We start from the raw sequence: 57,344 nt of genomic DNA, 5'->3' as shown, positions 1-57,344 counted from the left end.
ATTGGCAGTGAAGGGATTAAGCAGCTGTATGCAGCAATGGTTCATGCAGCAGATGACTGCCTTACGTGCTTGACAGTCACACCCCTGCTTGACACGATCTGCACTAGGGCAGAGGAGGGGAACGGGTGGAAAGAGTCGATGTGAAAAGATTAAACATACAAGTACTCGGGTTATTAAGCTCATGTGTTGATTCTGCAACTTTTCAGTCTTAACCTACATACAGGGGCAGTGCCAGGATTTTTATGGGCGAAGCTCCTTAAGGCGTGGGTCTGTCAATCTCTTGTATGTATGTAGTAGTACGTAGCCACCACCGGGTACACATACCCCCTCTAGAGCAGGTATGAGCCACAGGGGATGCGAGATGGGAGATTGTGGTACTTGGAGTGTTCACTAGATGGATGCATAAACAGACAGATGGACGGGTAGATGCAAGGACGTATGGATGCACAACATACAGACAGATGAATGGATGGACTTGAGGATGGACAGATGCATGGAGGGACGCACGAACGGACGGAAGCACGGACGAGATGACGGACGCTTCGCCTCACTCATCATCATTCACTCTGTGGATTTGCTGTGATTTTTTTTTTTTCAGGTCGGGCACAGACGACAATTGTGTTTTTTTCAGGGGGGGGGGGGGGGGGCAGGGAGGCACAGAACTTATGCGTTGTGTTTCGACTATGCTTGCTCTTAGGGGGCAAAAGGGGGGCATTCGAGAAAGTCTGAGGAAGGTAGGATGCACTCAGAGCGAAAAAAAAAAAGAAAGAGCATACTGTGAACATTGAGAATGTATACGCTTGGGGAAATGATGCTTGCCAACGTGTAAATAACGAAGATGTGGCAGCTGTGCATAAACGCACAATGTCTGTGGTCCTATTTTTCGAATATCTTCACCGATGTTTGGCTGCCGAATGCCTGTCCTTTCAACATGTTTTTGAAATTTCATTTTATCATTAAAAGATGGTCCCAACTAGACACATGTCCTGCTATCTCGGTGTTTTTTTTTTTTTCAGGAGCATTGTGTAAAGAAATACATCTCCCTTCTTGTGCACAATGTAAAAAAAGAAAAAGAAGAAGGCACTATAATCAGATTATCATGATTATAAGATTGCTTATTTTCTTTCATACTGTCTTTTTCAATTTCTTGCACTTTGTTTTTGTGATGTTTTCTCTTTATATTTTTTTTGGTAAGCTGTAGTGCCACGCATACCATTCATAAGGTACAATACCTTTTCTTGGCAAATCCCCTGGAGTGGATACATGCAATGGAATACAAAAAAATAATAATAAATGAAGTGAGAGCACTTGTGTTTTCTCAATTAGGGTGTTCACTTCATTTATTATCTATTACTAATAGAAACCTTTATATTTTCTACATCTGACTGAGCATCAAAATTTTATTGTAAACTTGGTGATGTTTTTTATTCTATAACCTCCATTATTATAAAATGCTTAAAGATTTTATGAGACCACACCATTCTTGGCCACTTCGCAACAGTGGGTATGAGCCACAAGAGAAGGTGAACAAGAGAGCATTCTGTCCAGGGGCGTAGCCAAGGGGTAGCCATGAATACATCCTCGCCGAGCATCTACTGATTGCTCATTCTCCCGAGCTGCTGTACACGGACAAGAAGCGATTGTTGAGTGAGCTTTGTTCAGGTGCATGCGAGGTGAACGAAGAACTTGACAGTTGAGGCAATTAGACGTCGGCCGCGCCCTCCCATTATTGCAACCTTTGCCCTGAAAGCTTCGAGGATGCATCCGGCCTTGCGGAGCACATCCGAAATCATCCTAGTGCGATTTCTCTAGAGAACGAACGAAAGGATAACCTGAATCCTCACGAGAGGAAACCTGTCAAGATGGGGACTGACCAGGCCAGGGAGCCTGTAACTCTTATTCACCTCACATGCCACTTCTGCTCCGAAGGTTTTGCCTAAGTCACCACTTTGCAACAACACATCTCACAGTCCACAGCGCTGTTACAAAAGGTTTAAACACAGAACGTCCCCGTTCTAGCAGGCAGAGGAACTTTAAGGAAACGCATTTCTACGATCAATGTTTCAAGAGTTACCTTACTAAGGGAAACTTGACACGACACTAGGCCATTTGCATGTCACCTCTGCCCAAGGACGTCCACCCTGAAGGGCATCCTGAAAAGACACATTCAGTGGCACTCCAGCGTTAAGTGGTTTTCATGCCCATATTGCTTCAAAGGATTCCTTATCAAGGCCGCGATGTACATTCACATGCCCAAGCACACAGGCGAGCGGCCACACGTCTGCAAAGTGTGCTCAGCTGCGTTCTAGGCACAAGACAACGTGCGGCAGCATGTGGCCATTCACACGGGCTTGAGGGCCTTTGCATGCCCACTGTGTCCCAGGTCTTTTGTCAGGCACCAGCATCTGAAACGCCACTCACTGAGGCACACGTGGCAGAGACTCTTCGTGTGCATGTTGTGCCGGAGGACATTCACCCGCCAAAATCTGCTTCGCGAGCATGTTGAAGCTGCCCATCAAGTGATTGAATAAAACTCCCACCACATAATTATTGTGCTGTAATAGAAGCCAATTGACTGAAAGCAACTTGTCTGTGATAAACTGAAGAAGTTGCTTAGTTGTTGGTAAAATAATGCCTTAAAAAAGCTCTTTGAAGCCGTCGTAATGTTATTATTGGTCACCTATATGGGCAAAGTGCATCTATATTATGATGGCAATCTTTGGCATTGTGATACCCCGCCCCAGTTCCTCTATTCTTTAGTCACTGCTGAAGATACATGATGCTTCAGTGTGCAAGTACTCCACAGGGTGAAAAGGGCAGCCTGAGGATATTCATACAACTCATTTCAGAAGTGTAGAGGCTGTGCCCCAGACCCTTCAGCTTATCTTACTAACCATAGTACGAGCTAGCCAAAGAGCAGCAGCTCCTGGCCCCTATCTTCCCACAATTGTGCTATTCCGTAGCCCTCGTTGCCAAGTCATGCTTATTTTTAACGCGATAGCATTAAAGAGTTGAATTTGCATAAATTCCAGCATCGAAGTCTGCATCGTTAGTTGTCAGTGAGAAATTATTATCGTGCTTCACTAACACAAGTGAAGCTTCACTAACACAAGTGATTTTCAACTTGATCGATAAAGCTGTAGTAATCCACAAGTGACAGGATATCGCTATTCAACTCTTGAAGGTGAAGCTTAAGGGTCCCCCTAATTTTTTCCTTCTTTCTATTAGTGTTGGGAAAATGTGCATCAATGCCAGCCCAGTTTCCTATTGCCTTCTGCTGCGCATCTCAGAAGTGTTATTTTTTTAACAAAACAATGCTAAGTAAGATGGCTAGAGGTTAAAGCCATGGAATCTGTTCAGTGGGGTAGCATTGTTTATCGAGCAAGGGCCGTTTCAAACTCCCATGTTTGCTACCACTAAATAGAAATGAACATAGCTTTGTCTTGACTAGGTCTTTTATAAACGGTGTGGTTGTACAGGACCTGTGTGGTACTGCGTCTCAGCTTACATTATAAGTTTTATAAAATTGAAATCAGTGGGGAACTCTTGCACTCCTGAAACGCTGAGACTTCATGTTCGTACATGATGGACATACCAAGTGCAACATTAACAACAAAGAACAGCTCAACTGACTAGTTCATCAAATGTGTCTAGATGCGTAAAAGGGACCCCATGCTGCTTGCTTTAATTGAGAGAGAGAGAGACAAAACTTTATTTTTTAGATGTGAAGCATCTTATGAGCGAGCTTGATCTGGTGGCGTCCGAGCTCCACTGCGCATGCGCCTATTCTCTACCACTCCCTCTCTCTCTCCTCACAACACCGACACAGACAGCTATGCTAGCCCACGCTTGTTTCCCCCACTTCCTCTAGGCATCCTTCCCCATGGCGTTTACACCCCCGATATGTATGTGTGTTTGCAAGTGAGTTTTTTTATTGAAAAAACTGACTGCTTGCACTGCACAGCCGTTCGCTGGCCACCCTGTATATATTGGTATTGGATCTTGACCTCCAAGATAGTACAGGTGGGAGATTTCTACTGTGCGTTGTTGAACAATAAAAATTCACAGTGTGTGCATTAATTAAAAGTGGACTGAAGGTCTCCGTGTCCAATCGGAGTCTCCCGTCTCTCATTGCCCATTAGCGGCAATTGGAACGTTCCAGTAAGATACACCTGTTCATCACTGCCTGCTATGCGCCTCCCCAGGTTCCTCTCCTGGGCAGGCGCCACGACGAGTGCCAGCATCAATGGCGCTAAGTGTAAGTGTTAGCACACGCGGATTCACATCTACACATGGTTCTCTTTAGTCGAGATGGTGTAATTTTGTCCTTTCTTGGGTCAAGGAAGGAGGGGGCCTGGAGGCTTGAGTTATAGGGCACCCTTTCCTCAGGTGGAAACCAAACCTTGGGTCTAGGAGGTGTCTTTGGCCAGCCGGACTGTCCAGAGTTGGTCATCATGGCACGTGCTGACCAGTATTGCCTCCCACTGCTCTGACGCAGTTATGTGTGACTCTGATTATGTTCTTTGCCTTCTACTTTGTGTTAGCGCGTGACAGCTGATTCACAGAGTAGCGCGTAAAGCATTGGCGCTGTGTCTGATGGTGTGTGTCACTGTAGGACATGCCCAAACACTGTGGTTCATGTGATTTGGCACATGAGTTTCCTATAAGTACACTAGAAGGAACTCTGCTGCTAGTGTTTATGGGAGATGCAAGGCATGGTGCTTCAGTGAGCATGGGAATTATGGGTAGTACATGGATTTGTCTAATCTTCATACTTTCAGCGCAGTTTGGCTTGGTGTGGCTTTGTCATGAGATGACGGTCAGCAAAAGTTTAGCAGTTACGCTTCACCACCTCAACCTTTTAGGCTCACCAATTGAAATCGGGTCTCAAAGTTCATATTAGCTTGTTCTTTTATTTGAAATAAAACCAAAACTGTTCAATAAGCAAAGCCACAGGTGTGTTCAAAGCTTGCAAACACGAAGACTGGAAAATCTATATACCCATCATTCCCATGGTCGTTTAACAATCGCAGCACTAGAGTACCATCCAGTTTTTCACGAAACTGTCATTTGGCCTAAACTCTTCTTCGCATTTACCTGTCGTTTTTTTTTCTTTCAGCATTGCTCTGCACTCCCTTCAAGTAGTATGCACTACATGTAAACATTTTTATTAAGAATTATCACACCAAACAAAAAGCTGCACGCATTATAAGCAAGTTACAAGCACTCGGCAAAATATCTGGCTGCTTCTTTGGAGTAAAGCGGCTTTAGTATCTGGTTTTTTGTTAGAGTCCGAATTCATCAATACTCCCTGAATTTTATTTGTTAAATTGCCTGCACATGTGGTATGCTGACTTGTTATGACTAAGCTGAGAAGCCAGGAATAAATATGCAAACCAACGTGGTTGTACAATTTGAGCTTGATCTATTGCCAAAAATTTGTCTTCCATTGTCAAAGGTCCAGCTGAGAAAAATTTTAGCAAGTATGACTGAATCCCGCTGAAGAACGTATAATCGAGTACGAGTCCTAGTGAGCCCACGTCCTAGTAAGGCCTAAGTGCAAGATTTATTCCTAGATTCAGTACGAGTAATCTCCGCTTTCTTTTCATCGACCTATAACCAGCTGCTACATGATTTGGATATGGAACAACGCAAGAAATCACCGCTCAGCATTTGAAGAATCATGGTCTGTTAATCATGTATCTTATTATACTTGGAAGAAGTCTTCATGTAATGTTGGCGAATATGTCGCACTTTTAAAACTTTCCAGCAAAGAAAACATAACTGAATTTGTTATCTAAATGGATAACTACTGCTTCATGAACTACGTCCAATTCAAAATCCTTTTAAGCCGCTTCTTTGCTTGTTTGCCATCACATTGGCCCAAGATGGCATACATACAATTGCTGTTTATTGAAATTGGGGTACACAATGCACAGCTGCAAATGCCTGCGACACACAGTGGTGGTGACCCCGGTGTATAATGAATAAATGTGTAAGTCGCTGTGTATCACGGAACAACATAATGACATGAACGACAAACGAAAGTGGAGTAAGATTGCGCGAACGTCAAATGCTATTGTTTTTTTTTTCCAGTTCGAGCCAACTTCGTGGACAAGCCTACATATGAATGCAGGTAAAAACGTGAAGCATAATGCAACAAGTATCACATCACGCTTAGTTTTAGATGGCGCGGCTATAACATGGTGCAATAACATCGCTCGAAATACGGGCATAGACGGCGCGCAAAGCTAGGAAAGCAAACAGAAAAAATGCTACGACAGAAGGACAGCGTAAGCACAATCTGTCCGCTCACTCGAGTGCGTAGACACAGACGCTGCCGAGTGGACTATGGAACACGTAAATGTGTCAAACATATGCTGAAACACTGAACACGGCAGCCTTTAGATGCAGGCTGGGCAAAGAGAAAGCAGCGTTGTCAAATGTTGTACTACTTTCACACCGAATAACCAACCGAAGGCGTTTGTCGACACAGCGTTACATCGTGGTTATTCGCATTGACTGACTGAGGTGCCGGGACAATCGTGGCTCATTCAATGAACGAAATGGACTCGAGCACCAGCCCCGGTTCACAGACCAAGCACGCGGCGTAGCCACTCTACATCACAGAAGAGTGAAGTTGAAGACGCATACCGACCGATAGGATATACGAGCGTATTCGCCTGTTCACCGCTTGAAATACGTCGGTCTATCGATTCGCCAACTCGTCGCAGACAACTTTTCCTGCACAGTTATTTATTCCCACCACCCCACCGAATGTCGAGGTCAGCTGATGACCGACCACCTTGGAGCAACTGACTGGTAACACGCTTGAAGCACCTTTCGAAAAGTCATTCGGTTTTTAAGTATGGCGTGTGATGAAAGCTCAGAAAAGCGGAGCACGAAACAATGCCACACCACAGAACTCCTATTATGCACCCTCAGCATTTATCCGAGTAATTTTGTTACCGATAACGCCAGGCAAATACGGAAAGAACTTCGTAGGAGAACAACGCTAATCAACAACCAATAGCCGTTCATCTCTCTATCGCCCTACGTTGGTCGTTTTCATGAAACAACGCTAGACAAGCTTACGGCCCTACTAAAGCAAATTTACGTCAAAAATAAAATTATTACTCAGTTTTCTACTTAAAGATATTCGTGAAATGTTAAGCAAATTTAGAAAACTGGAAGGAACTTGAACTTTCTAATGTTTGCCTGAAGTAAACTTAAAAAATATTCGTCACAGTCCTTGGGTTAAAAGGTAGGTTATTTTCGCCTAGGCAACTTGTCCTTTCGCTTGGGAAGTTAGCTTTGCGCAGAGGCGGTGTCGTACCCAATGAAGTGTAAACTGAGGGGCGACTATTGCTAGTTGAAAACTTTTCCCAATACCCCGCCGGGACGACGTGAAATACCGTCGGCCATGGCAATTTTTGACAGGCCCTACGGGGCTTCTTTAATAATTCAAAAATGAGAAATGAACATGTGTGCGCAGCCCGATCTTAAGCCACGGAAGTGGCAGGCCCGGAGATCCGAGTTTGCTAGCGTCCGAGATATGTGCTATAATCTCTGAGGTGATGCAGCAACGTACGCGCACGCGTAATTTCTGTTCAGCTGTTTTCTCCTTGCTTTATAAAATTATAGCAGATCGCCTGCACACTCAGACAATCGTGGCTGCGTAGACTTGTGGAATATCGTTCTGCCATAGGGTTTCGTACAATAACCTAGACAGAAAACTGTCGCTGCGATCGTTGTACCACCACAAGGAGGTTTTACAGAACCTCTGGAGTGGCAGTCCCGGGCTCCCGGCCGCTGCCAACGAGAGCAAGTGAAGCCCCGCCGGGGGCCATATTGCTAGAGGAAAAACAGGGCGGAACCGCCATAGACCGCAATGGAATGCGCGCGTTTGTTTGCGTTTCCACGATAAAAAAAGAGATGGAAACCACTTTTAGGTTACACCAGCGAATAAATGCCTCTTCTTGTTTATGAAACAAATTATTTCATGCACCCATTGTCAGCTGCACGCTTTCGGATCAATCTGTTGTCGAGGGATGCTTCGCATATCGAGCTTACTGGCGCCCTATTGCGGTACAAGAGGGTTGTTGTATATATTGGGTGTTTTAAAAAATGTGCCTGCAGATACTCATGGATGGATGGAAAAACTTTATTTCGTCAGAAAGCAACTGAGGATGATTCCGTGTTAGATGGCCATCAACCCAAGGTTGGCGGCGACCTGTGTGGCCCACTCCACGACCCTTAACTGGACGACTGGGTCTGAGCTGGTCAACACGGCCTCCCAGTGCTCAAGAGAGGGATCACGCATAATATCCACCGGCGGCGGCACTATGCTACATTCCCAAAGTATGTGATCATATGTTGTCACAGCCTGACACCATTTGCATTGCGGCTTAATCTCCTCCGGGTACATTTTGTTCAACACGTAAGGGTTGGGAAAAGATCGCGTCTGCAGTTTTCTCCAGACGCATTCCTGCGCCTTAGTCAACCGCTTGTGCGGGGGCGGATAAAACCTCCGCTCTAGTTTATAATGATTCGTTATGTCATGAAAAGACACCAGCCCATCTCTCGCGGACCTCCCCGGAACTGGCGGCTCACCTACCCGGCTGACGAAACCTCGAGCATTCAGGTGAGCCGCCTCGTTCCCAGGGTTCCCAGAGTGTGCTGGTACCCAGACAATTTCTATTTCTCTCGTTTCTCGTCCCGTGGCCCTATGCAGAAATCGTGCAGCGGTCGCCGATATTCTGCCCCTCGCCAGATTTCGGATGGCTGTCTTTGAATCACTGAAAATCAAATCTGACTGCGAATTAGTTATAGCTAGCGCTATTGCCGCTTCCTCTGCAGTTTCCGAGGAGCGGGTTTTGACCGATCCAGAAGTGATCAAGCGCCCCCGCCTGTCCACCACCACAATCACAAAAGCGTCTTTGTCCTTATATTCCGCAACATCTGTATAGACTGCCGCTTTGTACTCGCCGTACTCAACGTGTAAAGCTCTGGCTCTTGCCTGCCTGCGCTGCGTATGGTGAATCGGATGCATATTTTTGGGCAAAGGTTTTATGTACAGGGCCTTATGTAACTCTCGCCGCACCTGAATTTTAGTGTCCCCAGTGGGAGCCTCTGCTCCAATGCCAATCCTTTCCAATATAATCCTGCCCGCTTTGGTTGTCGAAAGCCTAGCGTGCTGCATCACCAGATGCGCCTCCCATAATTCATCCAGGGTGTTGTGCACCCCTAGTTTTAACAGCCTTTCTGTAGGCGCGTTGTTAGGCAACCCAAGCGCTGCCTTGTAAGCTTGCCGGATCATAGCCTCGACCTTACTTTTTTCTGCGGCATCCAACTTCATATAAGGTTTCGCGTAAGTAATCCTGCTGAGCACAAACGCCTGTACCAGCTTACAGAGTTCTTTTTCTTTAACCCCGCTTTTACGGTTAGCGATTCTTCTGATTAGCCTGACAGTAGCATTGACCGTGGTCTTAAGTTTTTCAAGAGCCACCCTATTTTTCCTGTTAGTTTGCAGATATAGGCCAAGAATTCTAATCGTTTGAGCTTCAGCTACCGGCCTACCCCCTACCTTTACCTCTAACGGCGGTGGCGGAATATAGTGTCTTGCATGTAGCCCTCTGGGTTTGTCCCGAACCACAAAGAGCTCGGACTTTGGCTGAGAGCATGAAAGTCCCGCCTCCCCAGCCAACTCTTCGACAATATTAACTGCCTGTTGCAGTGTTTCTTCCAGATGCAGCGTCACTACCCCTGGTTACCCATAGAGTAATATCATCTGCATAAAATGTGTGTTTGAGTCCCGGTATCTCCTCCAGCCTCGGCGGTATTTTAATTAAGGCGATGTTAAACAGGAACGGTGACAAAACTGAACCCTGCGGCGTCCCTTTGCCTCCCAACGCGAATGAGTCCGATTTGATATCTCCTATTGAAATTTCTGCGGTTCGGCCCTCCAAGAATGATCTGATGTAGCGAAATGTCCTGACCCCTGGGCCAATTTCCGATAGGTTATTCAATATTGCCTCATGCGAAACATTGTCGAAAGCTTTATTCAGGTCAAGCCCCAATACAGCTTTGGTGCCCGTGCCATGCCCGGGATTGACTACATCATGTTTTAACTGTATCATGACATCCTGTGTGGACAAATTGGCCCTGAAACCTATCATAGTTGGGGGAAAGATGGCCTTGTCCTCTGCATAATTCTGAAGCCTGTTGAGAACCACGTGCTCCATCAATTTGCCCACGCATGATGTCAGCGATATGGGGCGCAGGTTTTCCAAGCAGAGTTTCTTGCCTGGCTTCGGAATAAATATAATCCTAGCATGCTTCCATTGTGCTGGGATCTCCCCGGCCACCCAATACTCATTTATCAAGTCAGTGATCGCCCCGACCGATTTGAAATCTAGGTTTCTCAGCATTTTATTAGTAACTCCATCCGGACCTGCGGCAGACGTAGTACGCAGCTGCCCCATGGCAAACTCCACCTCCGCAATTGTGAACTCTTCATCTAGGTCTGAGTTTTCCACCCCCGAGTAGTGTGGTAAGCAACCGTCTACTCCATCAGTTATGTACCGATTCCGGAGTTCCTGTATAAACTCTCCAATTGTGCCTTCATATTGATGCATTAACCGAGTCATTCGCCCCCGTTGCGCCGATTTTGTTGCTGCCGGATACAAAAGATGCCTTAACAGCTGCCATGTCTTTTTGCATCCAAACTGTCCATTCATGCGATTAATCTGGCCCCACTGCTTGGCTTGCAACTCAATTGTATAATTTTCGATTTTACGTTCTAACTTGGCAGTCCTTCTGCGAAGGACGTCATTATGTTTTTGCTTCTTCCACCTTCTCAAGAGACTCGCGTGCGCTTCCCACATGTGTAATAGTCTCGAGTCAGCGGTAAACTCCTCCTGCTCGACTGGCACTTCTACCGTGGTATTACTTACATCCTCCTTGAGCGCCTGTACCCATGCATCCAGGTCATTAATTTTCCCGTTTACAGTGTCTGCTCTGTTTTTCCTAAATCTGTCCCAATCTGTAATTCTATGCCCCCTCACTTTGTCTTTATGCTTCGCAGCGCTAAACGTCGTGGAAATAATATAGTGATCACTTCCTAGCGCTTGTCCCGTGTTAATCTACTTTGCATTACTGATGCCTCTAAAAAACGTAAGGTCTGGGGAGGTATCCATGCTTATGCTGTTGCCTATCCTCGTATGATCTTGTGGATTGTTTAACAGCGTCCATCGCAGATCCCGGGCAACTTGCCAAAGCCGATTGCCCTTTGGGCTGGCTCGAATATAACCCCACTCCGGGTGAGGCGCATTGAAATCTCCTACCATTATAAGCGGAGCGCGAGCTGCTAACCGTTGAGTTTGAATCAGGAGTTGTGGCAAGCCCAATCCTTTATCTTTTGGAGGACTATACACATTAAGTAAAAACAGACTCTTCTCATACTTTCGTTTAGGCAAAATCTCAAGCAAGACATAGTCTTCCCTGCTGCTATCTACGGAATGCTGAATGGCAGTGATGTTGCGATGGACTAGCACGGCTGTGAAGACGCGTGATACGCCCCTTGAATCAGTTCCTGGCGCTGTAAATGCCTTAAATCCAGGTAATTTTACTGAACCACTAGCCTCCTGTAAGGCTATTATGTCTGGTTTACTGTCCAGATTTTGTACGTGCAACTGCAGGTTACCCCGCTTTTGACGAAAGCCCCTGCAGTTCCACTGCCAAACCTCAATTTGCTGGCGAGGCGCCATGATGAGGCACCAGGTTGACTAATGGCACTTGGCCACCCATGCAGATACTCAAGATCAAAGGGAACGCGACATTCGCTCGCCTCTTTCATATATGTGCTTGTGTGTGTGTCGGCAGATTACCAGAGAATATATATAGTGAAGTTGAAATATTTAACGCTAAATTTAGAAAAGAGACGTAATTAAGTGAACTGGGAGTCACCATTACTTTTTCTAGAGTTATCGAATTCTAACCATTTCACAGGCGGAACCAAAAGCGAAGCACTGATGTCACTTGCAACCTACGAACTCCAGGAGACACACCCCAAATGAATTGTTTATAAGAACCATTGCAGTGGCGTTAGTTATGCATAAGATTTATCAACTTCCGTTGGCGACATGTGTTGTCATAGTAAGCGCAGCCTTCAGAGGCTAGAAACGAGGTAGCTCGACGTTTGATATAACGCCACTCACTCATTTTGGCAACTTCGTCTATCGGCGTTTTGGTTTTGGTTTCGTCGGCAAGACAAAACGAATTTCAAAGGTGTCTCATCTTGTTTTAGACGCAAATGCTTACTTTTGTGACTACATTCTATTGAAGCTACGTCAAGGAGATAGCTGCAAAAATATGCATGCACGCCGTCAGTCTTGCCTTGTAAGACAGCACCAGAAAACTTGGAATTCAAAGGGCATTCAGACAGACGTCTTATACTCGTTCCAATGTTTGATACGTACAGCCATAGACTGCAAGTGCTTCGTTCATAAACCTAAAACTCATAAACAACGTCGTGCCAGCGAGCATTTAAAGCTTCAAGTTACCTTTCATACGGCAATACGCATGTATTACACGCATGCGAACCTTTCATATTGTTTCTAGTTTAATATAGCATACGCGAAAAAACAGGCGATTATCAGCGAATGAAGCGAGAATACTTACACGTGAAAAGTGATCCCAGGCGCCTTCTTGATGCAATTTGTGCAGACATAAGCGACGCACGAAGTCGTCATGGACTTGTAAACTCTTTAACTGCTCTACAAAAGCATGTCACAGTCTCCAAAGGCCACTGCGAGGGGGGAGCTACGAAGCGCACTTTGTCGTCTGCTTCCGAGTTTTTCCTTTTCCAATATGGCGGCGACCGGCGTCACTTATCGGGGTGCACCTCCACTCCAGAAGACATAGTATAGAACCTCCTTGTACCACCATGGTGGTACGTATGCCATGAACCCTATGACTACAGTGTCTCCTATGACATTCATTGAACGCGGAAAGTCTCGCGAGCTCGCGATTTGCTCTCGGAAAAACATGACTAACGGACGGTGTGCCGCTTGTTTTTTGCGTTCGTTGATAGATGGCAGCACAGTCCAAGCAATTTGCTTGTGAATGGTTTGCAGAGTGAAGTAATCTTGCGGCAGTGATGTTCGTGCTGGTAATTTTTCCTTTTTCAGGAAATCTTCAGCCATCATTTTGGGTGAAAGGGAAAAGGGGAATGAATCTTTGCGACATGGCAGAAAAGTTCGGAAATTGCTGAATTTACCAAGGAGGACAGATTTATCGCGGCCAAATTGCACCATCGGCTTCTGAAATCGGTTCTGGCGCATGATGTATGCAAGCATAGCCCTTGAGATTACTTTGATATTTATGTAAGGCGTGTTGTATTTCACTGTTGGTGTGGACTACAGGGCCACTATTTTTCATGTAATGTCGCCCATTTTTAGACGTGCACGTTCGAGCTTCAATAAAGGCCTTGATCACGGTGTAAAATTGCGTGTATCTTACAACGTAGCCGCGATATATAATCCGGTGTAGCGTGCGACATTTGGCGTGCTTGGCGACGCTGGCGCACAAAGAGGGCGTGTTCCTATTTCACGCGCTGGCGTTGCACTGCGCGCGGTAGCGGTGGTCATCAAAATGGCGGCGCGTGGGGCGAGTTTGGAAAGCGTTGCCGTGGCTTACACGATATCAATCCACGACCACATTATTCTGCGTCTGCTCGAATGGATTATAGATCACACGAGCGTGTAGACCAAGGAGGACTTAAAAAAAAATTGCTGGAGTGGAAATGACTGCCCAGGAGTGAAGCCGTTCTACTGGCAAGATGGCGGCTGTGGCGGCCATCTTACTAGGGGCATAATAAATTGTCACCGTTCAGCGAATAAAAACGAAGCGTTTCTCTCGCATGCCCAACAAGCCTAATGTGGGAACTTTTTCTGGTCACATAGTGCTCCAAGTGCGTCTTACAGTTACTAGTTTTCCTTTGTGAGCCTCTGATTGGAAGCAAAGTTCTTTGAAAATTCAGTCATATATACTCGTTTCTGTGTGTTATTTCGTCGGGAACAACAATCTTTTAACATAGAACTAACGTAGCGTTTATATAACGTATCAAAGCCACTTGATCTTTAAGTGAGCACCATCAAAAAAGAGCATGTTCCCGCCATCTTGGCAGTGGTAAAAAATGGCTCCACTTCTGCTGGCAAGGCATTGCTGGAGCTTCCACTCCAGCAATTTTTCTTTAATCCTCTTTGGTGTAGACCAACAACAACGTCGACTGCTGCGACACTGAGAGAAAAGGAACGCCTGCGAAGCCGTCGAAATGTGCTCTCGTACGTACACACATACTTTTTTTTATTCATATATACCATAAAAACCCATTCGTATATGACATAGGGGGGTTATTAGCTGTACAATAAATTTGCAAATCAATTATTGTTATTATATAACGAAAACGGTAAACGAAGTATTTGACCACACAATCCGCTTTGGTTTCCGATGCAATCTATGTAGCTGTTTTCGGGCTCCGAAAGCGTTTAAAGGAATGTGTGGGAGCAACGCCTCCTAGAAAAATTATGCCTAGAACGTGAGCCACGAACGCCCCGCTCTACCCTCGGATTTTGCTCTCCCCCTCCGGTATTGAGGCGAACGCCTGTGGCGGTCTCCCCATGCGAACACAGCAATGTTCTCACAGTTGCCTCTGAGTAGCTGTGATGTCACGTGAGAGAGCGGTACGGAGGCGAGCGGTCCCACGCGGCAGACGGTCGCAACACGCGGTAGGAGGCATGGCCTCAAAGATTTTTGTGCTGACAGCAAGCTCTCAATTGAAGAGAGAGCCGCGTTCCAGGCATAGTTTTTCTAAGAGGTGTTGGTGTGAGTAAAGACGTTTTCGATGCGAAGTCAACCAGTGAACACCGCGAGAAAATGCGTGGGCGTCAATCAAAACGCAACCGGCCTGGGCACGCACGACCTGTTGCGCTGAACACGCCGTAGCACCTGTTGCGAGTGTCCTGGCACCCGTTTGTCTAAACAGCCCAGCAGAAGAGAGCTGCTCGAGACTGTTAGCCACGTACATGCCCGTGTGCTTGTTCATTTCGCCGTTGGGCTCCGCTAAACGTCGCTAATTGATTGGGCGGTCGAGACAAGCGTGGTTAGGTTTGAAAAAAAATTGGGTAGGTGTACTCACAGCACATGAGCTAAAAAGGTATATGCTTTTGCTGTGCAGGAGGACTCGCTTGCTGGATTCCGTGCCGACCGGTTGTGCCTTCGCGATCTCCGGCGTCAGCGTAGCTCTGGCCGACTGGGCTCGCCCTATGTCACCTCCTGACGCCGACGACCTTCGACGACAGTGTAGCTCTGACCGACTGGACTTGCTCTATACGCCATATAGTGTACGCCGACAAGAGCTCTCGCAAGTGGTGCCCCGTCCTCGGACACCTGTGACCATGTTTCCATCTTTCCTATCTCTCCTATCCCCTTCACTTGTCGTCGCTCTCTCTGGCTTACCACCTCACGCCTCTTCCTCTTTTCTGCACCTTTACTCCTACCCTTTTAATCCCTCCTCACCCCCATCCCTTGTGAGCTACTGTTTATGTGTCGCTCACTGAAGAAGACAGTTATGGGGCTCACTTTTTTCTTCCTTTCTCTCTTAAGAACCACTTAGAGAGCTGCGCAGGAGCGTGGGTACTAGTCTTGATTTCAATAGTCGCAGACACATCACACACATGCATTTATATATGTGTGACGGGGCACGCGCAAATTACTACTAATGAGCAAGAAAATATTTTTGGAATTTCGATTGGTTCATTGATTGATTGATATGAGGGGTTTAACGTCCCAAAACCACCATATGATTATGAGAGACGCCATAGCGGAGGGCTCTGGAAATTCCGACCACCTAGGGTTCTTTAACGTGCACCCAAATCTAAGCACGCGGGCCGACAACATTTCCGCCTCCATCGGAAATGCAGCCGCCATAGCCGGGATTCGATCCAGTGACCTGCGGGTCAGCATACGAGTACCTTAGCCAATAGACCACCGCAGCAGGGTGGTTCCTTGACGTGCACCCAAATCTGAGCACACGGGCCTACAACATTTCCGCCTCGGCATCGAAAATACAGCCGCCGCAGCCGTCGGAAATTCTGTCAGCGTATGTAGCGAAAAACACTCGAAATAGGGAATGTGCACGTCTCGAAATGGGCCTTCTTCGAATTAGTACGGAACATACCGCTGCATGCTCCGCGCCCAGATAAACGTGGTGAGTGACGCGATGTTCGTGTGGTCGAAGTCTTTCGGCGGAGGGAATTTTTCTGATTGATTTAGTGATGTTTAAAGAAACAATCGTGACAACGAGAATTTTTTCACTGGACGTATAATGTTGTCAACGCACCGAGAGTGACAATGACGATGAACGATCAGCTACTAACTCGCAAGAAGCGAGTTAATCTTCACGTCCGCTCGTGCGATAAAGTTTTTTCACCCTCTTAAGTCACCTCGATTGTCTTTAATGTATACATATAATATCCTTCAGGGAGGTAAAAATTAATAAAATCGCAGTTTCTCTTGTGCATTGTATGTAGCCCATTTACAGTGGATATTATGGAGCACCGCACGCCACCAACTCGCATGAGCTCGACCTGCGAAGCAAAATGGTTAGAACGATAATACGTGCAGTTATGCCAGTGTATACAATCCACGCCTCTCATTCTCCTGCACTTTACCGGTACCTTTCGAACTATGTTGTCGTTTAGACGAATTTTCGCTATTTCGACGTTGTGAAAAGCATACGCGCGTATTCTTTTCTATATTCATTGTTTTCATTGCGCTGGTGGAACCTGCAACATCCGAGTGCAGTGAATTGCGCACGGTTAGCGTCTGAGCATGGCAGTGACACAAGCGCTGCTTAATGGGAAGTTGAACGCTTGTGTTCCGTTGAAGAAGCAACGCCATCTTGCTGACAGCGCAAGTAGTGTCGACGGCGTTATGTGATTGCAAACCATCGCCGCGTTTAACAATCCGGTCCCGCTCAGCCACGACGGTGTGCTACTCGCCAGTGGCCCACTACTGCGGCAAATTCGCGAGGCAGTCTCGGTACTAATTAACTCGGAGTGGCGCTCAGTTCATATGTCAATTGGAGTTCGTGCAGTTTTCTGCAGCACGCGCAGGATTATGCGAGGCATCGTTGATGCATGGTCGATGAGCTGACGCCACTACCCTTCGCGCTGTGGCAAAAAGTGAGGCAGCGGACGTTTAGTGATTCCTATCATTTGGAAAAATACTTTGGCCCGATATCGTAGTGGAGCTAGGGCTCAGGAAATTTCGACCACCTGGTGTTCTTTAACGGGCACCCAAATCTGAGCACACGGGCCTAGAGCATTTTTGCCTCCATCGAAAATGCAGCCGCCGCAGCGGGGATTCAATCCCGTGGCCTGCGGGTCAGTAGCTAAGTACCTTTGCTACTACACCACCGCGGCGGGGCTGTTTTTTTTCTCCAAAGCTGTAGAATTTTATTGCCACGCAGAGCCGGTTTGTCCTGATGTTCACTCACTGGAAAACCGTGTTGTAGATTCAATAGCGGCCCTGCTGCTCCCTCTAGTTTCACCACCCCGTCTACGTCTCGTGGAGCGTGTTACAAAGCAGTAATGAAGTCCTTGGGCCGGATGCCCCCAAGCGTGCCTTCCCGTCATCTCGGACATTCTGTGTGGGGGCGGGTTGTCACCTGCACCGGCTCTATTTGTCTCGGCTGTGCGCTTTGCCTGCGGGGCAGTGGCTACGGGCGGGCCCCTCTGGAATCTCGGACATTCTGTGTTGGGGCGGGTTGTCACCTGCACCGGCTCTGTTTGTCTCGGCTGTGCGCTTTGCCTGCGGGGCAGTGGCTACGGGCGGGCCCCTCTGGAATGTGCGGAAGGCCGGTTGTGTGCTACAGGAGGGACTGCCGTGAATTTCTCCTGCGTGGTCGCTTCCGAGTCCCCGCGCGTGTGCCACGTGCATCTGCCACGTGTGTGAAGGGACACTTGTGTTGTGCTCTCCATGAGTGGTTGGTTCCCCGAAGAGACATTCCGCCTATATATTCGGAACTGCACGGCGAGGCAAGGAGAGCAGCCCGCCAGAAGAAAACAGGAGAGTGTCGCGAGAAGAGTCGTCGTTCGGACGTTACTGTCCAACATGTTGCAAATAAACGTCTTGTTAAGTTTTCCTTTACGCCTGTCCCTCTGCCTCAGCTCTCGAGGGTTCTGAACGTCCCCGTGGCCTGCGGAATGACGACCACCACCCAGCTCCATGCTACCTACTGGGTCCGCTGCGGCCACCGACGCGGCTCGTAACAAGCGCTATAACGGCATCCTTTCTGCCTGGCTATCTCCGTGACTTCATGTGGCGTCCGGGATGGAGAGTGCTCCCAACACGAGACAGACTGGACATGTAGGTGGGGCATGGTGCAACCTTCCACTTGCCTTTGTCCGCTACAAGAATCAAATCAGCATGTGCTACATCAATTTAAAAATTTCAAGGGTACTTAGAAGAGCCGTAAACGCTGGTTCCCGTGGAGTACGAGTTGATAGTTTTGTCGATTACGGTCGTTGCTCACGCAGTCGCTTCGCTTGCCTTCTGATTTCTGCGGGGGGCTTTTTGTCTGCAGACAGGTGTGAGGCCGTTGCAGTGGGACGCGGTCGCCGTGCTTTGTTTTCCAACTTTGGAAGGAATATACGCGGAACTACAACGCTTATTGTCGTCGCAATTGTTCTTCCTCGTAGAAGAGGGGAAAGCGAAGCGTTAACCGCTGAGCCAACACGGAGCACTTTGTAGAAGAGGAACTCTTGTGGCAGTGATTGGGCCGTTTTCAGTCGGCGTTCAACGGACGTGTCCGGCTTGTTTTTCATCTGGCCCGGTTCTTTCTTGTATAGCCAGGTCACCTGATAGGGGTCGCCACATGCATATGGTGTGTGTGTATTTACTTCTTCCTTCTTGTGAATGTCCCGCATCCGTAGGTGTTCTTGTATATGAAAATCTCACGTCATCACAATGTAATTGTGTAAATAGCCTCCATCATAACATACGATGTACGTATATACTTTCATAGCCATAAAGTTATGCATATTGTGTGCATACATCGTCATGTAAATTGCGTAAACTGTGATTCGTTTGTGTGCTAGTCCATAGTATCACGTGTTTCGTACATCGCGTAGACTGTACATTGTGCTTACCCGTTGCGTGTGTTCGTTGCTGTCCTTGTTTTACTGACACCATGTCCAATGGTTTCATACGTACTACGTCGAAATAAACTTTTTCTTAACATAAATAATAATTCTGTGCTGCGATCGAGCCGGCTCACTGATCTCCCATATTTGAGTATGAAGTACTCAAAATCGTTAAACTCTTTTTCTAAACACACATTGATGTCCACTGCCTGGGAGACTAAATTTCGCTAAATGCCAGAGCTTCCTGGTTAATTGAACAGTGGGAGGCATGTGAAAACACCACCTTTGCAGGTAACTTATGCTTTCAAGTAACGAAGTGAGAATAGTCATCGTTATCGGCCAACATATTAGCTGTAAGCTTCGATAATAAGGTCTTTAGTGCCCGCAGTAAGCGTACGTGTTTCCGCTGAAAAGTTGGAGGCGATTCTTGGCACTTCCACTTTAAGGGATTCTCCTAACATGTCGGTGAGCCGAAATGTGTGGCTGTCAGCTTTAATAGATGTCCGAAGGATCACAAGGCGATGAGGATTGGTGCAATGTTCCTGTCTGGTGTGATCAACAGTCTTCCCTCGCTATCGCTGCGGTAGGTATGGGGAAAGGGTATCACATTCACACATTTGCCGGTGTCTTCAACCTGTTATGAGTTTAAACGCCACAGGCTACTGCCGTGGCATGTGAGGGAGGAGCTTTTAGACAGTGCTCACTGTCTTACATGCGTAATCACTCGAATCCTACTATCTGGATAGGCTGTACTGTACTTGCCGCAAATTGAGCTTGTGTTCTGTCTTGTATTCATGTTGTATTCCCCCCCACTGTAATGCCTTATAGCACTGTGGGTATCAAATAAACAAACAATAAACCGCGATTCAACTTTTCATCCGGATATCTCGACGCATGGACATGCTACAAGAATCCCTCCTATCGGAGCTGTGTGGAAACGGGACTGTTTCTAACTTTCAACACCAACGTGCCCGCTTACTGTATTTACTAAAGAGTTCGTTGTTCAATTTCAGTTAATTGAGTGGCTGAATCTGACACCGACAATTGTTGTCACATGCCGCGTTTCCCTGAATACGTAATTCATCTCAGAGAGGTTTCTTTTTTTACAGCATAGCATCGTATCAGTTGTATCATGGTACCCGTGGTTGAATGGACCCCAAGACCACAAACCGAATAATGTGATATTGGTTTTGTAAGTACCTACAGAAGGAACAATGTTCACGTGACTGTCTTCTACATCGGCGCTACCATGCAGTGTTGACGCCACTTTGACCACCGTCAGCATGTTGCATGTCATATTGCGCGCGACTCTACTTTTCATTGCTTAACCTTCGAGCGATTCTCTATAAAACCTAATTTTGAACGCCCGGTGCAATTAATGATAATTGGATACAATTATGTAAATTAAACATGTAACGTCACTGGTGCATTGTACTCGTACATGTACTTGCATGTTGCCGCAATTATGAAACTCTTTACATTAAATGAGTTGACTGTTGTTCTATAGTGGCGTAGGTTCATGTGTTCGAGGCTTCTTTCGCACTTGGACCTTTCTGTAAAAAATAAATAAATATCGTAATTGTTCTTGCTGGAGCCCTGCATGGCTCCAGCAAGAGGATGTATACATTCTAACAAGCTCAGCTCCTTTATTCTAAGAAAGGCCACACTTTGACCTACGTTATGGCCAAAGTGTGGCCTCTCGTGGTGACGCACGAGATGCCGGAAAGGGATAGCATCCGCTTTCTTGACCTAAAGATTTCTTTTTCGGAGAACCACACGTGCTGGTGTTACGAGCCTCGCTCGCAGAAGCCTGTTCTTCCGTTCTCGTCTGCGCATAGCAAATTAGTAAAGAGAGGCATTGTTCAATCATGTTTTCACAATGCCTTAGAGAGGTCGTGTCACCACGGCTTAGAAGCTAGTCTCTTGGCACAGTCGGAGCGCCTAGAAAGAGAAGGGTACCCTCGCACTTTGCTCATTTCCGTGGCGGAGGCAATGCACAGAAAAAGGAAACGATTGGGCACTGTTTGCAACAGTGATGGCACCACAGCGGAGGAGAGGGAAAAGGTAGCGGTTATTCCGTACATGCATTCTGTGTCACACCGCCTAAAGAAAATAGGACAGCGCCTCAATGTGAAAGTGGTCTTCAGTGCCCCTGATAAGTTGTCCCAGTTGACAAACAGGACCTGCCCCGTAAAGAGTATGAGAAAACGGTGTATGGTGAGGCACAGAACGCAGTTTGTGGACTGCGCGTTAGGCGTCGTTTACAGGACCCCTTTTTCTTGCGGTGCATGTTATGTGGGCCAGACGGGCAGATGCCTTAACGATCGCTTACGGGAACATGCCAATAATGTTCGTGGCGGAAAAGATGGCTTCTTAGCGCAACACGTGAGCACGTGTGGGTGCACTCCGCTGTTTGAAAAAACAACAGTTCTTTGCAAGATTAAAGAGGAAAACGTGCGTATAATTTATGAGGCTGCTCAAATGGAGCTTGAAAGCGGCGCATGCGTAAGCAAGCCTTCAGTTGCTCTTTCAGATAAGGAGATATGTTTCTTGAGGTGCGAGGGTAGGCGCAGCAGGCATGGCGTTAGTTGATAATTTGTATCTTAAAATACGTCATTTTTTCACTCTTTGTGCTCCATTGCATATTAACGGTCTTCTCGTCAATAAAATTTCAGTTGGAAGTCAGTGCTTGTCTCGTCCCTTTCTTGTCTTTTGTGCATTTTTCGCGCTGCTAAAACCCAAGTATGCCATACCAACTAGCCCAGTCAACCGCTCTATTTGACCTACGACCGGGCTCGGTCGCCCGCGGTTGCGCGCCCAGTATCTTTAGAGGGGATCAACAGGCGGCTTGAAACTTTGCACGCGTTGTGTTTTAATTGACGAAGCTTGCGTCGGAGGCATATTGGGTGCAAGTGCAAGACATTCATTTGGTTCATTAATTGAATGATTCACTGACAGAGTGGCACTGCACGTGCTTCCTTTGATCGGCATGCGGCCTGCCGTGCAGCTCGTAGCTGCATCTCTGTGCTGGTAGCTCGGACACGGACTCTGCATCGACAAATCAACCAGTGCCTACGAGGGCTTCGGGGTTGCCACCCACCCGTCCGTGGCAAGTGTTTATGGGATTTTTCGTATTTATTCGAGAATACACGGAACCCTGCTTGTCACGCACTGATGTGACGTACGGAATCGCAAGAGAAATCGTTCCGCTTATATAGTCTAGCATTTATTGTCATGAACAGTTTTGCACTTTCCACCTACGCTCAAAAGGTAATTCCGGTTCAGTAAATTTTCTTGTAGCGCACATAAACAACAGGAAGAAATGAGGGCACATGCAGACCGACACGACGCTCTGTCTGTCTGCATGTGCCCTCATTTCTTCCTTTTTGTTTCCGAGCGCTACAAGGAAACTTACTGAAGATGAACTACGTGCCCAACAAGCCAGCATCGTAACTCTCAGTAATTTTGGTGTTGCGTCTCGCATTGCGTTTGTGTGCGTGTTTATACGCGGTGTTTCAAGAAGTGTGTCCCATATTATTGCGCAAATGAGGCAATATGTGTGCTACTTGCGGCGTTACCTTTAGTGTGGCAGATCTGTGTGGACAATAACTACGACAGTAATTGTAGAAATTGAAACAATTAGCATTTTACCAGTGGAAATGACCGATCGTGTTCAACGGGCGATTTCTACTCTTTCCTGCTAATAGTCCATATTCACTTTGAAATTTCTTAACGGTGGCAACTGGTGATGACCATGGGACGATGAAGGCGGCCTGATTTCACGGGCGAAACTGAAACTGACGCACAAAAAGCGCATCCACTGTCCACTTCTAAAACGCCCTTAATGACGGCACTGTTTAACTCGACGTTATTAAATGTCCATATAGATATTTCGTTTCGTGACCATACTTCCCTGCCGCACGACCACTTTTCGACGCATGGTTATCCTCCTCTCCCAATGTATAGAACTATTGTCTTCAGGTTTGGAGGATAATTAAGATCGAAGACCCGTTTTATGTTCATCATTTGTAACGAAAAAATCACAGCATATCCACGCAGTGAATGATGATGAGTGGGGCGAAGCGTCCATCCGCCCGTCCGTGCTTGCGTCCGTTCGTTTTTTCTAGTTTCCGTGCGTCCGCATGACCATCCGTGCGTCTACCTATGCGTCCATCCATCTGTCTGTCCGTATGTTCGTGCGTTCATCCGTCCGCGCGTCTGTCCGTCCGTCTGTCCGCCTGCTAGTCTGTCTGTCCGTCCATCCGTGCGTCCTTCTAGTGAACACTCCAAGTACTGCCATCTCGCATCCCCTGTGGCACATACCCGCTCTAGAGCGGGTATGTGCCACCGGTGGCTGCTTACTTCTACTACATACATCGGAGGATGTACATACCCACGCCTTAAGAAGCTTCGCCCCTAAATAAAAAGAAAATATGTCGTGCCAAATATGTCACTTTCGCGTGATTGTGAGTTCATATATGTATGTAACATATCCTGAAAATCAAAACTTCCTTCTTAGAAGTTAGTGCTTGTGTCCATCCTGTGTTTCTTCGGCCTTATTTGCTACCGCGATATGCTAAAGGCCAGTTCAAGGAACGAAACGTTTCACACGACCCTGAAAATGTCGCGGTGAACGGCAAGGTACAACAAGGCACCGTATACGTGCAGCGACGGCCGGGTGACAAAAAAACGTCAGCCTGTTGCACTCACTGCGTCAATTCCGGAGCGTCATAGGTGCATATCGTCTTGCATAGCGTGCCTTCAATGCGAACAATGGCACATTCGCCTCATCTTTTAAACATTCTGGATAACGGAGCTCTTAAAGTGAGATAAGGGCTTGCGTCGTAACCATGTCCCGATAAGCAGAGGCTTGTAGCGAGCGGTCTTCGCGATTGAATTCTCGACTCCCGTAAAAAAAAAAAAAAGTCGAAGTGAGGTGCCTCGTAAGAAGTGGTTGTCCCCGTTGGGTGAAATTGATAACACAATGTAAATGAAGAGAACAATCGCAAACTGAACGAGTTCAGTGCGTAAAGGCTTTCTGCGTTTCATTCTCGGAGCGTAATGCTACGAAAACTTCTCACAGTATATATAAGGCGCGTTTGCAATAAGAAATTGTTTGACGATATTATCATCTGTACCCGCAGCGGGTATCACGTGGTGGAAGCAAGCAGATGACCGGGCCGATCGGCGGTACGTTGGGGAAGCCTTTGCTCTGCATTGAGCGTAGTCAGGATGATGATGATGATGATCGCGCGTAATGTGATTTGTAACTGCAGGGCTTTGCTCGGATGAAATGGTAATTAGTCGTGGACGAAATATATCGTTCTGGTGACATATTTCAACCTCACCGTGGCCGTGGTGCAGCACCCCTATAGCATCTTTTTGCATTTCTTTTCGGAGATTTCATATCTACGAAGTGAAATTAATGGCTATCCGAAGAAGTATAAAGAAAACGTACTTTTGCCATCGTGAACTTACTTACAGCGCAACACCAGAAAAAAATACAGGACAGGGAAGGAGTAGAACAGAAAGAAAAGACGGCGTAAGTTCACGATGGATCCTAACCAACTGGCCCAACTTACCGTCTTAGTACTTTTGCCATCTTAAGCGCACAACACTGTTGCCTACCTGAGTCGTATTTATATATTACATGCAACTTGTCGAGCCGAGCCAATCAAAATGCCCTGCCATTGTCGTCACTGTCACGTCACGAAGCGTCACTTCGGATCACAATGTAGCCATTGTGTGTCGTGCTCATCGGAAATGAAATATGTTTCTTTATTAAAATGAAATCATGGGAGCTATGTTTTCGGCGTTTACACACTTGCGCATCCATAATCGTGCTCCCCACAGTGGCAGCAGAAGCGATTAAAACTACGCGCTTGAATTAGTGGACCAGCCGTTGTCAGAGAATGATTCATAAGTGGTTTCAAGAGCACCGTCATAGAGCCCGAAAACAACCATTCACCTCATAAACTATTATCAATGTCCTGCGGCGTTGGAGTTACAGAATAAAAAGGTACGACGAATAGCACGCAATACGAAACAAGCTTCCGATCATTGCGACCCCCCCCCCCCCCCGTGTTGGGCATGTAGGTGAAATGACTATACTTTGATAATAATTTCGAATGATGTGAAACAGTTTGGACTGGAAGTGCAGTGAATGTGTATAGATAAGCGTACTATTCAAGCTGCATGCGGATAGATATGCGTACTAATCAAGCTGCATGCGCAAAATAAAATATGTTTAGTGCTATGAACATCAGATAGCCGTTACTCTGCATAGAAAGTCAATCATTGTGCCTAATCTAGTGTTATGCTGATCAATAATCGCTTGCCTTTGCTCAATTGATATAATAATTACCAAGAACCACAACATGATTGTAGAAAGGAAAACTCCACAAATATCAACATCTGGAGTTCTTTATTGTACACCTGAAATAAGGCGCATGGGCCTTTCTCAAACCACCTTCACTAAAATATGGCCACCACGGTCAGGATTAGATCCTGTGACCTTGGAGTTATTGATCCCGGAGGAGAGGGCGTCCAATGTGTGAACTTCGCGCCTGTTAATTGAGTGTTTCGAGCGTGGAATGTCCGGTTGGTATTCGTCACGCCATCTGATAGGGATATCTAGCTTTTCACGCCCCGAAACCATGATATGAGAGACGCCGTACGGTGAGGGCTCCGTAAAATTTTTGACCATCTCGTGATCTCTATAGCGAGAGCTGACATGCATCGCCACAGTACACAGTACACGGGCCGCATGGGCCTCTGGCGCTTCGCATCCATCGAAATAGGACCACCGGGTTTGGGATCGATGGTATACGAACATCGGGACATAACCCATGCTCTGCCATGGCAGACCGGCATGTCATCTGCCAGAGCTAGATGACATGCCGGTCTGCCATGGCAGAGCCATGGCAAGTTAACACCCTCCCGGTCTGCCATGGTCAGTTAAAACCCTCCCGAACATTTCATTTTTTTGCTTGTTTCTATGTACACACATACGATCGCAGGCAAACATACAAAAAATTTTCCACGAAAAAAAATTGCTGGCTACGCTCCTGTCACCTGTAATTGTCAGAACAGACAAGGGATATTTTTTCTTTTCTTTTCAGTGTGGCTATGTGTTGCATATGGGGCATGTTTTGCGCAGATGAGTTTAGAAGTTTTGAACAAAACATTTCTTTTTTCCGTCAGCTATCCACCATTGGAATAGACTAGACAACAATATTGTGTGCTGTAACACAATTCAATCATTTATGAACATAACACAGTGTGTCCATTTTGAATTATGAGCTGTTTGTCATTGTATCTTCTTTCTTGTTCTTGCGGCATGTATTTTCTTTCGATACTTAGTATGTATTTTCTTGTCTCCACTCCTGCATGGGCCGTGAAAAGCCTGCAGTATGTTCAAATAAAAATAAAAAAGAATAGAAAAGGAATAGCCCGTTATAACTTTGTAGTTTTGTGATATCCAACAACTAAACAAATGGCCCGTTATAACTTTTTAGTTTTGTGATATCCAGCAACTAAACAAAGTGCCACTACGGGGCCCGCTAGTTGTTATAGTGTCCAACTATACTGCCCCAAAGGCTTCGGAATCGAATTCCGGCCACGGTGGCTGCGTTTCAAAGGAGGAGACACAGCAGACAGAGGCCTGTGTCACTCAGATTTAGGGGCACGCTAATGAACTGCGGCTGGTAGAAATTTCCAAAGCCATACGCTATGTGGCGTCCCCCATATTCATATAATGGCTTTGGGACGTGAACTGGCGAGCTAATGCGTACAACGCTGCTGCAGTCCGAGCACGTTCACGTTCAGCACTTCGTCGTCGTCATCCTCAGGCATCTACTTAGCCCGTGATAATAATAATATGATGATGATGATCTCTGTGGTCTTCCCCTTTATACCGGGGGTGGGGGGGGGGCACCTTTTAGTGTCCTGACGGGAACGAGAAAAAAAGGGAAAGAAAAATCACACCAGGTCCATGAACATCACCATTGTTCACTGTCTCCTTGACCACCACTGCAGAAGCCTTGCTTTGGTTATTGCTGTCGCTGCCAGGGGGTGCACGTTGGTATCGCGGCTGTCGCCTCCCGGTGCGATGAGCGAAACGAACAGCGCCGTACGGCGGACGCAAGCGCACGCAAATGGTTTCGTTGGCGCGTTAATTTCATGGCCACCATCATGCACGAATAAGGAAACACTTGTTTAACAGGCCAAGAAGGCGGCATTCATGCGTTACGTAAAACTTAGAGTTTCCTATGTAGCAAACACTGTCACGTAAAATTGTCTGCGGGGGAGGAACGAAAGAAGGGAACTTCGGGCTCTTTTCATTATTAGACAACATTATTGAAAACCAACAAGCAATGAAACCGAGGAAGATATATTGGCGCTACTCACTCTTTTAGCTGTAGTGCATTGCTTATTATGTGAATGGGGAGAAAGTAAAGGGAAAAAAAGACAACTCACCGCGAGCATGGACCCAACCTGCGAAGGTGGCAGGTTTGGTCCCTAATGTGGGCAAGTTGCCTTTACATTGGCTTCCCTTTCTTCATGAGCATATCACAATTACCACAATAGAATTAAAACAACGTATACGTCCCCTGGGCCTTCCTTGGATCCAATATAATACTAATTGTAGGGGTTTAACGTCCGGAAACCACGATATGATTATGAGAAACGCCGTACCAGAGGGCTCCGCAAATTTAGACCACCCGAGGTTCTTTAACGCGCACCCAACCCTATAAGCACACGGTGCTCAATCATTCTCGCCAACATCGGAAATGCAGCCGCTGCAGCCGGTATTCTATCCCGCGACCTGCGGATCAGCAGCCGAGTGCCTTAGCCACTACTCCACCTTGGCGGTTCCCTTAGTTTCAATAACATGGATGGATGGATGGATGGATGGATGGATGGATGGATGGATGGATGGATGGATGGATGGATGGATGGATGGATGGATGGACGGACGGACGGACGGACGGACGGACGGATGATCGGATGGACCTTATTGGCGGACGGAAGCGGCACCATCTTCGATGTGGGCGAAAATGAATGAGGCCCGTGTACTATATAAGATTTAGGTGTACGTTAAAGATTTCCCAGGTGGTCAAAATTTCCGGAGCCCTCCACGTCTCTCTTTCGGGACGTTAAACTCCGGATGTCCATGTCAAAAGTAGCGCACTTTTGACATCGAGAAGGGGGACAAGATAGTATACCGATTGGGTGTCGTGCCTCTCTTGTCCGCTTTGTCCATGTCAAAAGTGCTTCGGCATAATGATCTTCTCTGGCTTCATTGTCAAAATGTTGTAGGCCCGTGTGCTCAGATTTGGGTGCACGTTAAAGAACCCCAGGTGGTCGAAATTTCCGGAGCCCTCTACTACGGCGTCTTTCATAATCAAATGGTGCTTTTGGGACGTTGAATCCCAGATATCAATCAATGGCTTCATTGTCTTGGTTTTAATTTACTGAAATGGTGATGCGCATTTGCCCGCGGCACGCAACTAGATCGCATGATCTGAAGTGGCATTATAGGAGGCGTACCCGTAATAGGTGAGACGTAGGAATTCGCAGACCTGTTGAGTACTGTACTTGTCACTGCATTTTTTTTATTATTTCGTGCATTACGCCATGCACCTTCAACTGAGGTCGACAACCTGCACACTCTCATTACAGTATACCTGGCAGGTTGCCGCAATGTTACACCCGAAATTGGTATAATGAAACGTGATTTTTGTTAATTTTTTTACACGGAATCTTTGTGTGTATCGTGGCCCGAACGATTGTGACGCAATGATAGTACAGACATGTATAGCATCTATACGATAAGACGTCAATGTGGCATCACGCCTGTTCACAATAGATTGGTCCGCCTATTTCGCGTTATCCTTAAATTGTTTGTTTCAGCAGGTAGGCCGATTTATTAGAATACCTTTATATATAATTGTGGCGCGGCATATTTCGACGATGTTTTATCACCGACGCAAGAGCGCTGTTTTAGTGGAAACGCGAAGAGTCGATATCGTCGCAACTTATCGCTGCGACGCAGCTGCAACCTGTGAATTCAGGGTCGCCGCTGATTGCGACACGGTGACCACTTGTTGACCCCTTATTGCGTGAATCTGAAGCACCTTATATCCTTACTCGTCGGCGGGCATCGACAGACAGTTTCGCTTGCGTCGCCAAGAGAGGAAAGCGGTCGCTGAGGTTGCGCAGCCGGGAACGGTCTTCGGAATACCGGGCTCAAGTTGTTTCGGGTAAGTCCACACCGGGTGTGGTACACGCATTCGCATTTCGTTTCCCAGTCTAAAAAAGAAAACATGGTCAAATTCACAGACTTGATGATTGATTTGTGGGGTTTAACTTCCCAAAACCACCGCATGATCATGAAAGACACCGTAGTGGAGCGTTGCGGAAATTTCGACCACCTGGGGTTCTTTAACGTGCACCCAAATCCGAGTACACGGGCCTACAACATTTCGGCCACCTTTATCGGAAATGCAGCCGCCACAGCCGGGATTTGATCCCGCGACTTGTGGGTCAGCAGCCGAGTACATCAGCCACTAGACCACCGTGGCGGGGCCAAATTCATAAACTCGTGGCGCCAATTTAACTATATAATATTGTTCACTTGCATTTTTAATCGTAACTTTACGTCTTAAACCAAAAAAAAAACATGTGAAAACCACTAAGCAACATTGTTTCCTCTGCACTTTTGTGTGTATGTTGCTAACTCTGCTTGAAGTTTTTGTCCGTAGTTTTCTTAAATAAATAAATAAATAAATAAATAAATAAATAAATAAATAAATAAATAACAAAAAAGCCAATTGGATTTAATCCCGGCCGCGGCTGTCACATTTTCGGGGAAGGCGAAAATGCTTTCGCGGGCTTAGATTTATTTGCACGTTGAAGAACCCCGGGTGAACGAAATTTCGGGAGACCTACAGTGCGGCGTCTCTTCATCATATCGCGGTGGTTTGGAACGTTAAACCTCAGCAAAAATTATTACATTATAACACAAAATAACAGTTTGGGTGCTACTTTTCTGAGTTATGAACCAGAAAGATTCTTCGGTTATGAGCTGCAGTATCAGCCAGTACTCTGCTATGGACAGATTTTTACTTAATTTCATCGCGAGTTGCGTAACGTTCTGTTGTGCTGTTTCGTTGCGCTACTCTCGATTATATTGACGTGTTAATACCAACTCACCGGACATTTAACCCATCAAAAGCTTCCCAGTGTTGGCGTACTATAGCTTCAAAGTCCGTAGCCAAGAGAAGAGAAATCGTAGAGAAGGAAAGGCGAACAGGTGAACTAGTTCAGGATTATCGGTTTGCTACCCTACATATGGGAGCGAGATGGGGGACAAACATTCCTTTATATATGGTGGTGTCACACTTGCTGATGGTCTTGGCTATCTGGAAGAAAAAGTACCTATTTTATTTATTTATTTTTTATTTACAATACTGCTAGCCCTTGCGGGCTGTAGCAGGGGTGGGAGGTGAACAGGTTAACAATACACAAACAATGTTAGGCAAAAAACAAGTCCAGCCGTCGTTGAAAATCCTGTGAGGATCTACATCCTGTAAGTACCTCGGGAGGAAGCGCATTCCAGTCAACAATAGATCGCACCAGAAACGAAAACTTAAATACATCCACCCGCTGTACATAGCTTGGACAGAAAATGAGTGATTGAGGACAGAAAATGAGTGAATGAGGACAGAAATGAGTCATTATTTATTCGCTCTAAAACACCCATGCCCCTACCAATAAAGTGGCAGAGATGGGACTGGGGATGCCCTAAACTACGGGCTTGTGGGCTGTGGGCCCGTAACTTACGAAATTAAGTTCCGTAGTGCTACATCCCAACGCGACGATGTGATTATGAGAGACGCCGTCTTGGAGCGCTCTGAAAATGGCGAACACCTGCAGGATATGAGCAACCAGGGCGGCAACCTGAGCCACCGGGGCTCTGTAGAATTTCGCTTCCATGAAAATGCAGCCGCAGCGGCTGGAATTCGGTCCCCGCCACAGTATAAGGTCAGCCGTGAGGCGCCGTAACCACTTGACCGCTAAGGCAGGTCAAGCCAGCGTTATCAATGATTTCAAAGACCCGGTGAGGATGACAGATGCATCCTGCTCTGAACTATAGAGTTAGAGATAAGTAATACGTACTCGAGCTACGATGTTTGCATACGTCGTACGTGATAATATTCGCAAAAAGAAATAAAAACGACCGGAGTGAACCTATTAAAGGCTGTTTGATAAAGATGTATACATAGGAGATCTTATATGGAAGAAACGCGAAACTACACGCTCAGTGCCTCATTGCTTCTAATGTACCAGTCTGGTGGAACAGTTCCACCATCATTTTAATGCAGGGACCAGGTATGTGGGGCCCTTATGGTTTGCATATTGACTCTCGGAGAGGGGCGTGGGTCTAATGAGGGCGGGGGGGAGGAAGAAACTCGTGAGGGTGGGGGCGCCACTCCGCCCCCCCCCCTCCCAGTGGCGTCAGCCCTGCATCTTGATGTCTGCTGCGAATGAATGAATTTAGTTAATTGGTCAGGATTGAAATTTTGCAAGATCTAGGAAAAGCCGAGTAGGTGGACTCTTTTCTTTTTTTCGTATGTGTGGTAGGGAAGAAACGTTAATGTATGTTCGTGTGTTTATTTCTACGTGTGCGCGTTTATACACATCCAAAGTAGCAAAAGAAAAAAAAAACGTTTGAGAGGTTCTCTTAAGGTCCACCCGAAAGCTGACCCCCATATTTTCTATGACATTGCATTGCCGAGTAACTCAGGCGACGAATTGCAACTCATGATTACGGAGTTAGACTAGGAGAGCAGAAAGGTGGGTCTTAAAATTAATCTGCAGAAAACGAAAGTAATGTACAACAACCTCGGGAAAGAGTATAGCGCTTCGAGATAGGTAATAGTGCACTTCAAGTTGTAAAAGACTATGTATACTTATGGGCAGGTAATAACCGCATAGCCGAACCACGAGATTGAAGTAACTAGAAGAATAAGAATGGGGTGGAGCACATTCGGCAAGCACTCTCAAATTATGGCAGGTAGATTGTCACTATCCCTCAAGAGGAAGGTATATAACAGCTGTATCTTGCCGGTACTTTGCTACGGAGCAGAAACGTGAAGACATAAAAGGGGGTTCAGCTCAAATTGAGGACGACGCAGCGAGTAATGGAAAGAAATATGGTAGGTGTAACCTTAAGAGACAAGAAGAGAGCAGAGTGGATTAGGGGACAAACGGGGGTTAAGGATATCATAGTTGAAATAAAGAAGAGTAAAAGGACATGGGCCGGGCATGTAGCGCGTAGACAGGATAACCGCAGGTCATTAAGGGTTACTAACTGGATTCCCAAAGAAGGCAAGTGAGTTAGGGGGTGACAGAAGGTTAGGTGGGCAGATGAGATCAAGAAGTTTGCGGGTATAAATTGGCAGGAGCAAGCACAGGACCAGGTTAACTGGCGGAACATGGGAGAGGCCTTTGTCCTGCAGTGGACGTAGTCAGACTGATGATGATTGTGATGATATTTTCTATGCTAAGCACTATAGCTATGTTTGCGGGTTAGTGCCTACCGGCAGTGAGCTTTTTCTTCCCTTTTCTTATTTTCTGTTCTATGCCCACTTTCATTTCCAGCCATATTTATCACAGTTACTAGATTTGGACCTACAAAAAAGAAAAAGAAAACGCCTATGAGTCACTAAGAGGGTGGGCAAAAGACGTGTTCTTGTCGAAGTGGTTACGGCACGCAACTAGAGAAAACCGTGTGAACGGAAAAGCACGGTTGCAGAATGGGAATACTACACGGCACAGCACGCACGAGGACGGAACAATCGAGCTGTGCTCCGCGTGTTCCCAGAGGCGTTCCAGTAACAATCGCACCTGCATTTCCTTTGCTCGCACCGTGTTACATCCTATACACCCCGTAATGTTATGGCAACAGGCTTCCAAAAGTAACGCCGAGCGGCGCCACTGCTGTCATCGTTCGCCATGCTCTTATACGCCCCGCAATGTTATGGCAACAGGCTTCCAAAAGTAACGCTGAGCGGCGCCACTGCTCTCATCGTTCGCCATGCTCTTTATACACCCCGCAATGTTATGGCAACGGGCTTCCAAAAGTAACGCCGAGCGGCGCCACTGCTATAGGGTGGCTAGACCACTGCTCTCATCGTTCGCCATGCTCTTTATACACCCCGCAATGTTATGGCAACGGGCTTCCAAAAGTAACGCCGAGCGGCGCCACTGCTATAGGGTGGCTAGACCACTGCTCTCATCGTTCGCCATGCTCTTTATACACCCCGCAATGTTATGGCAACGGGCTTCCAAAAGTAACGCCGAGCGGCGCCACTGCTATAGGGTGGCAAGACCACTGCTCTCATCGTTCGCCATGCTCTTTATACACCCCGCAATGTTATGGCAACGGGCTTCCAAAAGTAACGCCGAGCGGCGCCACTGCTATAGGGTGGCTAGACCACTGCTCTCATCGTTCGCCATGCTCTTTATACACCCCGCAATGTTATGGCAACGGGCTTCCAAAAGTAACGCCGAACGGCGCCACTGCTATAGGGTGGCTAGACCACTGCTCTCATCGTTCGCCATGCTCTTTATACACCCCGCAATGTTATGGCAACGGGCTTCCAAAAGTAACGCCGAACGGCGCCACTGCTATAGGGTGGCTAGACCACTGCTCTCATCGTTCGCCATGCTCTTATACACCCCGCAACGTTATGGCAACAGGCTTCCAAAAGTAACGCCGAGCGGCGCCACCGCTCTCATCGTTCGCCAGTGCTCTTAACACTCTTTCGCCACAACACTGCCACCCCATCTACTGCGCACGCGCCGAGATTTTGGGTTAAGCCCGCAGGGCGTCACAACAGTAAATATACTTGTCTATTTGTAGTGCTCCGGTTCGAACGATGACAACATGCGTGCACGTGTCCCTGCCGCTGCTGAGTCCGGTGACAAACCGCCTTCGGCGGCAGTTGTCTATCCCCGGTAACGCGCAGCTCGGCCGCGCGGGCGTCACGCCCAAACTTTAGCTTGGGTTCCCCGTATCCTAGGCGACTGAGTTAAACCATCCATTATGTATGTTGCGTGCCTTTGTATGTGAAAGTGGATAGAGAAGCCCCAACTTACCGTGTCTGCAAATATTTCCGTCAGTTTAACTTGCGCATTTCATGTTTGTTTGTTTTTTGTCATTTTATTATTCTCTTTCCTGCCCTCTCTTGGGGAATCTTTAATGACACAGAATTGTATCCTGCGTTCGCTTTTTCGTTATTTGCACTGTCCTGCAACAATGTTCATGAATAAGCCAGCCCAAGTAAGCGCACTCGTGCATTACAAATCGCAGAATGAGGCTGCTTGTTCTTTTCGTTCTCTCACAGAATGAGGCTGCTTGCACTGCTCGTCGTGGTGGCAGCGTTATGGTCCTCCGGTCATGGCCTTCGAATCGACAAGAAGACGGGTGCCTATGAGGACATTGTGGTCGCCATTGACAAGTCTGTGGAGCCCAACGAGCGAATCATCGACAACATCAAGGTACATTGCCTCCACAGCATGTTCTCCTTCTTTAGCATGCGTCGTAGCATGGGCGCCGTAAAACAGCACCGAGGTATTGGGTTTGAATCCCCACAGAGGCGGCCGTGCGCTGGAGGGCCTAAACGTGGTCATACATTGCACGCATGGTTGGGCAAGTTTTCATGTCCTGAAAAAAAAAAAATGGAGTGCTATAGGTGTGCTTAGAGGCGCTTCCATTAGATTGGGGAGTAAGTCTCGCCGCAGTAGCATCCCGACTCCTAGCGACTGACCTGGTCCAATAAAACGGGCTTCGCAATGAATTCAAACATAAAATTGGCTTCTGAAGGAGGAAATTTTCGTACTCTACGTCAGCTCTTTCCATGTCCGTGTGTTGCTTTTTACTTCTTCTTTCTTCAAATGTCATGAACCAACTGCCCCAAGGAAACGTTTTGCTAACTCATGAAATTGACATGACGGCGGGCTTCCATCGGTTCCTGGCTTTACGGAATAAAGATACAGTGCTATTGCGACGCAGCATCAGAGATATTCGGCTGCCGTTGCCGTCGAAACCTTCAAGGTCAAGGCCCTGCACATCAAACGTTGACGGGTCAGGTCTGGCTTATTGAGAATGCGCAGTAGACTTAGCACTTCCCTTACATGACTAGAAATTACCCCCCCCCCCCGCCTACTTTCTAACTCCAGTGCCATGCGTGACAGTCATGCGACTTGCGAAGAAAAGTTACAGTCGTTTGTTTTTCGAAGACTTTCCCTTTAAGTGTTGTGTAACAGACCAATAGGAGCTATTGCTATTCTAAACTATTCTAAATGAGAGCCATTGCTATTCTATGAATAAGAGCTATAGCTATTCCTATTCTAAACGGTTACGGTATGATCGCACTTAACTTGCTTCTCGAAGGCCCTGTTCCGCTCTGCGTCGGCGTTTCTCCACCGGGCGACACGAGGCCTCGTCCACTTTGGCAGCGTGACCATCGCCATACCTGACACGTGGCCCGTTCGAGCACAAGCACGGAAAACCACGGCCAACATGTTCCCGGTGGCCGACGTGAGGGTTGCCACACCGAACCCGCAGTACGGTGACACTCCGTACACGCTGCAGCCTCGGGGGTGCGGTGAGCGGGGCGAGTACGTCCACCTGACGCCACGCTTTCTTAGCGACATGAACAGCTCCATGACCGAGGTCTACGGCAGTCCAGGTGAGGACTTCCATCAGCCACTATGTCGCCTGTATAGTCTCCCATACTGTGTGAGTGATGTTAAGTGAAAAGGAAGAGGAAAGTGAGCCCCGTAACTGTCTCTCCGGGGGAGGACACCTCAACAGTAGCTCACGAGGGGTGGGGGTAAAGGAGGGATTAAAAGGATAGGATTAAAAGGTAAAGAGATAGAGGTAGGAAGGAGAGAGCCAGGCATAGGGAGAGTGAACGACTAAAAACGACGGAAGTAAAGAGGAGATAAAAAAAAGATGGACACGGTCGCAGAAGTCCGAGGACGGGGCACCACTCGGCGAGAGCTCTTGTCGGCGCCAGGAGATGGCGTAGGGCGAGCACAGTCGGCCAGAGCTGCACTGTCGTCGGAGATCGTGGAGGCACAACCGGTCGGCACGAAACCCAGCGAGCGAGTCCGTCTCCCATATTAATATACCATCTGTATTTGGCAGTGTCGAGGAACAACTTGCCTTTTTAGCGGAACTTGTTGCTTGGCGATGTTTAGGAGTGCACAAACGGCTGGCTGACGTAGTACATTTCGCTTTTCTAACACAATTTGAGTGAAACCGGGAATTATCAGAGTCAACGCCAATCGCTTGACCTCTGACCGGCAGCTTGCCCGGGGTGTACCATGCTGAATACGTGTCTGGTGTAGGTCTCGGCAAACCTTCTACGACTCGCTCACAGTTAGGGTTACTCAGTCTCAAAGTGACGTGCTAGTGCGAGCGTCAGTGAGTCCCGAGTAAAATTTTGATGAAATTTATTTTAAATGAACCCGGCTGGGCTGACGCAAGCGATTCGCGTTCAAGCCAGCTCGTTTGAGTATTCGTGATGAACTTGAGTTCATTAAGCTCATGTGAGTATAAATTCCATCAACGTCTTTTCGAGTGGTCCTGTAGAATCTAATAAGGGAGAGAATATATATTTCTGGGTATGCTTGTGGAAGTTTCGGCGCATGTGCCAGCCTGGGCCCTCAGGGTTTGCTTGTCCGTTTCGAAGACCTGAAAAAAAAACGCACAAAGACATGCTTTTGATTGCAGCCTACATGATGGTGCACGAATGGGCCCACTTCCGGTACGGAGTGTTCGACGAGTACGGCGACCCGGAGAGCTACCGGTACCCGAGCCTCTACTGCGAGTTTGGCATGGTAAGGTTGCGTGCCTCGAGAAACTCGGCAGCGCGCGTCTGCCTTCACAAAGCACGGACTTGCCTCGACACAGGGGTGCTCTGCTTGGCGCAGGTACGCGCCAGCACCTGCTCGCAACATCACAAGTTCAAGGTGTACACGGATTCCGGAGAGCCGTGCCGCATCTACAAGGGATGCCGCGTCTCGTCCCTGTGCAAGTCCCGGTTCTTGAGGAACGACAAGGACCCGGTCACATCGTCCATCATGTTTATGCCGTACATCAACGGGGTAAGTATATAATCGTACACGGAAGTCCTTGATTGTGGATCCCTCTTCTGCAGCCTATTGCGTGTATTCACTTCACTGTACTCAAAGAGAGGAGAACAAACTTCAAATTTCAAATGACCTTAGATTGTGCGTCCCAATATCTGGGATTTTACGTGCCAAAAAGTACGATGTGATTACTGAAGCACGCCATGGTGGAGGGCTTTGCAAAGTTCGGCCATCCGGTGTTCCTTAATGTGCCCTGAAATCGCGCAGTATACGGGCCGCGGCCTCCATCGAAATGAGGCTGCCGCGGCTGGGATATCGAATATGCATGTCTTCATAATCGCAAGGCAGCACTAAAACAAATAGGAGATGGATGGATAGCACGGGTGTTACCGAATTCTCTCCTCTTGTTAGGACGACTGTAGTCATCGCCTAAAATGCCTTTAGCATCGCCGTCTGTATAGGACACTTTTTCTTCCCGCATTCTCGAAAATTCTCCAGCGTAGAGATATAAATTCAGCAGTGTCAGGAGACAGTGTGACTTAGACGTTAATAGTATCCGTTCATTGAAGCTATGACGATGAAACTTACAATAGAGTTTTTCAAATGATAACGTGCTCATCTCTCTCTCAAATAATTCACTACTTGAATATGCTGTCTCTTGAATAATTTACAGCTTAGAAGTAAACTTATTATCACACTCTACATCTCGCAGGTTACAGAATTTTGTGACAAGGACGGTGACAAGAAGCACAACGCTCACGCCCCCAACAAGCACAACCACCTTTGTGAGCGCAAATCTGTTTGGGAAGTGATCAGCGCCAACGATGATTTCAATGGGTGAGCAGATTATTTGGTCACTCGCAGGTGACTTTTCGTAGCTCAAGTTTCGTGGCAAGATCATGTATTAGCATAGCCTCCTATATTTTTTCATGCCCACCGAGTGGCCCGGGAGCGGAGCAAGGCGCCCCGCCCGTACCTTCTATTTCATGCGCTCGCCACCACACGGCGCTGTAACCCCATACCCACTCCCAGAGCAGGCGACGCGACTACGCTGTTGCGCGCGTGCTTTTGGAGAGAAACTTGCGTTCGTATTAGAGATGGAGCTGTAAAATAAATGCGCAGGTTGCATTGGTGTTTCTTCATGATGCACAGGGGTGATAGAAAAAAAAAACGCGAACAGCGCGGCGCGATCTTTGCATCCCGCTGTGACCCTGGTGGGAATAAAAATTAAATATGCTAGAATAGTTTTATTCTAGTGGCTTTCAATTATCATGCAGGATACGTCTCCATTTTCGTTTGTCCATTGCTGAAACCGAGGATAATGACGACACCTGCACAGCTCTGTCCACCTGCACGGTGGACAGAGTGACGGTGGACAGTGCTCGCTTGCGTCGTTTTCCAGAGGTAGCGGCAGTTCGCTTGCGGTGCAATCCATCGGTGATAAATCTTGAGAGTCGACGTCGACGGACGGCAAGTCATTGCGAGGAAGTGAAGGGGTCTCCAGTTGGCTCTCAACTGCTCTTCGTTTCCGCGGTGGTGTGTTCACTGGCGCAGCTGCCTTGCGTTTTCTCACAAACGCGTCGCTTCCCTCTCTCTTTTTCGGAGGCTGCAGTTACGGAGGATACTCTTCGAAAATGCTGGGAACAGTGTCTTTCTTGAGTTTGCGAATTTTGCAGCCCTCCTTGAAGTCGGAGGAACCGAAGTGTCGGCTGCATACAGTCGATTAGCACGACGACGTATTCGGTGCCCAGTCGTCCCGAGAAATGACCTTTAGCCATTTCGCTCGAAGTTCCGGATCGCTTGGTATCTCGTGGATCGATATGCCCGGCGTCCGTTGTTTGCTCGAAGACTTGCAGCGTGGTACGCAGCAGTACGGCATCTTGTCGGGTACAGAACACCCTTACTGATTCCACACTGCAGATAGAAAACCGAATTCGTATGTGAAAAGTAATGCAGCATGAATTTGCACCGTAAATCACAGTTTTTTGCGTAGCGAACAATATAGATTGTGACGGCGCTAGCAACTCACACATGGACCCGTAGAATAGTAAACAAACGGTCGCTTCATTCAGTGGCACTGAACATTATGGATCAGAACGCTGTTAGAACAATAAACGTTCATGTAAATAATTCAGTGTAAAATGATCAAGGAATTAAAAGCGACAGTATAAAGCTATGTATTAAACGTACTTCCGCTTGCAGCGTTCCGAATTTGTGCTACGATGGCGTAGGGCTGCCTCTTACACTTACACCAGAGACCACGTTAACATTAGCGGTCAGATTTGCAGTGACATTGCGTTCTTGTCACGTTAAATTGCATATACCATTTGTTGTTTTTGAATCTTTACAGGCCGCGTTTTATTCCGCGAGCACTGTACACATTGTCTGATAGTTCTGTCATGCTTCCCTGATAGTCCAAACAAAAAAAAACATAATTAAAACCGTTGCTTCCGCAAGACACACAAGCTTACCTGCGACAAACACGACGGACAAGGAACAACTTTTGCTTGTAGAGCTACTTTTGTAGGTACTTCGAGGGCTTCGAGGTGCCTCAACACGTTGCAGCGTAGCGAACTTTGCTGCTATGCTGACTATGCTTGGTACATTCAAGAGCATGTACGGGCATGGATGGATGGATGCTATGAGCGTCCCCTTTATAACGGGGTGGTGACAAGTATGCCACCAGGCTCGACAAAAAAAAAAAAAAACTTTTTTTCTTTTTATGTTGGCCTAATGCCTCTACTTCGATAAATTCTATCTTAATAGAAAAAAAGGTAAATTTTCAGCTTAAGTTCTCTGCCATTTACGGCACACTGTCCATATTTTATTTTTCCAATATTTATTTTTGTCCTTTCTATCTAATTTTCTGCCACCAATACTCTAACCGTCTCTTACTTATTTCAATCGCGGGTGTGTTCAGCTTTCCATTGTTGTCCCTAAAACCCAAGGCTTCCTGTAGGCTCGTGCCCAAACGTACACCTGGGTGGATATCTCCACATTCAATCAGAACATGCTCCGCCGTTTCCTTATCTTTCCCGCAGCATGTGCATTGTTCTTCTTCTTTACTGAATCTTGCTTTATAACTACGCGTTCTAAGGCAACCCGATCTCGCTTCAAACAGTAAAGCGCTTCCCCTTGAATTATCGTAAAATGCCTCCCTCCTTATTTCATTTTTGCCCTTTCGGTAGTTACTCAAAGCCGGTTTTTTCTCCATAGCTGCCATCCAGTAAATCCTCTCCGCCTCCCTGACTTTTCCCTTAACGCTCTTTGTTGACATACGGCTTACAATACCAGCCGTATACTTACTAGTGAGTCTTCTAGTTCTTTTTCTCCACTGTGTGTCCACGCTCTTCCTATACAAATAACGGAACACCTTCTCTGCCCATCTACTCTCCTTCATATTTCTTAGCCTTTCTTCGAACCTTATTTTGCTCTGCGCTTCCCTCGCCTCAAAACCTGCCCACCCCATATCGCCCTTTACAGCCTCGTTTGTCGTCTTCCCGTGAGCACCCAACGCGAGGCGTCCCACAGTCCTTTGATTTACATCCATTCCCGCTTGCACCTCTGCCCTCATGCACACCACTGAGTTCCCAAAAGTAAGCCCTGGAACCATTACACCCTTCCACAGACCTCGAAGCACCTCATACCTATTGTATCCCCACAACGCTCTGTGCTTCATTATTGCCGCATTCCTCTTTCCTTTTGCTTGCCGAGGCAAGTATGGGGTGCGAGCGCCCCTTGCGGAGAAGGCAGGCGTAAATCGAGGAGGAAGAGAAAGGGCAGCGGACGGCCTCCGCCGCTCCACTGCGCGGGCATAAAAAAATATAGGAGGCTATGGTATTAGTTACCGTGTGGACAGCTCGACGTGGTACTTGGCAGTGGCACCTCTTGCCTTGTTTTTGTACGAACAATAATAATGATTACCATTCGTGCGCCTCCCTCGAAGGTTATTTATAGCCGCTATGTTTCAGACAACCAACATTGGTCACATGTTCTCTGATAGTATCCAGCAAGCATTGCTGAAACTATGGACGCGGCTTCCAATGAGCCCCTTTCAGGCGCGCTGGCGGGCTGCGTTGCTCAGCCCAGGATTCGGTCACTAAATCTGGGTGGTCCGTCTGACCAAGGAAGGTGCTGCAAGCCACTTGGTCATCTCATTGGCGGTAACCCAACTTGGAAATTTATTGGAACTCACTCATTCACTCGCTAAGTCACTCCCTCATCGAACGATAAAAAAGTCGTGGTAAGAGTAAGACCTTTTTTTTTGCTGGGATGTTGAAGAGAAAAATAGATACACCTCTTCGTAACGAGGAATCATCAGGATGCTTAGGTTTCAGTGTTTAATTGAAGATAAAATAAAACAGGAGGGGGGGGGGGGAGGGGAGAACTCACCGGTATTGGCTAAATGCGGGAATACAAACGGAATTTTCCAGATACTGCGCCCTCTCACGTCGAGAGAGCCGAAGTATATAAACTCAAAGTGCGGATAGGCTGACTAGGGTAAAGTTGTTCAGACTGGCCTTTGACAAACACAGACAGTCTCATCGAAACGCTGGCCGGCTTGTCTAATGCACTCGTGCTCGTTCAACCCATTCGCGCTATGCCCTCGCGTTGGGTTTCTATTCTGCTCACTGAGCCAGCAAAATAGTTGTCTCCACACTCAACACGAGATTGATCATTCTTTTTCTTTTTCCTTCTTCTTTTTTTTGCAGTATCGCTCCTGCCGACCTCTCAAGGAACGTCGATGTCAATTTCACCGAAGTCCAAAAACGAGAAGGAATTCTCGGCAGGCTGATATTTGCCCTTGACATTTCGGGCAGCATGGCGGTAAGTTGCATCTGTCCTACAACGTGCTCACTCTTAGGTCAAGAACGTGGTGCGTCGCGAGTTGTCATGAGCTGTACTAGGAAGACTAGACTTGAACCTTAGTTCCTTTTTTGTCTCTTTGCACATATTCAAGCGTAAACTTCGAATACAAATTCCCGTTCGCGATTTATCGTTCGCTATTTAGCGCGGTTTTCGAGGCTGCCGGATCATCGGTACTTAATTTACACCAGCACTCGGCCTCCCGGACCTGTTTTTGGGCCCTGACTGCAGCATCGGCCCGGCGAATGCGAGCTCTTTCACGCTTCCTCTCTCGGCGCTCTTCTAGGATCGTAGTAGGAGTGGATGCGCGCGTTCTCGGCTGATTCGACGCCTCGGATTCGACGGGATGAGTGACGTCCCTTACAACGCAGTCAATGGCACACGTGCTTGGGTGCGATGCTGAGAACGATGTGACTGATCGCACAGCCAATGGAGACCACTCGCGACACCAACGCCGAACGGTTTATCGTTTTTTTAGCCATGTGCAAATTTCGCTGTATATTCTTACTGGCAGAATCCTGGCGCAATTTTCGATCTCAAAAGCCTTTGTTCTGGTGAGCATGGTAGTCCCGAAGTAACTCCTCCACCCCCTCCCGTGAAGCTTCTCCTACCAAAAAAAAAAAGGGCAGAACGTGGCACAGAAAAAATGAAGGCGGATTCGGAACTAGAGAGAAAATAAGAAAGAAAGAGAGGACGGTCTTTCTAGAGATAATTCTTCCAGTACTTACAAAGGCAGTTACTCAGTAAGGAGCAGAATATTCAGGCCGAGAAAGTGCTAGGAACAATTCAGGGAAACAAAATCCTATCTGCTGGCACGTAGCAGAAGTCTTCAATACTAAAGTGTTGAAGGACTCTGCTCGTAGTAAGTCAGGCTTGGCTCTTGTTCGTGACAAAATTTGCGAAGCCATGCACACAAGGCTCATATGTGGCTAATTGTCCTTTGTTTTGCTCTAGGACTACAACCGCATCGGGCACCTGAGAGAAGCGGCGAGCCACTTCATCCGGGATGTGGTACCGGTCGGCCTGGAAACGGGACTGGTCGTCTTCCACTCCTCAGCGTACGAGCAATCATCGCTGACGCCTCTAAATGACTCGTCAGCGCGCCAGGAGCTGGTTGCGAAGGTGGAGAAACTACAAGCTGACGGAGGCACGTGCATCGGCTGCGCCTTGAGACTTGCTCTACAGGTAAGCACGTGTGTCTCTTCTGATGGACGTACACAAGGGTAATATGGGGGAGGGGCAGGGACGTGCAGAACCGCTGATACATCGTTGAAAAAAAAACGATATTGGACCGGTCGAAGTAAGCTTTACTCGCGTATAGACCCGTCGATGGTGTATATATAGCAATGGTCTAAAGCTCACCCGATGCCCCGCCGTGGTGGTGTAGTGGCTAAGGGACTGGGCTGGTGAGCCGCAGGTCGCGGGATTAAATCCCGGCTGCGGCGGCTGCATTTCCGATGGAGGCGGAAATGGTGTAGGCCCGTGTGCCCAGATTTGGGTGCACGTTAAAGAACCCCAGGTGGTCGAAATTTCCGGAACCCTGCACTACGGCGTCTCTCATAATCATATGGTGGTTTTGGGACGTTAAACCCCACATATTAACCAATCAATCAGGTTCACCCGATGGAGCGGGCTGCAGTCATAGTTCCGCAGTTAAGGGACGAGGCATTGTAGAAGGTTGTAGTGGGAGACAGAAGTTTCAACAAGCCGTGAGCTAACGTTTCTATATTTCAAATAAGTTACTTCCCATATACCACGAACGGGTCTCTTCCTTAGGTGATCGGACGTCAGTATTCGAGTAAGACATTGATAGTGATCTCTACAACAACCAACATCTGGCAACAATTCTGAAACTTTAATTTTTTTCTGTTTTGCTTCATGGTTATAAGGACGGTTACCACATGAGAAGCGTAACGAAAGGAATGTTTTCGTGCAGCCACATGCTAGTAACTTACGAAGAGCTCCAGCAAGAAAAAGATATACGGGACAAAGAAAGACATATGTCTACCAGGCCGCTAGCGAAAGGTTCGTAGGCCACGTATAAACTCATGGTGTACATAAAACTTCGAAGTAGGCAGCATCGCTTCTTTTGTGTGCGTATCTGCCAAAGTACCTTGCTATAAGTCTGTTCGATACTTAAGATTACGCGGAGAAAGGTGAGCGCTATGACGTCATGATATATATTATATGACGTCACGAGGAATCGATAAATAACCTCGAGGACTGTATTCACTCATCTTGAACTTCGATACTGTGCAAACTCTTGACACGGGCCAAAGAAAAGCAAACGTACAACGTGGTGATGCCTCTTTCTTTTTCTTTTTTACCTACCTTAAAGTAGTACAAGATGACTCCTAACCAAATGCTCCATCTGGTCGTCTTGCTGCTGTATTCACCCTCGGGGCGTTTTCTCTGACCAGGCGCTTTCCTGCTAAACGAATGGTCTCTCCTCTACCGTAGAAGTGTAATTGACTACAGTCGACTACAAGATAAAAATAAATACAAGCTGCACGTACAGCCGTCACCAGGCCTTTCACGTCATTCAGGCCGTGGGCGACATCTACAGTCTATCGTCCGTCAAAGTTCGCTTTCTGGACGTTCGATTTTCAAACAACCACGTGCATGAAGTCGAAGATGACGTAAACTTATGTGCCACTTGTCTACCACGGCTTTCTGATGACAGCCCGGTTGCCCAATCCTCCGTGTAATAATCGTGCATTAATACAATATGCCACAGCCAGAGGCAAGCGCAATTGTTCGTCGTTGTAAGGGAAGGGGGGGGGGGGCACGCAAAGTGTTTCCACAGCACCTCCTCCTCCCTGTTTGTGGAATCCAAATGAAACAAGCGGTCGAGGGGAAGCAAAACTGAAAATTAGCGATTACATTTTTTTTCACAACGGTCTGAATGGATCCGACAAAGCGAAGTTACGAGACAGACATCGCACCTATGAAATGATTAGGGGAGGGAGATTCCCCCAATTTCTATGACATTGTTACAGTATAGTGCATTTGAAATCAACATGCATTTAAATCACCTTTTCCGGTTCTGCGGTGCTGACGCACTCCCGGAAGTGCATGCATATAAATATTGGATAATGTGAACGGAAGAACGACCATATTTTTAGAGCATCAAACACGTTATGTGAAGGCGACGGGTTCGGTCTCTGCCGGTGACACGTTGCAATTTATTCCCGATTATGCCGTAATTAGTACGATATGGTTACCGCAAATAACGTGCCCCGTACAATCTTCGGCTTCATTGTCTGTTGACTTCCATTAACATTGTGTCTAACAAATAAAATCAAGTTCCCTGCCTTCGTTCCCCTATAAGCGTCACGTCTTTGGTCTTCTCTCTCTTCTACACCACCCAGATGTTCCAGGCGAATGAGCAGTCTGCTGCCGGTTCTGTCATCATCCTCATGACCGATGGCGAAGAGAACAACAGTCCATACATCAGAGACGTTTTGAACGACTTGATCGACGCTCAGGTGGTGGTCAACACCATTGCCTTCGGCATGAACGCCGCGGAGAGGCTGGAAGAGCTGGCGCGACAAACCGGAGGCAAGGCCTTCGCCCTCCGCGACGGCGAGTCTAGCGCAACCATCGCTCTCGAGTCGGCCTTCCTGGACGCAACCACAGCCATGATGGACGATGACAAGAAACCGGTTGTGGTGAGTTGATTGGTGTCGTTCTTGTCTGTTTATTGCATAGGTCAGCGAACTCACTCTGGCTCAGATCGAGTCGTGAGTCTGAGTCTGAGGGAGTCCGGGTCAGTAATATTTTCGTGACTCTGAGTCCGAGTGAGTCCGAAGCTCGAAACATATTTCATGAGTGAGTCTGACTGAGTTCAACAAGTTTTGCCGACCTATGGTTTATTGGAATCAGTAATGTTTTTTTCCCGTATGAAGGAGGGCCTATAAAAACAAAAAAAGTCAGCAGTGTGGAAAGTTGGGCAAGATGGTGAAGGTTCATTACAGCGTAACTGTGCCCTGGAACGATACACGAAGAGAGAAGCAAGACAAACAAGCGCAGACTAACCGCTGCGTTTACTAAATGATCAAATGAGCTTCTTTGGCATGTCATATGGGTTTATATTGTTAATTAAAACGGCTGATTTCATCATTCAATAAATCAATTTGTTAGTCGGCGCTTGTTTGTCTAGCTTCCTTTCTCAGTGTATCGTCCCAACACACCATTTGATTATAATGAACAAAACAGAAATCTGGAAGGCATCAAAAGTGGGTACATATTGTGGAATTCAGTGAGTGATATCGGGGTATAAAGACAGTGCAATGGAGTGGAAGTGTTGGGCTCACAATTGCGAGGAATCTTGACGGATTCAGAGGTATGCGTATTTTCCTTCGTTCGTGTTTAACAATTCACACTATCTGCAGAAGTGAAAGAGCAAAGGACAGGCGCTCAACATTTCTATTGTCTCCCCAGAAGTCCACTGTCAGAAGTCCAGATATTCTGTCAGATGTCCACATGGACCTCTGCCATTGGCGTAGGCAGTAGGGTGCTTTGAACTGTTTATATATATAGAGTACGTAAAATGTGTATATACACGCACATGGACAAACACGCGCACGAAACTACATGGAGCATGATTCAACCCCTCCCCTTCCTTCATTTCCAAAAAAAAAATACTAGCTACTCCACTGGCCTGTACTATAACTTTCTCAATAAGCTATTCTAATACGTTTTCTTTCTCCATTGTCGCTTCTTCAATCGGATTGTCTTTGCTGACAGCGTACGTGCCAAAAGCGATTCATGTGAAGTGTTTTCCCTTCTATAGGCAAGCAGAATTCAGGTGGCGGCCTTACGCTTGTGTCGGCCTCGCCACCTGTGAACACGCCTTCTACAATTCATGAAAAAAAAAACGGTAAACTTGCGTTGTTGAACATGTGAAAGATGAAAAAGCCTAGAGCAATGAATTCGTCTGAAGTTGCCGCCACGCAACAGCTAATTCCAGGAGGGCGTATGTGTCTGACGGTAGGAAGTACTTCTGACTTGGTTTGTAATGTTGAAGTTGCGAAGGTGTGTTGTAGTCAAGAGTTCGACCGACTCCTTCTGGTCAGATTTCATGATGAGGATGTAGATGCAGTCACTTAACAAGTCAAGGTGAAAGAACAGCGACGTTTCGGGACTGGTTCCTTGTTCACACTAATGTCAACGAGAAACCCGTGTGGGTCCCGAAATATCTGTTATTCTTTCATCTTGACTTGGTCCAGTGACACACCTAATGTGAATAAGAAACCCGTAATCGTCCCGAAACATATCGGTGTTTTTTCACAGTGGCTTGGTCTGTGACTGCATCTATACACCGTCGTTACGCTGTGTTGATCATGACTTTCATCTCCACCTCTTAGATCTTCGAGCAAGCGGCCAAGATTTCGGACAGGCGAGAGTTCCCGATCCTGGTAGACGCCGATCTGGGAAACTCGACCATCGTTGCAGTGCAGTCCAAAAAGGCATCCCTTCTTGAGGCGGAGCTGCGCTACCCCGACGGCAAGATCTGCCACGACTGCATAGAGTCCGATCCAGCAGCCAAGAGCGGAAGTTACATCAACTTCAGAATACCTGGCATCGCTACGGTAGGTCAAGAAGGATTTTTCATTTTGGGGGGTTTTACGACTCAGAACCACGATCAGATTGAGAGGACTGCCGTAGCTGGGGACTATGGCATAACCTTGACCCCCAGGGTCAGTGGCGTTGCAAGGGGGTGGCACAACGGGCATGTGCCTCTCTCAAAAGTTTTTTCCTCAATGAGATCAGATCATCATCATCATCATCATCATCATCATCATCATCATCAGCAGCAGCAGCAGCAGCAGCAGCAGCAGCAGCAGCAGCAGCAGCAGCAGCAGCAGCAGCAGCAGCAGCAGCAGCAGCAGCAGTAGTCCGACTAAGCCCGGGGCTGGGTTAATTAGTTGGTTGTTGAAATATTATTCCAGAAAACACCTAGTGCTTGTTTCGCAGCTTAGTGGTGCGCATACCGTTAGGGCAATCGATATCGCCCACCTCCTAGAATGGCAGTGTGGCGTACCAATTCACATTTCCGCCCTTAACTGACCGGAGGTCGGCGCTTCGGAAAAACCCGGCGAAATATGTGCGTTTGCGCTCTTGTCAAACGTAACGACGAGTCCTTTTTTGCGTGAACCAAGCTGAAACGCCCAATTTCCTTTTCATTCTTACTTGTAATGCCTTGCTTTTTTTGTTTCTCGTGGGTTGAGTCATTTGGGAAGTAGTGATTAGTTGTAGGGCGTTGGAGGGCGTTCTAGTTCATCAAGCTCTTGTTCCAGAATGTCCCACTGGGGGCTCAAGCTGTGTCCTACATTTACTTTGATTTCTCGATGACTATGGTCGAATACTGCTTGACAAATCTACGGAGGACTCGCGCAGATGATCGTTGCACGGCAACCGATCGCCTCCGCGACTGGAGAGATAGTGCCGCTCATACACTCGGCAATGTACTCCGAATTCGCGGTCACCGGTCGCCCGGCTCATTACGTCACTTCGCAGTGCGCGCCTACTTGTGCCAAGCATGTGTGCATCCGCCTGTGCAGAGTATATACCGCGAACGTGCAAAGTTGTATTCGCCGATATAGAGCACTTCTGCGCATGATACGTTTTCGAAGTTAACAAGCAGTCACCTTTCACTCTGACATAGCATGTGGTTTGCGTTTAGTGGACCTTTATGTTGTGCACAAGTATGCTTCACTTTGTCTCCTCCGTTGTCGTACAGCCGGGAACCTGGACTCTAGTGGTGTCCCAAAAGACTCCAGGTGGTGAAGCTGCCGACGTGCACGTGCGCGCCACGTCTCTGGCTGGCGATCGCTGCACGGAGCCCGTGCAGGTGCGCGCTTTCCTCAAGCAAGCGGAGGTGAACAGCGCCAAGGAGGCTGTCATCTACGCGGAGGTCACCAAGGGCGCCCAAGTGGTCCTCCATGCCAAGGTCACCGCTACCGTCATCAGGCCCAGGATGCCTTACGAAGTCGACGTAGAGCTGTTTGACGACGGACTCGGTACGTTTCACGTCTCCGATCTCGTGTAGGCAAGTTGTAAACCGAGCGGGAAACACAGCGAACCTGGTGGCAAGAGAGCGAGTTGATCAAGAAAACGTCGTTTTGCACCATGCAGCATAGGTCCATGACCTATGCTGCATGGACGCCTTACCATGCAGCATAGGTCAGGCGTCCGTGCTAGTCGCACGGTCGCAAATGACCGCTTTGGACGCAAAGCAGCTGCTTTGCCTATGTCGCTTACTGCTCGATTGCCAGTCGCACGACTGACGTCACTAGCTCTCAACCAATCAGATGTTCTGGAACATGACGATGGCTGATTTTGTTAGGCAATTGCAGTGTCAGTTGAAGTGAATTCTGTGTGAACGTTGCCAGACCCGTATGGTCCGTGACCTGTGCTATAGTCCCACGTGTGAATAAGCTTTTACTCAGTGATAGAGCAGCGGTACCATCACTACACCAGTACCTTCATAATTAGGCATCTTTAAGATTATGTATACTGTTTTACACAAAACTTTTAATACTTTATGTGCTTCCTCTGAATTGTAGCCTCCAGAGGCCGACAACCCGTGAACCGCACTTGGCCTGCAAGGCCGCATCAACGTCGTTTCTCTCCCCTCATTGGCCTTGTCACTTCTAACCTGAATGAGGAAACGTTTTAAAATAAATGTTCTTTTGCATCTTATTATCATAAATTGCGAATTCTTCACATGTGCGTGTATTTATGTCACTGTTTTCTGTCTCTTTTTTTTTTGCATTTCTGACACTCACCGAATTTTCCTCTCTTCGCCTGCAAAGCGCCTTCAGCATTGCCGTGCGACCCTCAAAAGGTTGCCGACGCCTGGTCTAGACCACAGACCTTTCGACCACATAATATTACAGTTACATTTGTTTTTTTTTACTACGAAAGCAGTAAAATTAGGACATTCGAGGCGCATTTTCGCCGTCGCCGTGAGGTTCCCGATAAAGTAGAAATGGATTACATTCTGCGAAAACCCCGGTGCACCATGTTGGTTAACCTGTTAATGCAGTGTAATGACCCAGAGAAGACCTGCGTAGTACCGGAAGCACCTCCTACGCGCCATCGCTAGAAGTCCTTCAATATCCCTATATATGTTGAGTTAGCAATCGTCCTACGTGTATGCATACGTTGTATAGTTGTACCCTCTTAAGCAAATGCCGAAGTCACGCCGAATGTCCAGCGCTCAAACGTTACACTGTTTAAGGGTCTCCAAGTTCTCCAATATTAACATCGAATGTATATTACGAACACGTGCCATCACTAAAGCCCAACAGCATGACAAGTTCTCACGCAGATGGCGCGTAAATTGCCTATGCTGTTTTCGGCGCAGCACTTGTCTTCCTGCATGTGCCCACTTTCTTAGACGCTATACACCTTTTCACAGGAAGGAGAAAAACACCGCCATGATGGGCTGTGCGCTGGAGTACAAAGGCTAAGGGCGCCGCGTTGTCAGTGCATTTTCGAGGGGACGCGCCAATTCGCACAGCCCAAGGAGGGCTATGGCGGCGCCCAGGGAGGCGTTTATGAAAAGGTGAATACACTCTCGAATTTCAGGCGCTGACGTGACGGCCAACGACGGCATCTACAGCGCCTACTTCACGCAGTTCGACGGCGTCGGCCGTTACTCCGTCTCGGCTCGCGTCGTCAGCGGCAACGACTCCGTCGTCGTGCGAGGACGGAAGGCGTCCGGAGGTCTTCCCGCACCGCAACTGATAGGTATGTCCATTCTTACATTGTGTAAGGAATATCGTGGGCAAACGCGTGTCAGAAGAACGTTGCTCGCATCCTGCTTCGCATAGATGCAGCATACCAAATCAGTGCACGAGTCACAGGAAGTTCTGCGCGGCACCCCTCTTTCAAATAGAAGTGTTCTAAAATGATCATTTCACTAACCTGGATTTATACACAACATACGGGTAAAGACATTGCGGCTTGAGCCATTCTGGAGAATAGTACTGCAGGAATGTCCAGGTATAGGTAACTATAGTTTGCACACATAGTGCACAAAGGCGTGGCAGACACGGACGAGCGTATACGTACCTACACCAACTAACTCTTCCAACGGCAATTTTTTTTATGGGACCGTATACACAATAACAGTGGTGCAGCCCCAAACAGAGACAGTCTCCACGAGTGCGGCGAGCTTGCGTTGCTCAGCTTGAACACTCAGCACTGCTAGGTGTCCAGCGAGCCGAGCATGCCGCCAAGGGCCAGCGCTCCACGGCCGATGCCTCGGCAGACCACAGGCCATGCTATTAGACATGGTTAGGTTATTCTAACAGCGTGGTCCCAGCCCATTTTACTGAATGAAGGTGCAGCTAACAAAGCTCTTTTTTACCTGATCTGATGCATTAAAACAACCTACAATCGGCTACGACCTAGGTGTATACGTAAGCAGCACACACAGAGAACTTCAATAAACGTTTTGTATCCAATCATAATTGCTAATTTTGGTGACGTCATCTCCGTTCCGCTTATTTCAGACTTTGGGTGTTTCCACACACACATACACGTCATTTGTTTTAAGCTGTTCGCATGGATGTCCAGGCCCATTTCATCACACATTCTGACGTCGCAGCACAGCCGAAGATCATATTTTAAGTATGAACGATATAACCCTTACTTTTCTGTACCCGTGCTACTCACACTGCCACAGTAAAATTTTCGCGACTGTAAAGCAAACCGCGAGTCGCACTGCATTAGATACGCCAATGACAGCAATGCCAACTCTCGCTGGTATCCTTCACACGAGAGGAGGCTGTGCCACACCTTCGCACAAATAAGCAAGACCCCGAAAAGAATTGACGCCATTATCCGCGATGCTACAGAGAAAGCTCTGGATCTCCCTATGGCTACTCCCCCCCCCCCCCCCCAACACAAAACTCAGGGCGTTGGGTGTGCTCAACTCCTATACGGGAAGCGCACCTCATAAATCACTATGCGAGGCTTATGCAGACGTCACCCAGGCGGCACCTGCTCAATCGGTTCCACATTTAACGCACTTGCACTCCGGAGGAGGCGGAGCGTATTCCAGAACTTGGCCGCCAAATGCTCTGGGTCTGCCCGCTCCCAACTAACATGTACACGCCCACGCACGAAAGCAGGCGACTAGTGTGGGCTCGTACGCTTGAAAGACAATGCCGTTCCCGGCCTACCACGTAGACATATCAGGGCCGAGGCCCAAGGGATTTTACGCGGCCGCTGCAGTTCACCAGGGAATGCACGTGAACGGGCTCTTCTTCTGGACACAAAATTATGAGCGGGCTGAGGAAGTGGCGATAGCGCTTGCTGCCGCAGATCACAATTCGAAGACAATATTAACAGATACCACCCAGCAGGGTAAATATCCTTCTTAGCTAGCCGTATTATAAGACAGGCTGTCGCTGATCTAACCCGGAAACCCATTAGTTGGGCACCTGGCCATAAGAGTTTACGTGGTAACGAGGCCACCCTGACGTGGTCGCCCGAGCGCTTACCCACCGGGCTCCTCAGCCGAGCTCCTTTGACTCGGAGGCCAATACACCGCTGCTGCGGTCCCAATGCGTGTATATTTTTTGAGACAAATAAAGATTTGATTTGATTTTTGATTTGATTTGATTTGACACTCACTGTCATTCCAAGCTCCTGCAAAGGGGCTGAGTAAATCGGATAAGCGAACTTCAAGGCACCTGCAGACGCGTAATCTACTATGTCCTGCAATCATCAAACACTTGGGCGGTGCCCACACAGTGGGGAGACCTGTGACATCTTCCACATGGTGTGGGCATGTGCGAAAAATCCCCACGTGCCCCCTTCTTCTACCCATTCCCGAGAGGCGTGGGAAACTGGCCCTGCCTCAAATGCTCCCCGCTGGAGTCTCAACAGACTTTGACGAGACGGGCTTAAGTCGCGACCTCGTCATGTGGTGTCCCGGACTAGGGACGCCGACCATGTAACGGGCTCATGCTTTGGTCACAGATTTTTTGTGCAATAAGTGTTTACATATTCTCTCTCTCTCTCTCTCTCTCTCTCTCTCGCACTACGCCGGCTAGCTTACCCGAACTCCTAAATATGTGATTCATGCATAAAATATGCCCGACTCGCTATACGGACCCCAGCCCGGGATGGGCTATCTCAACTACCATTCACGTCTTCGTAGAATGTAGCGCTGCGTACTTCCCTCCCCACCCACATATCCTTCGGTACACCCATACCCCAGAGCAGTGGGTAGATACCCTTCGGGACGGCGCCCCCGAGGTCACTCGGGTGCTCCTTCAGCAGGCCCGGGCTGTCGCAGAGGTTGTCACAGGTGTTCCGAAATGAGGACCCTCTCCGTTTTTTTTTGCATTCAAATAAAAATCTATTCATCACACTGAACGTCCCTCTTAAATAGTTTACTGACCAATGCGGCAGGGTTCTATGGGTGGAGCTTGTATTTACTGTTAGGTTGTTACCAACTAAACTGCGCTACATGCACTGCTGTCATCTGGTGCTCGAAAGTATCCTCAAGTTTAGCGAGAACACTTTTCCGGGCCTGATCGTATGATTGTCTTACATATTATTCTGTACTCTATGTAGAAGACCCGGCTACCACGGCAGTCATAAATGAAGCTGAAGGAATTCCATTCGACCAGTTCGTCTACATAGACCAGGACATCGAAGAGGCCGAGCCGCAAATCGTGTCCAGTGAAAAAGCACCCGAGTTTGTGCGTCATGCCGAAGGGGGATCGTTCCGGGTCGCCAGCAACATCGACACGTCGACGATACCGCCGGGTTCCATTCAGGACCTGAGCGTGGACGACTCTTTCGTCGGTGAAGACGATGCGCACGAGGTCATCTTGTCCTGGACCTGCCCGGGAGCTCACCTGAACTTTGGAAACGGTGAGTATAGCACGGTTGCACGTTGGTCTTGTTTGTGTATAGCAATCTGTATGGACTAGGATCTAGCACAACTGATAGAAAATATGAAAGCACACAAGACACACACGTGCGTAGACGCACAGCAGGCTTGTACAGCGAAGTATACTTACGGATTCGCAGCGTACATTTGCGCGCATGCTTCACCAGGAGCGTCCAGGTAACGCCATTCGTGGTGTATGGGAGCTAGCTATTTTGCCGAATAAGCATGACATGCAAAAATGGCACCAGGAGTAGGCGCGAAGGGAGAGACCCACGCAATGAAGGGACCAAGCGTAACAAAAGCTCCCTATCTTCCCGTTTCGCCATCACCATGGTGGAACTCACTTTGCTTGCATGGGCGTACGTCCTTTCAAGTAACTAAGCCCTGTACCCGCTCTGATTAGGTGCAATCATAGCATGTATAGTTGTACTGCTATCAGTGAGCACTCCGTATCAGTATTGAAGAGTGACACTTTTCGCTCATGGCATCAATGTAAATCACGATACGTCGCATACATGACACAAATGGCGTTGTCATGACGTGCCAACCGCGTGTGGGACAGACAGGCTGCACCATATAGCATTCCACAACTGACAGCTGCGCCAGAAGGCGTACGTCTAACGAGATAAAGCAGCAGCGTTGGAGAGACGTTATGTTATAGACATAGAAGCCGAGCTCGCCAAATGACCGGTATTCATTTTTACTATCCAGACTTTCTGCATTACGATTCTTATTCGTGCAGCTTCTCGAGTTGAACTCCGGGTGAGCACGCTCTTGAACAACCTGCTCGAGGACTTCGACAAGGCCCACGAGATCCGCGACAACTCCACGGAACAAGGCCACATAACTTCGGCTGCCGTCGGCTCCAGGCAACGACTGCGGACCTCTGTGCCCAGCGAGCTGGTGGCAGTCGCGAATAACCGATCGCTCGTGGATTTCTACTTCGCCGCGCGAGTGTGGAACGACAAGGGACTCTCTTCGTCGGTGTCCAACATTGCGAGGGTCACGTTCGAAAGGCCGCCGCCCCACGTGGAGCCGAAGAAGGGCCTGCCGACGTGGGCGCTTATCGGGCTCATTGTCGCTGGGGCTGTGGTCGTTGTGGTTATCGTTGCCCTTGTAGCGTACTCGGTCGGTAAACGGCGCAGGAGCGTCGTCTGAAAACAGGTACCACAGGTTTTGTGTGTGCGTTGTTTTTTAAAGGCGCCATAAGACAAGAAGTAGCCGCGTGATGATGTGTCGCATAGGCGCGAGGTCTTACAATGTAGGGGGAACTACAAGGTTCTGGTTTCATGACCCGACAGGACGATGGCGTTACATCGTTAATCCATTGCGTTTAAACATCAATCAATTGATAAATCAATCAATCAATCAAACATCAATCAAGCAAGTGTGCAAGAAATTTTCGCTTTAATACCAGGTGCATGTACACAGCACATGAAAAGCGTCGAGACAGCTTCATTCGGATATGGGATCTTCACCTTTACGAAGTTCCCTGTTGTAATCGGCCAGATTGATCGGTCCACGAATCAATATTTATTTTAAAGCTTGTGAACAATCTGGTCCCCTTGAAGCTGACGGACGCATACATATACACGTGGTAATTAGATAACTCGTCCACGTTACCGAGTTATCACAGATGCGCCAAACGCTCTGCACGAGACATAGGCATGCATGGACATATACACACTGTCACAGCTAGGTACTTAGTCCCGTTATGTACCACACAATACTGCAGTAGGTACCCGGATTTCGTGTCGTTTCTAATGATCTCGACTGCAGTTGTAACGGCGAGGTCGGCGTTATAGCTGTTATACATTTGTACATAATCAGTATTATACACAGATTTTGGACCACGTGGTCACAAACGGAGGGTTTTGTTCGCTTCGCATCACAGTCGATGTTAATGAGTTATGGTTTGTTAATGATAAGAAGAGTTGGTCTTGTTATTGTAATAAAGATCCCACACAAGGTTTGTGAGACGAATAAACTGTTTTTATACTATCATTGCTTTTCTAAACTGTACATGTAGATGGTTTTTGAATCACTATGACGGACGAAATACCAATCATGGCGGCGAGTGCCACCGTGTCCTCCTCCGCCTCTTCCGAAGACGAGGCTCAAATGGATGTGGCCGTTGCAACACTGCCGGTGGAGTCAACAACTGATAAGGCGAATTTCTGTCCACACGCTTACTTTACGACATCGACATTCACCAAATCATCGCAGTAAAAAAAAATTCTGAAGCAATTTAGCTCGTTGGTGTCTTATGCTCATGGTGAAGGGAATGCATATATTTAGGAAGAGGAAGGACAGCAAAGTTCTCATGAATCTGGTGAATAATATTTAATGTATGTTTGTTCATCGGTGTTGGGGTAACATTTAGGGAGGTTAAAATACGCATACGAGTGCAGCTGTTCAATAAACGTTGGTACTGAGCTGTCGAATGGGCTGCTGCGAACTCACTGAAGGTATTCGAGGTGCCTGTAGCAAAGAGTTTCTCAGTAGAGGCTGTTCTTGGCACACCACGAGCAAACGTATATAGAGCTTGCGTATCAGTGAATTCACCTTATCTTCCTCAGGCCTTGTCAGGTGAATATGTGGGAGAGTGAATGTGATCTTTTTCCCATAACAAATGCTTATACTAGTCCTAATAAATGTGCTTCGCGAAGGTTTCCGAGCTAATTAGAGACTCCTCCTATAACTTGTGTTGTGTGGTCTACGCTGGTAGCAACCGTCTGAAGTGTGTAAGTACTGTTTGTTAGAGTGAATGTGCATGCTACAGTACACGAGTCGCCATGCATAAAGTGCACACCGGTGTTGCACCCAGGTTTTACATTAAAGATGATGTTGTGATGACGTTATGCTTCAACAAGGTGTCCTTGCTGCCTCTCATATCGCAGCTGCAACAGAACACATAAACACAACTGAAAGAGAGCAGTTACCTAATGTTCTTTTGTGGAACACGTCTCATATTCGTTTTAGTAGCACGTTTGGGATGAGTGGAACCACTATACAGTTTGTTTCACAACGCCGTCGTACCTGCGCTGTTGGAGCAGACTAACTTTCCCGCTCGACTGCGGTAGTTTTTCGGGCTGACTAAACAAAACTTAATAAACCGTGGTAATAATACGTTATTTCTTGGTTTCCGCGCTTAAAGCGAAAACTACGGTAGTTAT

The 57,344-nt window shown here is 47.5% G+C and overlaps 1 protein-coding gene and 1 non-coding gene across 2 annotated transcripts; both read left to right on the top strand.

Moving 5' to 3' along the window:
- Window positions 1-7,310: 7,310 nt before the first annotated feature.
- LOC142772357 (U4 spliceosomal RNA) lies at window positions 7,311-7,452 on the top strand. Its single transcript, XR_012886332.1, has one exon. It is a non-coding gene; the product is annotated as a U4 spliceosomal RNA (small nuclear RNA).
- Window positions 7,453-29,346: 21,894 nt separating this feature from the next.
- LOC119163579 (calcium-activated chloride channel regulator 1) lies at window positions 29,347-55,386 on the top strand. The gene is made up of 14 exons (XM_037415607.2): window positions 29,347-29,473; window positions 34,625-34,778; window positions 35,674-35,971; window positions 37,021-37,127; window positions 37,221-37,394; window positions 38,092-38,216; window positions 42,092-42,206; window positions 43,200-43,430; window positions 45,617-45,916; window positions 47,615-47,839; window positions 48,991-49,270; window positions 50,844-51,005; window positions 53,847-54,149; window positions 54,911-55,386. Exons 2-14 carry the CDS (start codon window positions 34,626-34,628, stop codon window positions 55,324-55,326), a joined length of 2,889 nt encoding a protein of 962 aa, XP_037271504.1. The 5' UTR covers window positions 29,347-29,473; window position 34,625; the 3' UTR covers window positions 55,327-55,386.
- The last annotated feature ends 1,958 nt before the right edge of the window (window positions 55,387-57,344 follow it).

Source organism: Rhipicephalus microplus, chromosome 9 (genome assembly GCF_043290135.1).
Source record: "Rhipicephalus microplus isolate Deutch F79 chromosome 9, USDA_Rmic, whole genome shotgun sequence".
Lineage (NCBI taxonomy): Eukaryota > Metazoa > Arthropoda > Arachnida > Ixodida > Ixodidae > Rhipicephalus > Rhipicephalus microplus.
The sequence above is the reverse complement of the archived record's forward strand: the minus strand, read 5'-3'. Positions and strand labels throughout refer to the sequence as shown.

Excerpts from the sequence above, each read along its gene's own strand:
- LOC119163579 (XM_037415607.2), top strand. The coding sequence starts at position 34,626 with ATGAGGCTGCTTGCACTGCTCGTCGTGGTGGCAGCGTTATGGTCCTCC. Across the intron at positions 49,271-50,843 it reads GCTGTTTGACGACGGACTCG|GCGCTGACGTGACGGCCAAC; the intron begins GTACGTTTCACG and ends CTCGAATTTCAG. Across the intron at positions 54,150-54,910 it reads TCACCTGAACTTTGGAAACG|CTTCTCGAGTTGAACTCCGG; the intron begins GTGAGTATAGCA and ends TTATTCGTGCAG.